The 60,948-nt window shown below is 35.0% G+C and overlaps 4 protein-coding genes across 5 annotated transcripts; 3 read left to right on the forward strand and 1 right to left on the reverse strand.

Annotated features, from left to right (window-relative positions):
* The first annotated feature begins 8,561 nt into the window (after window positions 1-8,561).
* On the forward strand, window positions 8,562-24,532 carry LOC100378777 (protein-glutamine gamma-glutamyltransferase K-like). The gene is made up of 14 exons (XM_002738208.4): window positions 8,562-9,733; window positions 11,707-11,916; window positions 13,539-13,802; window positions 13,976-14,094; window positions 14,936-15,040; window positions 16,902-17,076; window positions 17,380-17,518; window positions 18,472-18,581; window positions 18,871-19,125; window positions 19,523-19,810; window positions 20,518-20,631; window positions 21,409-21,572; window positions 21,868-22,010; window positions 23,393-24,532. Exons 1-14 carry the CDS (start codon window positions 8,710-8,712, stop codon window positions 23,532-23,534), a joined length of 3,252 nt encoding a protein of 1,083 aa, XP_002738254.2. The 5' UTR covers window positions 8,562-8,709; the 3' UTR covers window positions 23,535-24,532.
* Window positions 24,533-26,771: 2,239 nt separating this feature from the next.
* Window positions 26,772-31,047, reverse strand: LOC100378629 (transmembrane reductase CYB561D2-like). The gene is made up of 3 exons (XM_002738207.4): window positions 30,873-31,047; window positions 28,634-28,671; window positions 26,772-27,518 (listed from the first exon to the last, which is right to left on the reverse strand). The coding sequence occupies exons 1-3, from the start codon at window positions 31,024-31,026 to the stop codon at window positions 27,000-27,002; spliced, it is 711 nt and encodes a 236-aa protein (XP_002738253.2). The 5' UTR covers window positions 31,027-31,047; the 3' UTR covers window positions 26,772-26,999.
* A 266-nt stretch (window positions 31,048-31,313) lies between these two features.
* On the forward strand, window positions 31,314-42,167 carry LOC100377135 (GATOR1 complex protein NPRL2-like). 2 transcript variants are annotated; one of them, XM_085497095.1, is made up of 11 exons: window positions 31,314-31,394; window positions 33,235-33,341; window positions 33,865-34,033; window positions 34,908-35,016; window positions 35,304-35,440; window positions 36,219-36,316; window positions 37,583-37,619; window positions 39,732-39,825; window positions 41,027-41,144; window positions 41,261-41,377; window positions 41,781-42,167. In XM_085497095.1, the coding sequence occupies exons 2-11, from the start codon at window positions 33,277-33,279 to the stop codon at window positions 41,893-41,895; spliced, it is 1,059 nt and encodes a 352-aa protein (XP_085353221.1). In that variant the 5' UTR covers window positions 31,314-31,394; window positions 33,235-33,276; the 3' UTR covers window positions 41,896-42,167. The 2 variants fall into 2 exon arrangements, with proteins under 2 accessions (XP_085353221.1, XP_077868332.1); XM_078012206.2 differs by having other exon boundaries at window positions 31,320-31,468.
* A 9,746-nt stretch (window positions 42,168-51,913) lies between these two features.
* Window positions 51,914-60,399, forward strand: LOC100376983 (selenide, water dikinase 2). The gene is given in 7 exon segments (NM_001184918.1): window positions 51,914-52,303; window positions 53,037-53,140; window positions 56,753-56,902; window positions 57,162-57,274; window positions 57,701-57,891; window positions 58,265-58,477; window positions 58,791-60,399. Coding segments are annotated over 7 exon segments (1,146 nt in total). The 5' UTR covers window positions 51,914-52,104; the 3' UTR covers window positions 58,967-60,399.
* The last annotated feature ends 549 nt before the right edge of the window (window positions 60,400-60,948 follow it).

Here is a 60,948-nt window from a genome sequence, read left to right on the forward strand (position 1 = left end):
CTTCTGTGATTTGTTTTTGGCTTGGCTGATTTTGTCACGGTTCATACTTGACAGGCAGGTCGTACCATCACTAATTGGAAAAACAATCCTGACCCACCGCTACCATGGCAACAGCCAAAGTCTTGTAACAGCAGTGCCCAAATGATCATGCCTTTTATTTTGGCTACGTTGCGCACTGGTAAGAGATCACCGGCGCCGACATTGTTACCACTGTCAACGGAATCCCAACGCAGCTTTGAACTTTGAATAAAATGTAAATGCTGCTTCCAATCTAGAAAATACTATCGCAAAACGATTGGAAATAATACATTTAACGGCTGAATACGTCCTAACAATAAAATAAAGTGACTTCTAATGACTGCCATGTTATTTTGCAAACCTCGTATAAGGTGCCCGGTTTTAGTTATAAACAGACAGACGTTAGCTTCACGTTCATGTCCCTTCCATGATAACAGCCGAAAACATATTGCTTGTTTTTTACCGGTTTTCATTGGCAACCGAAGTATTTTTATTTTGTTAACAAATTTTCGTCTGCTATTTTTATTCAGTTCAACTCGTTCAGCAAAATTTTTGGCATATTAGGTGTACATCACATGGAATACTACGATTGAGAGAACTTGGTGTATGTTGACTGAGTTTTATCATAGTACGAAGTACCAGGAAGTTACTCAGTTCCAAATAAAGATTACCAACGTCAAATGAGCAACATTTGACTGGTAATCAAGATTCATGTAATCCATGGCTAACAAGCAACATCACAAGCGAAGTTGTAGCATGCAGTACTAGTAAGTCATCCCGTCAGCGCAGTACTGCAGTAACACGGCATGTTTGCCATCAGCATTGTATTCAAACAAATCCCGTGGTGTGCCGTGTCGTGTCGTTCAAACCCGGGATTCGATCAATAGGGGAGTCCCATTAAAAAAAACACATTGCAAATCATGCAAGTTCAACATTTTCAAACCAATATACTAAAACAGAAATGCTCAGAGATGTAAATGAAGGATAGATATTACATTTCACTATACACATCTCTGTTGATACTATCCCTCACATATTCTACTCCCAATTACTCCTGCGTAAAATGGACTAGCCTCTTTTCCTGTTGACATTCAGACTAAAATCACGTGACAGGCTGTTAAAATTGGCTGTTGCATACTCTTTCGCCGGTCTGGAAAATGTGTTTAATTAACTCACATTCAAGCAACAATGCAGATTTCCCAGTGGGAGTGAGACTATTCAAACTCTGCCACTAAAAAGTAGGGGTGTTTTCAGCAAAAAACGAATAACCCTGGAATACACACAATATACTGAATTTCGGAACAAATCGTGCATTACTTACAGCAGCAGAATACCACAGAAATATCAGACGAAACATGAAAACACTATATATTGTATTTCAGCCTGAACCCTCTATATTGCAATTCAAGGAATTAACCCCTTATGTGCATCCATTTTCCACCTTGGTATCACCCACCCCTGAAAACAAACTCTTAATACCACGCTGAAGCGTTTGGTAATAAGAGAATATGTTTGCAGGCACTCTCTGCGCTAAACGGCGCGGTCTTTCAAAAATGGTCAGTATGCCATCTGTGCCGTACATGAGAAGGCATGAGTTTAAAGAATGTGTCTACTTCAAATCGATGCATCTTTAATTGGCTGGAAACAACATATAATGATTTGTATGTGTGTATTTGGCATAAACTTTGGATAGAAAATACAATATCATGCATGTTTCGCTTGTTTATGTAACTGTACGCGGAATTCTAAACACATCATAGTGTTATAAACAAGTTCATCCCCAAGTTGAACTTTTATTGCCAATTCAACGACTATAAATTAGTTGAAATATAAAGATACGACAAACGAATAAATCATACCGGGGAATTGTCAAGGTGTGAAATATTAGAGTTATTAATTCCTGGAGGATCCGAATGATTTACTATACATGCATCGATGTGAATTGGATTCAAGTTAAGTAGCACGCATCTCCCCCCGTATGGCTCGTGATACAGCATTCCTCATGATCTATATCTAACTGGCGATATCACGAGTAATGAACGATATATCGATTGGTGACGGTATTCACTGATATCCCGAGTGGTGGTGACAGTCAACGATATCCCGAGTAGTGAAAGTATTCAACGATATATCGAGTGGTGGCTGTATACAATGATATCCCGAGTGGTGATGGCAGTCAACGGTATCCTGAGTGGTGAGAGTATCCAACGATATATTGAGTGGTGACGGTATACAATGATATCCCGGGTGGTGATGGCAGTCAATGGTATCCTGGGTGGTGGCGGTATTCAATGATATAACGGTGTTCAAGGATTTCCCGAGTGATGTTTGTATACAACGATATTCCAACGATATCCTGAGTAGAGACGATATTCAACGATTTCCCGAGCGGTGAATATATTCAACGATATTCCAAGTGGTGATGGTATTCAGTGATATCCCGAATGATAACGATGTTCAACGATATCCCAAGTGATGATTCTATACAACGATATCACGAGTGGTATTAGTATTCAACGATACTCCAAGTGGTGATGGTATCCAATGATATATCGAGTGGCGATTTTATACAACAATACCCCGTGTGGCCGCGCTTTTCTACGATATCCCGAGTGGTGAATATCATCAATGATATCCCGAGTGGTGATGGTATTCAACGATATCCCGATTGGCGATAGTATTCAACGATATCCGGAGTGGTGATGACATTCAACGATATCCCGAGTGGTGAATATCTTCAACGGGTATCACGAATGGTGACGGTATTCAACGATATCCCGAGTAGTGATGGTATTCAACGATATCCCGAATGGTGAATATCTTCAACGGGTATCACGAATGGTGACGGTATTCAACGATATCCTGAGTGGTGATGGTATTCAATAATATCCCGACCGGTGACGTCATTCAATGATATCCCAAGTGTTGGTGATATCTAAAACACAATATAAAGACAGACTATAGGGGAAATGTGCTAAAAGTGTGTCTGTAGGTCAGTTCTACTATTTTTTGCGTATTTTTACGTGTCAAAATTGTTTGGACGAGAATGACATTTGCGAAATTATTTTACAATTCTCATCGAAGTGTAAACATACGCCATAAACATTGTTGTTTATTGGCTGTCTTGGATAGCATGATGACGTCAGATGAGGGTTTGATTATTATACAGGTTTTTTTTCTATCGATATCACTGACACGTTTCGGTGTTGGTAGTTCAACAACGTTGAATGGGGTGTGTTCAAATGTGCCTACTCCATAGAGGGATAGACTGACTACTAAGTGATTTCCTATCATCAATTTTATTCAGGTTATCCAAAAAATCCATTTATATTGAGTGTTTGCAAAATTTTGATGAATAATTAATGGTACTAATGCCAAATCGCAGGTGGCAAAATCTAAAAAAAATTTACTAATTGAATTTATTTCAGACTAGTCACTTTTGCAGTTTACAAAAACATATAATTTTTATCTCACCATAGTCAAGTCAAGAAAATTTGATGACTTTCAACATGAACAACAATTTTATCCAATAAACCGGATCAGACTAAATTTTGGATTTGTGTCGTTCGACAATGAATAGTAAATAATTCGACATGGTAAATATATCATCCGAATATACACATGATTTCAATGTCCATCTATTTTGAAGATAAAATCGTCACCAACGTTGACCAGTGTGGAAGATTTGAATCATTCTATCGATCAAATCCTCGTTACCTGGTTTGCTGAAAACATACAGTGGGGTCAATATACACGTGGCAACATAGATCACTTTTTGTAGGGACAATTTGAATCTAAAATATCTACCAATACTGACGAAAAAAGACTTATTAGCGTTTCATTTCACCGTCCCGAAATGTTCGGTTTCGTGAACTATCCATTATAGTCTAGATCATGACAAGGCTCAAGTCTTTGAAAAGCTATATATTGAAGATTTAGATGATTCCCTTTGTAAAGTCCTCCATAATTAACATCGACCCACCCGGCATAACAAGTTAGGCATGCTCCCTCTGTCTAATGACTTCAGGGGCCAACTAACGATGATTTAGTTTTCCTATTAGGTACCTCGGACTTTGTGTCAGAATAAATATCTCGGGTCAGTAGGCAGGGATGGTTCTGTTTGACAAGTTTTATGAGGTCATAAAAAAAACATGGCATGCCAGAAATAATTGACCAACACTTGATGAGACTACGTCACAGTATACTACATAAAATACTGTCTCTTTGCTATATGATATTATAAATAATGCTGGAATGTCGACCAGGATGGACGAGCTATAATACGTGTATTATGTTGAAAATACCCAAAATGTTCATAAGTTAGGTCGAAAATGATGAAAACACGGAATTACACTTTTTCATTATTTAGGTACAAATTCCTCGTAATGTTAAAGCGGGGGAGTCGTCACCTGCGCCCGCGTCAGATGGCCATAGCCTGTCATTGTTTACAAACAAGCGTCTACCCATGAGCTTTTGCATTTTTAACGTGTGTTGTTATCGTCGTTTGGGACTCAATTCCCGCGCGTGCGCAGGTGACGACCCTCTCACTTTAACCTCAGTCTGAGTTTTAACGTTATTGTATACTGTATTTCTATTACATTTATTTATTACTTTTTCGTGTATTTCATAGATATGTTACTTGTTTTCGACAAAAGCTACAAAAGCACATATCGCCCATCTGTCCCAAATCAATTACCCCCCCCCCGACCCAACTCAACCAACACACACGCGGCTTGGATTAATTTTACTGTTTACCCAAAGGAATCAATATCATTGAATAAAACAGTATTATGCATCTGGCGCTAACAATTATGATTGATTTATTCATTCCATGTATTTAATTATGATTACAATATAATACACAGTAGAATTAAGATATGATGAGCGTTATACTAGTTACAACCAAGTATAAAACATTATATATGTAATGACCTGCCAGATACTGGAGACGTGGGGGTGTGTATGGAATTCGATCTCTTTGTGTAAATAACAGATCCCATTCTAATCAACCTGCAAGGTTAGAAATGCAATAAGTCGCCATTCTTACTTGCTTAATAAAGTTTTGTACTGACCTTCTTTTAGTGGGATAGTATTCTTATGTGTGTACTAGGACAAACATAACCAAACTCAAATTGGACAGTGTTTTTCGAATTTGATATATTAACATAATCTAGATGACGTAGTTTATGAACTTCCAAAAGTTCAACATTGTGCACCAAAGCGATTAATGTATGTCGTTATTAAACTCTATTGGTTCTTAGAGTTCTTAGAGTTAGTTATAAATTGACATTGGTCGAGATTATAGCTGTACTACTTGTTTTTTGAACCATAAACACTCACATTTGTCGTTTCGCCTGACTATACGCCGCCTATTCATTGGCAATGGCGGCAAATATTCCTATGAGAATACAAGTGACGTGGTAATGACTGTTCTCTTTGTATGGTTATCATTAACCGTAAACTCAAACCAGATTACTATACACCCGGGTTGAATAATGCCTCATTTTCACCAAACATTCACCAGTTGTCCATAACACTACCCATACATTCCTCGTTCAAAAAAAAGTATGAAGTGCTATGTTTAAATTGTAACAATTCTCTCCTTTCATCTTCTGCCACTCAGAAACGCAGTACAACTGCGGTGACCTCATTGTCTAAAACAACTGATTGTATTACTATAGTTTACTATGAAAATCAAAAGGCAAATAAAATCATTCATCAGAGGATTTTTCGAAGTTCTGATATATTGATGACAGACACAACGCATGAATGTTGGAGCAGCGAAGGAATTTTAAAAAGGGACATACGAGACAGTGTAACAATTCAATAATTGCTAAGCGTCATGTGCAATACACATAATCACAAAGGTCACGAAGAGTAATTGGTGACTAGAATACAGTATGACCCAAATGGTCTATTCATACACTCCTTAAACAAACTATTGGTCATTTTTCAAATAACGACGTGCCCCGATCAGGTAAATAAAGCGTAACTGAATTGCGGAGAATAAACTATAGTTATGTACCGGTGACCTATCCTCGTTCCGGGGAGTCCAGTATTTGTTGTGGCAACGAAGTGGAACTAGAATTACAACACAACTAACATGGACAAGCGTCATGGTTGGGGTGTTATACACATACTTCGGATTCCATCGGCGTTATTCGGATACCCTTTCGTACTGATTAATGCATCCCCGCGATGGCATTATATATTGGTTAATTATTTATTCGCGTTTCTAATTCTAGACTAGATGTTAACACGCTTGATTGCCTGACCACCTATTGCTTTATGCAGTGAATTCGACTGCATGTGTTAAAATGTATATATTATTTAATATGCGCGCATAATCTTCACGCTGTATTAATATGTATTCGGTTACAGTTTTAAAACATTGTACCAGTGTGTTATAGTATGATATAGCACCACACATAGTAGAATGGTATGAATATTGCTTTATTACAACTTTAAAAATAATTTAACAAATCTATTTTGGTTTCTACGCATGTAGCAGGAAATAAAACTTACGGATTCAGATTGAGTTTAAGCATACATTTGTTGTAATATTTTATCCTCAGAAAAAATACGGATAAGATTTGTAAAACATAAATTGATCAATGCCGTGAGTATTTTGCTTTTGCTTTCGTGACGGACGGGAAGGCCGTATACGTGTAAGTAAGTAATAATAAAAACTATACAGACCCACGATCAAATTAAATAACAATGTCGTAAAATCGTCCTCCTCCAAGTTACATTGCAATGATGATAAAGTTACAAATGATGACAATTATAATAAATTAGCATAAACATAACAAAGTAAATTATTCATAGGGAATACAATTAGATTCAATAACATCACGTCAACTGATAAATACATAAAACTGGCATTGCGTGGACGTAACCATTGAATAACCATAGTTCAAAAATAGACAGGTCAACACTGTGACCTTTTGACATATGTCCTATAGCATAATATGGAAAAAATACAATGTTATTACGACTCGGGTGGTCATTGATAACTTGAATTTGACAGAACTTACATTGATCCATGCCGTTCAATGAATATCCAATGGTGACTACTAGTATACTTATTACACGTATGAATTCTATAAAATCTATAAAATAAGCTTTATCGATAGAATAGGCTTTATGAACCTACAGACTTATGAAGACAGACAATTGCTTGCAATAAACTTGTTGACCAACGAACGAATATATTGTATCGGCGTGTGCACAAAAGAGAAGACGCTTCTAGTATTGTACCACTGTAGTAGGGCAGCATGTCTGCTAAGAATACCAAGCATCTCATCTTATCATACGGTCGATATCGTAGTAGTTGGTTACGATTTGTCTTGGAAATAAAACTGCAGAACAATTGTAAAAAAATCAGTGGTGAAAATAACCTAGAGTTCTAGTTTTCAAATGGCTATATACCATAAAAGAATGTGCATTGTTGAAAGTTCCCCGACCTTAGACAGATGGGCCATGGCCTTAACTACTCGAGCATGTACTACAACATCCTATACGACTATAACAATAAATAAACGAGCTCTCTATAAAAGTAGCTTCAAGAAAAGAGATACCTAATTCGAATCGTTCTACTTGAACTCGGTGACGATCAACATCCGGGAACCTTTTTTTTTTACATGAATGAAGTTAATTTGCGTAGTATCACGATTCGTCTATAGTTCATAGACAAAACTGCGCTAAATTCATGCATATTTGTGGATGTGTGTTTGGGGGACAGCTTGGGATGGTATATCGACTTTTGTTTACGTTAAAACATTCCAGAGTTAAGGTTACGAGGATAAGAGGCTGCATCCGGGACCTTTATTGTTTGGAAAGATAGTATGTATTTTTATAGCAGCTAGTAACAGACATATTTCTGCTAAACAGCCCGGACTAACATGTATCCAACAGTGCAGCAAGAGAGGCCCCATTGCATTGTGTAAAATGAACAACACGATATAACAACAAATGTCACTAAGTAAACTTCGTTCTAAGAGGACACCCGTAACGTAAATACGCTCAAACTGAGCAAGGTTGGATGTAAACTGATCAAAAACAAATGATGGAGGGAATAAAAATCGACTCCCTTGAGTTTAGTTTAGCCATGGCCTCGTAACTTAAAGGGTAGCAGTCGTCGTGCCGCGTCCTGTTAGATATGGGACTCATAGCGATGTATACAACGCGTGTAAAATACATTGCTTATTTACATGAAATTCGAACACGCGCTGCGCAACGACCACCGCGCTTTAATTTTTATATTTTCCGGCGCTGAAATAAACATTGAAACAATGTGCTCAGGGTCCATTTTTCTCCACACTTCACTAGTAGAAACAAAACAAAAACAAAACAATAGCCATATTGCTACGTGTGGTAACAATCAGCACATAGATTGTATGTATGTATGTACTAGTACAAGAATGCCTGCTGCGTGATACACATTGCACATGGTTCATCCATCCATCTTGGTCAGCCAATCAGAGCGAAATAGGGGACAGCCTTTATTTATTAGACAGTCGGTTGTATACAACGCTGTCAATGTTAATTTATGCCACAAGAGACAGTGGACTGGAACACAGTGTAATCTATGTCATCTCAGTGTAGCTTGTAAACTGGTCTGGAGTGTCGTACAAGTGGGATATATACATACAGTTTTTACCAGTAGTGTTTGATTGAATTGGATTCGAAATGAGTACCGAAGAGCCGCAAGTTCTTGACACCATTGGGGAAGATACAACTGACAAGACAAACGGTGTAGACGAGAATAACGAGGTTCCTATTCAGACGGATACCAAAGTCGAGACTACAATTCCAAAGGACGATATTGTGAACCCCACGGAAGAGGAAGCTCCAGCCGGTGACAATGCTAAGGACGATAGTGAGAGTGAGATGGCTAAGGAAATAGTTGCCGCTGTCGAGGCGGCTAATGCCAGCAGAGAAGAGGCCGAAAATAGAGAGAGTGCGTCAGCCGAGGCAGAAGAGGCCAGTGAAAATACCACAGTGAACGGGGAAACAAAGAAGACCGAGGAAGCCTCCGAGAATGAAGGAGAAAGTACTCAGGCGGAGACAGAAGTGGTCAGTGAAAATACCACAGTGAATGATGAAACAAAGGAACCCGAAGCAGACGCTAACGAACTTGAAGAAGTCCCTACAACAGAGTCGGAAAAAGAGGCGGACGACAGCACTATTGAAAAAGAAGAAAACCGGGAGGATGTCGAGTCTAAAATCGAAATTACGGAAAGTGAAGTGAAGACTGACGTCGCCGAGACACAGGAAGCAACACTGGGAGAGACAACGGTAACTCAATCGACGATGGTTGTCGAAACTGTGATTACCTCTCAAAAGATAGTATACGAGCAATGCGAAAACACAGATCCAGTGGAGGAAGCAGTGCCCGGGACAATGGAATCCATCACTAATGAAGATGGGAAGGAAGATGAAAAAACTACGGAAGAAAAACCCGACGAAACGGAAAACAAAGAGCAGCAACCCCAAGTTAATGGAGAAGAGAAAAAAGACGAGGTTGTTGTGGAACCAGAGAAAACAGAAGACGATGTGCCATCGGAGGAAAAATCAAATGTCGACGTTATCACTGAAGAGGCAGAAGGAGAGAAAAAGACGCCGAAGACTGGAAACGATAGCACACCGGAATGTAAAGGTCCGAAAACAGAAGCATCGCAAACAGACATTATAACAGAGGAAAACATAGAAGGTAAGTGAATTCCTAATCAACCCATAAAGAAAATTGTTATGCATGCATCGTATTAAAATATACTGAAACAATCTTTATAATTGTATGTACATGCATGACCCAATATTTCAAATCACGTGACCTACTGGAAATGTTTAGCCACGATGTGAGGATCTAGTCATTTTGCTCTCGTATGTTGTGTCCAAATTATATTTTGAACCCGAAGGTCTGGCAGAGATAAAAAAAAATCCTTTGACAGCGAGGACGTGAAATATCACTATTCCGACAGAAAGAATGCGGAGTTCTGATTTATGGTGAAGCGGGGCCAACACCAATCTGGAGTCGCATTTCATCCCTTCTAAAATTATCGACGCTATTATGACCTTAGTTGTTATTAGCAACCATCAACTCCTGCCAGTTGGCGACGCGGACCGACGCGAAGGTCATTCATTGCAAATGATCTGTGAAATAGCAAGAACGTATTCGCGCCAAAAATGATGTAGTTGCTTAAATGGCCATTAAATACCAGAAACTTCAAGTGGGTTTTAATACTATTACTTCGTGTTTAGGTATTATCTTCCCAATAAAACAAACACTTTAACATCTGGAGCAAGCGATACTGAGTTAGATGTGTGTATAGGGCAACTTTTATCAATAGCTTCCAAATTTAAATGTAATTGGTCACTTTGCATATTTTTCGTTTTACGTTATCAATTTTACCGCTGAGTGAATATGATCCGTTGCAAAATTAGACGTGCATCCTGGGACCAGGCCCTAAACTCCACTAATTGTGATATCGACGACGTCGTTGGAATTATATTTTGATTAATAGCATGTGTTCGCTATATACTCTGGGAAGGCAGTCCAATCAAGCTAAATGAATCAAAACATTGGATTTCACGCTAACTGACTACAGTCACGGATATATTGGAAGTGATATTACTTGCCATGGGGCGAATTGATAAAGATTGTGGTCGATGCAACGTTAATCGCTTCGTGTGGAGTAGTTCATTAAACATGGGCGCTGTTGATTGATATGGATTTTAATAGCAGAATCTAAACAAACAAACGCACCAGGAAGAGGGGAACATCTGTTTTGACTAATATGTGTGTTTGAATCTAGATTCCTTCGACCGGTGATGTTATCCAGGCATGGTCGATTCCATCACGCAGCTTATGCGAGAATGGAGGCCAGACGCAATAACGTACACCCCGCTAGTAGCAACAGAATGTTATACATTATTCTTACATTATTAGCACTTAATGTATTTTTTTAGATAAGACCACAGCTGGGAGCTCGAACCTTCTATATTGTTTTATGAGAGATGCGACTGAATTGCTACGTACATGGCGACATACTCGATTACTTCTCCCTGTAAAGGAAGAAAACTAATAATTTATAATTGTTCATACCAACTTGAATCACTATCAGAATAAATTTTATTATGACTACATGCATTCTGATAGTCATAATTCATATTGCACAAGATATTAAAAACATAACCCAATGACCCAGAATGTTGGTAGACATGTTATAGAGTTTGAAAGTGGGCGTAGGCATTTACAGTAAAGGGTCAGTAATTCCCACGAGGGCTCTCCTGCGCGTGAAATATTTCGAACAAGTGAGCATCTGCTTCAGTCCAGCGTAACGGAAATCAGGCGGTGTGTATTTCCGTTTCCAATAAATCACGTGACTTCATAACCCAATTTATGGTTCAGGTAGCGTTACAGGTAACAGTCTAGGGTGGTGAGACGGGGAGTGACCGGTCTACCAAATTATACAATATACCGCATACAGTTGAGTTGGTGTGATACATAGGGACCTAAGTACAAACACGCTAGAAAAGTCGACTCAATTTACATGTATACCCAATACACTACTTAACCATATTCATGTTATTATAGTAAACTTAATTAACTCAAGTGGATCCTATTTTATATTTACTATGCCAAATAAAAACATCCAGTATGTGTGTGTTGTTCTATCATTGCAGTAACACCTGAAGACATAGAAACCTTGAAGAACAACCTCAAGGTGAAAAATTTAAATATTCGTTCCTATAGCAACCAGAAAGCTCACCGCACTGATGAGTACGATGTCCCCAATGTGTTGCTTCGCCGTGGTCAGTTATTTGAGATAGTTGTTGCATTTGAACAACAAGTCAAGTTGAACGAACATGAAATACACGTGGTTATCTCTTTGGGTGAGTATTTGTCGATTTACTACTTGTCTACATTTGTGCAGAAGAACCGTTCATATTGAATCTCTTCTGGGGTCTCGGAATTTATTTCAGTTATCAAGCGAATGTATATATCTCAAGAAAACTTTAACTACTAGAATTGGGAATATTATGTAGTGCATTATTGTGGACGACACCCCTCGGCCTTAATCTTTGGTTTAACAAACGGTTCTATAATTGTGTACGGCTAGAACTTAGTTACGGGGAGAAATTGTACATTGATATATACATGCAGCATTCGTGAATGATGGCGATGTTAGTGTATCTAGCTATATCTAGTCATCGTGTTATGATACAGTAATACTGAAATTATTGTCGTGTAATGATTCAGTGATACTGAATGTATTACTTTATATTATTATTTTTCGATTATAATTCCAGTCCAAAGTTTTAAATTTGAACAATTTACATTAATTGGCTTATGTGTGAGCGTATACTAATACTAGTGGAACTTCTGAAGCCTCGTTCGGGAATACCGAACTCATGCAGCCTCGTTCGAGTACAGAGCTTATGCAGCCTCGTTCTGTTTGATCAACACGTATGACGCCGACTACAACAGCAATTTAATCACAAAGTTTGGATTGTTGTTTTCACTAAACAATGTGAAGGGTTGATTATGAAAGGAATGTTTCTGCACGTGTCGTTTTTATTGACCCACAACACAACACTGGAGTCACTATATTATTGTTGTGTAACAACTAAACCAATCACTCGGCAATGTTGCATTCATGCGATACGAGTATATGCCAGTACGATTCTTTCAGACGCCCAATGGTGTCATGTATAGGTATTCGCCACGGTGAAGCCCCCTCCCCTGAATCCAATGACGCGTTGGAGAAGTACTATGTTGCTTAGTTTTTACGACATCAAACGAAATACGGAAAAAAATATACTTTTAGCGTTGAACGTTTGAGCTCACCTTTGTGTAGCAAGAAATCATTACATGAACGCTGCGAACAATTAACAGTAGATACTATGTGCTGGTTCAGGAATTTCTAGATACGCAGGCATGACCTTGGACATTTTGTCCTTGACCAAATTCCAGCAGACTTTTATCTTTATGGTCAATTTAAAAACGTTGGACAGTTTAGAGAACCCGCCCAGCAATCAATCCCATACCCATAGGTCATATTACAAAATGTAACACGCATATATCGGAGATTAAAATTCCAATAGTACGAACTTATTGAAAAGTGGGCACCTTGACCCACTTAACATAACATTCACACATGGATGACATATGTCCAATCTGTTTAAAATCCTATGTAGGTATAGGCTCTATTTTTCAAATTAAATGTAAGACAAACTGAGTGTTTAGTTACATTATGTTCTGTGAGTTAACGAAGTATTATTGTTTATTCTATTATTATTTTGTATTGCACTTTATTGTACCTTCCATCGACATTCGTAACAATGTCGGGCTAGGATCGCCCTGAAAATATATTTGGGTGTGTGTGGCGGAGTCACTCTAACTGAAAGCGGTCAGTGACTTTCAGCCATATAGTCCCAGTGGCCAAGCACATGGGCAGAATAGTGGTATCTCTCTTTTATTAGCAGAATTGTGAAAAAATGTTTTTGGTTTTCAGGTGAATCTCCAAAGGTCACTGACGACACCAAGATCAGCGTACCGATAGGAAAAACCGCTAAACACTGGAAAGTGGATTTACTGTCTATAAAAGACGATGAAGTATCATTGCGAATCCACTCACCGGCCGACGCACCTGTGGGCAAGCTGAACATTGGACTGAGTGCTATGTTAAAACCCGTGGAAGATCCAATGTATTGGAGATATGTAGACCTATTTACGCACGATGAACATCTATATCTTCTATTTAATCCATGGTGTAAAGGTCAGTAAATAATTGCGTTCAAGATATTATGACATACGCCATTCTTAAAGTGTCAATGATAACTCCGAATGCATGAATTATGTATTTATAAAACCAACTTACATATACTTCACGTAGTACCATACATATTCCATAGGAGTGGTGTTATTAATGATGCTAAACTTTGTTTTCAGATGATACCGTTTACATCGAAGGCGAAGAAGCTAGACAGGAATATATCTTGAATGATGCTGGCGTTTTGTATGAAGGTTCCCATGGAAATCCCAAGCCACGCCCATGGAATTTTGGACAGGTAATTCGTTGCAGTGTTATAATAATAATAATTATTAGCTCCGCTGTCGACTTTGTCGAGCGGAGCTTATCATATGAGTGATTGTCCGTCGTCGTCCGTCGTCGTCGTCCGTGTCAATGTTTTACTTTTTCGACTTCTTCTTGAAAACTACAAGTCTGAATGCTTTGATACTTGGTCTATATGTACCTTGGGTAGACGTCTTTCAGATTTGTTCATTTTGTGATAATATCTTCAATTCTCTAATTTTGGTGAATATTTTTGTCATTTTGGGTAAAAAGTGGTATTTTCGACTTCTTGTTAAAACGGCAGGTCCTATTGCTTTGATATTACATATATAGGTACTACATGTGGACCTCCCTCAGATTTATTCATTTCCTGATGATATCTTTAATTTTCTAATTTTGATGAATATTTTTTTTTCATTGTGGTAAAAATTGATATTTTCGACTAAAAACCGCAAGTCTGATTGCTTTGATATTACATATATAGGTACTACATGTGTACATCTCTCAGATTTGTTCATTTTGTGAGGATATCTTTAATTCTCTTATTTTGGTGAATATTTTTGTAATTTTGTTCATTTCATGATGATGTCTTCAATTCTCTAATTTTAATGAATATTTTATGGTTGTTGCTGCTTATAGGCTTAAAACGATGATGCGCGTGTGTATTCAACCGTGGCTATAGCTGCTGATGTGTTTTAAATGGCTTGTAATGGCCGACTAAAGTAGGTCAAGTCAAGGCGTGTTCATCATAGATTCACAGACGTGTTCATCTATAAAGTATATTAGTACATGACGTTAACCAGAACATGATGCACATCTTAATTATTTCCACACAGTTCGATACATTCGTAACTCTGGCTGCATTTCATCTATTGGAGAAGGGACTTCCCATCAATGCTCGTTCTAGTGCAGTTAAAGTGGCTAGAGTCATGTCTGCCATGGTAAGTAAGGAAAGATATGCAGTGGATGAGTTATTGTCTGCCATGTTTTATACACAAGTTACATCACATAATGTTTTAAGTATACCCTGGACAATTTCGCGCATTAACGGACTTTCCCAGGGTATGTGATGTTTTTTCGCATATGACCATAAATTTCCTGAACAGTAAATACATTTGATGGCTTGTAATAAAACTGTGAAGGTTTTAATATAATACGTACGGACTTCCATTAAAACATTCAGTGACCATCACAATCTACATCACAGTCACAGTGACATAGGAACGGCCGTTACTATGGTCAGTAATGTTATTCTCCAGAACCTGAGAATGGCGGACATCATGGTGGCGTGTATCCTGTGATCTGATTGGTGGAAATTGTCCCGCCATGTCGGAGGTTACATTTTTATATATTGGACCATTGATCACCTTTGTTAAGTACCAAGAACGAATAGAATAACACTAATATATATATTGTTTTTGTTCTTTGCAAATCCACACATCACTTGTTACTTGTATATTTGTTTTAAAGAGGGGTATAAGGAGGATCACATACCCACACGTAGTGTCAGCTAACACGAAAAGAATGCCATGTTCCGTTACAGATCAAAATTGCTACGTATAGTGTATAGTAAACAGTGAACTAAATCATTAATAATATTTCTCGGTTACTACTGAATTACCTATTGAAAATAACCTCTCTTCATTTTAGTTAGCTTCCGCATTACCTTCGGTTGTATGTGTAATGTAGACCAGCCGTGGGAGAATGTTCCATGTCTGCGTAAAAAATAGATAGTGAACATAATAAATATGGACTTATAAAATTACTTCTTGAATTTGATGGGTTTGGTAATGTTATCATAGTAGCCAGTGTACCCAGTGACTTGGACAGTTTCATCGAATCGTGTGTGGGTGTCATCAGTTCAATTTGGATTTGCCTTGTTGAAAAAATCTGATCCGATGACAATCATGATGGGTCTAGACTTGAAGACAAATCACTGTATAGACATGCAATGTTGTCTCACATGCCTGAGACAGACTCGGACGAAATATTATTGTATAATCTTAAAACGCATGACCACAAGCCAAGCCACGCCAGTGTTTTTGTTTTCAACGTACAGAACAATCTTTTTTCCACAGAAAGGGGAGTTTAGAATTGGTGACATTTTTGTTGAAATTACGCCAATCAATGTATGCCCAATATTAAGATAGGTGTAATATTTGACGACGTAGGTCTTAGTGTGTTTTATTTGTGATGATATATGTCATTCGGCTAAAACTGAGTGTATTTTTTGTAGTAGGGTGCTCATCAGTTTTGTCAAATTTAAATGCATTTCGAGTTTTGTGGAATGCTGATATATATTATCATTGATATATTTTGATTTTGTTCATTTTTGGGGCGTGCAAAAACAAGCAATGCGTAATAGTATACTATTTTGTGAGCAAACCAACACTTTCAGTTTGCGGCTAATCATAAGCCTGTGGTTGCGTGTATCTACACGTTAGCTGAAAGGTCATGTTCTTCGTGTAAACGTCGAACAACTACGTGCCATAGCGTATTTGACGCATGCATGCATAAGCAGTTAAACTACCAATCTCAACGTCGTTTCACGTTGATTTAGTTACTTTATTTCAATACCCAACATACTACGTTTGCTGAACATCCACGCCAACTTAAACACATGTTTTTCAGTAGTACAGTGTTTACGCTTAATTGGCAAAGTAGGTAACTGTCAGTGTTTTCTGTGTGGCAATGAAGATTTTCATTAACAATTTTATATTCTCGTATATTCCATAGGGAATACACACAACGCAGTCTGTGCAGCATCATCATAACTTCAGTTTATGTCTTGTGGCTTTTCAGGTCAACTCCCATGACAATGCTGGCGTTCTTATCGGTAATTGGTCGGGTGAATACGGAAATGGCAAAGCTCCCTCAGAGTGGGCTGGTAGTGTTGAGGTGCTTTCGCAGTATATGACAACCGGTGAACCGGTGGGATATGCTCAATGCTGGGTCTTTTCCGGCGTACTCACTTCAGGTCTGTACCGCAAATATAAAAATAAACGTAAAGTCGCCAACACGTTGTATTTTACAGTTGAAGATTACACATAGAAAACAGAATGCTTATATTCATATTTGATTTACTGTGCGATGAATATTTATTTATAAATGTAATTCTAAATACTAGACTTTCATGTCACCGAACTCCTTATATGCGCCAAATATACACTGAAAAACAAATACGACGTGTAGACTGTTTATTATCATGACAGATAATAGAGATATGTTTTCAGTTTTCTTGAAGGAGAACTTAAATGATCCTTCTTTAATCTATTTATAGTTTTACGATGCCTGGGCATTCCTACACGAAGTGTTACTGTATATAGTTCAGCTCAAGACACCGATGGTAGTATGACAGTAGATGTTCACTGGAACCAAAGATATGAACCATTTGCTGAGTATAACACTGATAATGTCTGGTAAGATATCAAAGACCTCCCAGAAGTCTTACTAACTTACTAAGTCTTAGTTGTCAAAACTGTATAGTGAAATAAAAAGTGTGACTCCGCTCATACACAATCCGAATGATCATGATATGGCCAACCTCTGCAGACATCGTTAGTGACAGTCGACCTCCCGAAGACCTTCTTCCGAACATATGTGGAATAATTAAAACATAAAAACAGATCGATCCTCGGTATTTATAGCCTCAGATCACCGATGATCGTGAAGCATATCTACTATCGTGGCATTTGTCGCGCAACCCGTGTTTCAAGACATGACAGGCTAATTATGGAAAGTAGTGAGATAAAGTTTGCAGTTTGTTGGAAATTAGATATTTGGAATACATGTATATATATATATGTTAAAATCAACACTTTCTGTAATAAGTAATTCTATTTCTATATATCTAACGTCAAATTATTTTAATTCCGCAAATAACACTTGCCTCCTGAAAGTACCGAGAATGATGTATGTATGCGACACAGCGATGTTGAACTCCCAGTATATTCTGTAGTGTAGGAAGTGGCTCGCGTTGATTAGAAAATAATTACATCTACTATAATTGTTTCTGTCCCTTGCAACAGAGTCTTAATCCATACATATCTGATCATATGATATGCAAAGGTTCATTCAAAGTTTACCCACATGTCCGATGTAGCGCAGAACACGTATCACCATAACTGCCTTGAATTGATTTGATGTCCACTATAGTAGTATACATTCCTTGTGACAGAGGCTTAATCTACGTAGATATGATTCTATGTATATAATACAGTGAATAGTTTACAAAGTGCAAAAAGGTTATCGCTGGATTCCACAGAGTCGAGCTTCTCCGCGTGGGTTTTATCAAAATGTTTTCTCTCTCTCACGAAGGAATCAATTTAAGGGTGACGAAATATTATATCAATGTTATTTACTTTTCATTCAGGGTGTTCCATGTTTTCAACGAATGTTACATGGCTCGCCCAGATATTCACAAGGGAAAGAAATACCGGGGGTGGCAAGTGATTGATGGAACACCTGCTCAGCGTAGTGATGGTAAGTGGAAGCTATTATGTCAAGTATTTAGTATTGGCAAGTTATAAGTATCTGAACATTAATACCTGATTGGTTAAATAAAATAAGACGGCTAATTAAAGCGCGGTGGTCGTCGCGCAGCGCGTGTTCGAATTTCATGTAAATGAGTCCCATATCGAACAGGACGCGGCACGACCGTGACAACCGCCGCCCTTTAAGTTTTACTAGGTTCAACGTGTCCTATATTAAGAATACAATTTGCCTTTTTGTCGACTAGCGTAGATAATCAAAACACTTCTCTTTAATTTAGGTCTTTACCAGACTGGACCATCGCCGATATCAGCCATCAAACGTGGCAATGTACCAGCGAAGTTTGACACTGAATACGCTTTTGCCATGGTCAATGCAGATCGAGTTCATTGGATGATACAGGAATCGGATGGAAACGTCTTCTCCAAACGTATACTGCACAAGGAAACAAGTAGCATTGGTAAAAAGATCGTAACTAAAAGCATAGGAAGCGATAATATGGATAATATCACTCAGCTTTATAAATACCACGAAGGTGAGGCAAGAAATTTGTTCAGCTGATACATTTATGGTACTATTAAAAAACGTATATAACGTGTCTACTATTGAGAAAATTGCTGATTCGTTCTCCTTAGCTATCGTTCTATGCTGCCTCCCTCAGACCTGGCGATTTTAATACAAGGCCACCACTAAACCATTTCCGGATTTAAAAACAAAACACACAAATAATTTAACTTTGTTTAGTTCTACTATTTAATCACCATTTTCTCGACTTTGACACCAACCGATATTTCCCAAAACCTTTGTATGTATTATCAATGTTGCATTACATGCATCATCTGTTGTGCAATATCTACATAGTTAAATGTACACACATAGTCACAACACATGGGAACAATTTTAATATTTGTTATATATGACATTTTATACAGGATCAAAAGAAGAACGCCGTGCTGTCAATACCGCATGTTCACACGGCACCGTCCACAAAAAATACTTTGAAACGTTGAAACCTAAAGACTTCGACATGAAAGTGCAAATCGACGAGAATGTCAAACTTGGCGCGGATGTCAACATGAAAGTGGTGTTCCACAATAAAACAGACTCGGAACAAAAGATTGAGTTGTTTATTGAATGTTACGGTACCCAGTACACTGGCTCATTGAAAGGCATCTGTAGAAAAGAAAAATTCGAAGTCACAGTTCCTCCGGGACACAAAGGTAACAATTTCTTTTGTTAGTGAATCCCTGGGGACCAGTAAAGCTATTTTTAACTGTGAATTAATAGAACGGCCCAGTTAAATTACTTATGCGAAGAGGTGACGAAATCAAAGACGTGGGTGTGCCTTATTTGCAACTATATGTTTCATTAAAAAAGTTTCGTAACGTGAAATAATTTACTTCACGCAGTGTTTTCCATGGCAATCTTGGAATGGTAATATAACACTACATCATTTGCAGACTTGTCAATTATTTACTACACATTATCTACGTCAAAAATTAATGACATGACATTTCGACCCGCCACATTTATTTTTGTATTTTGATCTTTCTTTGGTCCTTGTTATGTACGACGCGTACACGACTATATCAATATCAAGCTATATTTACCAGTTTTAACATAAGATACACTGAAACAGTCACGTCTGTGACAGAATTGTTTGCATAGTAAACGTAACATTTTAGTTGGTTCCACGTGGAGTTGTAAAAGCAAAAGATTAATTTCTCCGTTAATTCAGTCAGTCGTTTATATTGTATTCGATTATACTTATATATAAAAAAAATACTAAACACTAAAAATACTAAATATTAATATTAAATAAATATTAGTATTAAATAAAATAAATACACAAATAAATTATGCGGATTTATTGCATGATGTTTTGTCTTTCGTGGCTAGTTTTACGAATTAAATCTTTTTCCTACAGCTAAAGGCAAGGGTGGAATGGCGGGACATAAAGAGAGGCTGGTATCTGGTATGGTCAATGCAGTGGGCAGTCTAAGACGATCATCAACACCAGTTTCTGCCGAGTCAAGTGGGGGTGAGAACAATTACTGTAAAATGACTAATTTTCACTGGGTTTAAATTTCACTGATTTACCATTTCAGGCATATTCAGTGGGTTTTAAATTCACGGTTTCGTCATTTAGATAATGTGTTCCATGCTAAATTTTACATATTCACTGTGTTTTAATTTAGCGCATTTTTCCAGTCAGCGAAATAAGCTAAATTAAGACCCAGTGAATAATTACCCCCTTTACAGTATGTATCTCTATTTAGAAAGTCAGCGCAGCGGCTTTTAATAGATAACGTCCCGCCTTTACATACATGGATTAAACTCCCTCTATTTAGAATGCGACCATAGTGGCTTTTTATAGGTCAAGCCCCGCCCCAGAATTTCACTAAAATGATTAAATTAAAATACATTACAGGCCAGGGTCTCGCGTGAAATACCATCAGCATTTCGCAAACGCATTATGGCATTTGATTTAACATTTTAGTTTTATATAAAAAAAAAATAGGCCAAAGAACTTTCGACAGTCTAGCCCCGCCAGTATAGACATATAATAGCACTCCCTCTATTTATAATACGTGCGCAGAGGTTTTTTAATAGAACAAGCCCCGCCTTCGACTGAATTAGACTAAAGTACATTGTGATTATACTGCTAAGTTACAACTGATCATCGGCATGTACCTCAGTTTAGACACTGAGGGCAGTATACTGTGGCAAATTAGATGGGACACAACTGACTTGGTTCCCAGCTGATTTACAAAGAATCTCATCAGCATTAATAATTTCACTCTATTATAACTTACAGTTGCAGATGTTGCTATGACATTGTATTATGAAGACTACAAGACTTTCATTCAAGACCACACTGCATTGAAATTTTTCATAATAGCTGTGAGAAAAGATCATCATCGTCATGAAATAGCATTACAGGACGAACTGATTCTTTCAACTCCATCACTCAAAATGACGGTAAAGGCTCAGTCTTTTCCACGGAACGAAACCCTGACCAGCATTTTTTTTCATTTGCCTAATATCTGAGAAAATTTCACACTGTGAAACACGAAATGAATAGCGCCATCAGTGTTCAACAATTCCAAAATGTCAGCACAAATGAATCGAGCTGCAACGTAGGCGGAAAAGAGGTTTCGTTTCGTGGAAAAGACTAATATTTTCTAAAATTACATGTATCAACAATAACATTGCATAACATGCAGGTGAGTGTACCCCAATTTGTAAATCACACCTGTTCTTTTCACTTCACTAGGTATCTGATCCATCCAAACTGAAAAGAGATGAAGATTTCACAGTTGACATTTCTTTCACTAATCCATTACCAGTGACTCTCACTAATGTCAGATTCAACTTGGAAGGATTGAGGTTTCAGCAAGCCAAGACTATCCAATATGGGTAAGAATTGTACATATGGTGGAATACTATTGACAGCACAGCGAAGTATCCAAAACATTTGTTAGTTCCGCTGCTCATAGAGCTGTACTATTTATATTATTGTGCAAACTAGTCGCCAACTTTACATTGTCATTCAGGTTCGAGTTTTCACTAATTTTGTAATATTTCTGTGTGTTAAGGTAGAAGCCTACTCATGATTTCAAAAACCCAGAATTTCTTAATTTTTTAATATATTGTACTTCCAGGCAATATAAGAATATTGACTTTGAAAAAAATGGGGGTCACCAGGTTAATTTTCGAGAAAATCATGGTTGTATTTTAGTGGATAGTGGCCATTTTGGCAGTATTATAGTGCTTTTACCATAGGTTCCTATGGCAGAGATATTATGCCATATCTCAAATTGTAGGTTGGTGACATAGGCTGAAAAAATAATATATTGTTAATGATGGCCTACTTTTTGTTTTCCTGAATTTTTTCAAAAATCTGGGTTTTAAAAAGTATTGAAAAATGCAATTTTTGTTTAACATTGCGCTCTATAAAATTGTTCTAAAAATAGCTATTTTTGAAAAAATGTAGTACAAATTTCTCAAAATACGTCACTGTAACACACAATAGAATGCTATTTTATGGTGCCAAGGAACAATAGCTTCATGATTTTACATAATAAATCAATGAACATTGTCATGTGATTTATGACCAAATTTCTCAAAAAAATACGAGTAGGCTTCTACCTTAAGCACACAACAGAAGCCTTTGTGGTTACCTTGACTGTATGAATGTGTGTGTGTCTGTTCCATTGATATCTCAAGACCTCTCAATGAAACTTGAAAAATAATACTCTGGGATAATGCACAAACCTATATATCTATGCCCTTGAAATCTGTTTAAAATAATTACCTACTTAGCACAATAATTAGCTAATTTTAAGCTGTTCTACTTGTTTCTCAAAAACCATCCAACAGATTTCAATGAAACTTCGTACACAAGTGCTCTGGTTTAAACCTTGCATTACCAAAATAATCTTTGTTGTAATACCGGTACATCATGTAATACGACATATATTTATGATAATAGCTTGAAAATATTGATTTCCCAGCTGTCTTGGTGCTATTTGCACATATGTGGTATGAACATCATTTATGCCCCTTTAAGAACCACAAGCTTTACGCAACTGTCTTGACCAACGAATTCAATCCTGCAAAGACCAGTATCACAAAATTAAATTGAAAAAACAATAGGTAGATTAATAGTGTAGTTGTTGATATCAGAAAGTCAAATATATACAAACAAGTTATTCATACTTTCAGCTCTATATATTATGCATGGAAAACCAGATGGATCATTATTTTGATTCAACATGTCCAACAATTTTGTCTTACAGGGATATTGCACCCGAGGCAGACGTCCATGTCAACTTTAATCTCACACCAAAACTTGCTGGAAAGAAGATACTTGTAGCAACCCTACACTCAAATCAACTGCAAGGGGTGAATGGTGCCTTGCAAGTGGAAATCAGACTTTAGTTATCTAAAACTACCTCAGTTTTCATTTTAATAAGGAATGTTTGTATAAGTGGTTCCAAGTGGTTCATATCGCACTGACAAGTGCTGAACGTGTGAGAGATGAGGAACGGCTGGGATATACAAAACAATAGTTCTAGAAAGATGAATATACAATCCTTTCTGGCAGCTGATTTATGCATGCGTCATCAACTTTGTTATCATCTTTAAACCTTTCTTGAGTGATGTGAAATGAAGGTGATATGTGTAGTTAATTCACCACAGTTTTACAAAGATGTTCATTCAAAAACTACCAGGGATAACAAACATTACCAACAAGGGGTATATCCCTTGCAATATTTATGAAAATATTAAATTTAAAAAAAGTCATTTATAAAATCCTTACTTAAAAAAAAGATACCAAATATTATTATTGATAATACATTTAATGATATTTAGGCTTAAAAGAAACACTGGTGCTCACATTACAAAGTGTAATATTTTTAGTTCTGAAATATGAAATCCTGCATTGTGCGGGAAACACTATGAACAAATATAACTGGGAAATTACTGGAATGTAAAGAAATACAAGTGTAGGGTATATAAAGTGCATATCTTCAGTAGATGAGTTTTTTATTTAAACTATAATTAATTGTAAAGAAAAAAATGTGTTCCCAGATTGTAGTAAGGTATTTAAATTGAATGTCAGTTTTGCTAAATTGTTATGGAACGTCATTTTTCAATGTTTAACCAGTCATTTGTCTAGGAGGGTTATATCGTTGTCTAGGTGTGACAATACTGATATTTTGTGACCTGTTACTCAGACTTATTTATCTGCTCTTGTACAATCAAGGAACCTAACATTAAGTTTAACATAAGTAATAAATACCAGTACCTATTGTTAAATATGTATTTATTAGCTGCCAATTGTATATGCAGTGACATCTTATTTTTATTTAGAAATTTAGATTTAATACTGCCATATTTTTTTTCTTTAATAAAACATAATCTTTCTAAAATGATTTTATGTCTCATTTATTTGATAGTAGTGAATGCATTGACATGTTTTGTTTGTTTTACTTTGAGTGTCCATTTGGCATTAAAATATGTATAGATAACATTGGCTTAATTGTTATCACGTTAACTATAGAGACATCATGCCTAAGCCAAGATGAATGGCAAATGTGAATATCTTCTAATATATACATTTTGTATCACAGCTCACATACTGTTAATTTTGACAACTATTTGAATTTACCAGCTTGACTGTACATGTGCAAATGGATTCGAGCATATCTCAAAAAACTGGCCTGTTATGAATACGTACGGTAAACATTTGTTGTTGTGTAGGCCTTCCCAATGAACTGTTCTGATGACTGTGCTGCTTCAACATGTGCCTGTAGATGCTGGTATATAACGATTCGTATCAGCTATACATGGAGGCTTTCAATGTGTTGAATGACTTCATCACATGTGTCATGCAGTAGCAGTGACATAAATATGTAATATTTTTCCATAGTATCCCCACCCCCCGCATTGCACAAATTGAAATAGTGACATCACCAACTAATAACTTCCTAAAATGGAAAAAAAAACATAGTTCTTGTTTAATGACTTGTTAGTGAAAACTGTTTGAAATATGAATAATCTTAATGTTCTAACTATGTACATCATGTATTTATCAATATGAGTTTTCATTTAAAAAAATTGCATTTATAGATTTTGCAGTTTTCCATTTTCCCAACCTTACAGTGGCAACACAATGGCATCATTTTCTGCACTGAACTGCCACTACTGCTTTCTGAATTACTGTTAAGATGTGTGAAGAAAGCTGATAGAATTAGCCCACAAAAATGTTGCCAATGTGTCTCAAACATTCTAAACATTCACGAAATAGCACTTCTGTATGCAAATGAATAAAACGCAGCACTATGTTGCTTAGGACATGTGATTCTGTTTCTGTGAGGTTTCTGCTGGTGAAATGGCTTGAAATGCATACATGTGATAAATACCGGTAGGCTATCAAAATTCCTGACCATCTAATATCATCTTTATTAAACTTGTGTAGTGATTTTCATATGTTCCTTGTCCAAAATTTGGAACATATTAAACTCACTACACTCGTTTAATAAATACGATATCACATGGTCCCTAATTTGATATACTGTGTTTCATAAACATGATCATTATCAAGTATTTTCCACAAACAAACAAAAACACCACAGACATGTATCTCTATAAAACAAAACAATCTTACAGCAGTGTATAATTGACATTGCACTTATTGATAACAATTGAATTATGATTAAAAACTTTACCAGGATTTTTTACAAAATGAAATCATAAAAGTTATTTCTACAAATCTATCTCATATAAAGTCGATATGTTTTGGCATTTTCAAAAGAATATTCATCAAATCTATAAATACTAAATTATAGTTGCATTCCCACTATTGTATGATCTTCAGAAAACCTCTCACTGACGACTGTAAGCATCATAAGGGCTTTGGAATTTGTACAGTTCAAGAGAAATCTTAAACAGAACCAAATTTAGAAAGAACTCCTAACAAAAGTAAAGTATGTTTGATTTAGTGATTAAACACAACAATCAGTACCCCCAAATATAGCACTTTTTCATGGTAATCACAATATTCAGAGAGAGGTGTTCTGCATATATTGCAAAATAGGAATATAACTTTAAAAGCTTGGAAATAATAATTTCATAAATAATTTGTGATTCTCAAATGTAGAAACAAAGTTTGGAAAATCTCTGCATCATCTTTTATCAATTCGAAAAACAATTTTAAAAGCTATATAATCCTTAATTTGAGATATTAAATATTCTTTAGCGGTACTCAGACAACTATCTATCAAACATACTTGTCTGACTTAGCACCTTACTTGACTAAACGCCCGCCCCACCTTCAGGGCGTTTCTAATTCCGTGGGTAAGGTTCGGCTAGGTGCCCATCCATTCTGATTAGTTAATTACAGATTTGACCTATCAGGTCCTGGACGTTGTTGCAGGTCAAAATGTGCGAGAAAATATCATGACGAAAAATGCTTTGCATTGTGAGTTTGCGTACAATCAAACACATTTGAAAACAAAGATAATTATAAACATTTTGAATTTGACTGTTTTACCAAAGACCCTAATAATTTTTACGTCGTAAATTCTGATGTGCATAAAATGTGCATATTATTTTGTGATCATTTCTGTTTCTTCAGTGTAATAACATTGTTGAAATCAATGACGAAACAACTAACGGTAATTACGCAATTTTATTTTTTATTTTCCCCAAAGAGAAGATAAATTCTCCTCAATCTGGCACATGGTGAACTACAATTGTCATTTGTATAATTTTTCGAGGGAGGTGCTTGGCTAAGCTCCCACCACCCTAAAAATCATGATTTCTGGAGTACCCCGGGCACTAAGGCAGACAAGTATGGTATGTTTGCTTAGGTCAGTAAAAGTTGTATTATCGAATATTTCAAATCTGCTGTGATCTTTTCTTGAATGCCTTAGGTAGGTATGCTTGTGTGACCTGATTTGTAACAACTAAAGCAAGTATACCTGGGCAAAAAAGACACATATAAAAAACAGTATCACTAGCTTGACTGACAAACCAGTTTGAAAAAATTCCTAGCACCATTGTTCCACAAGCAAGAGTAAACATCATAACTCCAGACGTAGCATGGTAGAGCTTCAGATCCGATAACTTAACATACTGAGAAATCATCTTTGGGTACAGCATAAAACTTCCAGCGATACACTGCATGGCACAATATCCAACAGTAATGATACCCAGTAGCCCATGCCATGTGGTGAAATGCGGTTTGTTATTCATGTATTTGTTGCTTACAATTGTGATAACACCTGCTAAGGCACATACGAGTCCAGTGACATTATTGATCCAGTGATAACGGACTTTAGTTTTTCTCATTGCCTTCGGTAATAAAGTACTCTCAGGTGAGAAAAACATAATTGCTTCTAATACCAGGAATGCAAACTAAAAGAAATGAAATAACATAAATTAAATTCTGTAGTTTTAGTTTTCTAACTCATAGTGATCAATGAAACACTCTGGCATTAAAGGCTATAGGCTTCATTATTTTTATATATATATGTGCAATACTGAATGTACACACATGATATGTATACACAAACAACACTCAAAGAGCTGGCAAATGAAATCTGGTGGACCAAAAATTTATTTCCCAGTTACTTTCATGGTATTATCATAAATATATATCATGCTACCAGACATAACACCATATTTTTACTGATTTAGCACAAGGGCTCAGTAATATAAAGACTAAATTATATGAAAATATTGGTGAAAACACGGCTCAGGCTCCTTGGAAAAAATAGCAAATAATCATACTGCATACTGCAAAACAAAATTTTCATTCATGTGTGAAACAATATATTGCCTCTGTATCAAGGTTGATTTATAAGTTATAAGCAAAATGAGCAAAAATAAGCAAATCCATAAAAATAATGGATGTGCTTAGCAGCAGGTGTTACCAATATTCAATAAGTTTGAACAAAATCAGTCATAGCAACCCAGAGATAATGCTCTACACACATAAAATGTAGGTTTTAATGCCATTAAATATGGCCACAAGTTGGCCATTTTAAAACTGATTGGAGGAAAAATCAGGAGCACATGTACACTATTATGAATCAAATATGGAAAACAAATCAACGAACCTCTGAGAAAATGTGATGGATAAATAAAGGGCCAAATTTTGAGGAGCATCAAAAACACAGATTGATGCCATATAACAAAATAGAATGCTGGCTAACCAATCACTGCACAGAATTTAAAATAGATTGTTGCCTGTGTACTTATAATATGAACATCTTGGATGATGAGACTTACAAGTTCTCTGCCAATTGTTGTAAAATTTGAGAACACATGCAATACAACCTCATGGCCTATATCCCGTAAACATGGGGGAGCATATTGTCAACAAAACGTTCAAAATGAACAACACTTTCAAGTACCATATATGCAAACTAGTTTTCAATAAGGTAGTGTTATAAACTTGTAGATTAAAAAATAATGAATTTCTCTAACTTTATAATCAATACAAAGGTATATTTAAGTTGTATACTTACAGCCACAGACATAAGTGTTGGGTGCCATGAGAAAAGACCTGTAATTAAAAGAGAAATTTTATTTAGGATTAACTAACAGCTAACTTAGAAAAACGTTCTAATGCATAATTGCTAAAATAGAACATTTTGGTGCCCATCTCCCAAACAACATCAATCAAAGTTAATTACGGTAAACTCTGCAGAGCTTCCAGGTGAACACAAAATATAAGCAATCATTGGTGTTTTATAATGAAATATCTTAGCAAGCATTGACAATGCTCAGTCCCTGTTCTTTATTAATGCCAAATTCCATACTAGCTGCAATCCAGTAGTTTGGGTATACATTTGGCTAAATAGGGCTGTAATCAGTCGTTGCTGGCAATGTACTGTAAATGGGCTGAGCATATTTGGTAGAATCACTAAAACATACTGAATAGCCTCAATGTTGAAGACATTGTAGTTATGAATATTATTATACATCTGTCACCATAATGCCATATGTTACATAATGCCATAATTTCGTGGTATTTGGGTATTTGCATCCTACCATATTAGGAAATGCAAATCCCAAATATAAAACAATTATGTGCATAAGCACCCTCTATTATTAAAAGCAAACATGGCAGACCCCAGCGTGAAGTTTGCTAAATCTGTTCAACACATTTTAGCACGTTGTTGTTTACAAACAAGCGTTCACCTATGAGCCTTTGCGTTTTTAGCGTGCATTGTTATTATTGATTGGGGCTCAAATTCTGCGCATGAGCAGGTGATGATCCCTCCACTTTAATTCTTCTAAAGTTATAATTTAAAGTGTTGTGTATGAAGAAAGTCAAGTAACGCATCCCCAAGATCTGTTTCTTGACATGTTAAATACCTGTGGTGCACTTCTTTTCATACGTGGTGAACGGGAAAACCATTTTGGGCTAGTACCATAGTCAAATTTTGGAGAGTAGAAGACTATTTATACACAAGAGCGTCCAGTAAACAATTGTTAAAATTGTTTCATTGGCATATCAAAATCCTTCATTGGAACAAAACAAAAACTCAAGAAAAAAAAACATTCGATCTAAACAACCTGCGTCTTATCGGCCTTGATTTTTTGATAATATCTTAAATTCAGTCCAGCCGTTAGATGTGTTATTTATTAAAGACACTTGGGAATCCAAAATTTGAGATGTAAATCACTCTGACGAGGAAAAAACGATGCTAATAGTTAAAGGATGGTAGTTGTTGCACCACGCATACACGAGATATATGGGTCTTATATAAACAAAGATGGCAACTTTGACTGTTCCTCAGATCAACGAGTAAAAACTGATACGTTACCAAGATATAATAATTATGTTTTTTTAGGTGATTGGAAGGTATTAAATGAGTCAGCAGCGGTAATTAGTGTCGCCCTTTAAGGGCGCAAATAACTGAATTTTAAAAACATATTTTATGTATAGGGTATATAAATATTCAGCAGTTAGCCATCTTTAATCGGAAGACAAAAATATTGTATGTGTGCATGTATACCATGATGATCAAAGCATGTATGAGATATACCGGTATGTCTGAAATAGAAGATGTAAAAACAAAATGGCCACCAGTTGTCTACCTTCAGTCAAATTTACAAATCAAATCAATCAACAAACCAACCACCTATAAAAAATCAAACACATACCAGTAATGATTTTTTCATTCTTAGCATTTTTGCAAAATTTATTTTCTATATTCTTGATATGTTTTAGTACTGTAAGTTTTTGTTGTTCTGAATGTTTTGTTATTATTTTTGGACTTTACTCAAGATTTCATTGGTACGTTCCAAATAAAAAATTCTATCTATCTTTCTATCTACCAGAGAGATCTGGCTTTGCACATGTCAAAATACCTGATCGTAGTGTATTTCACACCAAAAATGAGCACCAGTCAGCCATCTTTGACCAAATCATGAAATCTTCATCACAAGTGTATATGTATCACATACACATGAAAACAAATGTTGCTCAAAGGTAGATAAAGTGAAAACAAACTATGATTGTTCAATGGTCATTCCTTTTATCTCTTGGTAGGTGCGTTCTTTTATAAATTACAGTATAACGTGCTCGAAACCGAAACAAAGTCATAATTTTGTGAAGTGGAAATAACAAATACAACCACAGACCTGTTAACACCAGTTTTATATGGAATTTTACAAGTCCAAGATAAATTTATTAAAAATAAATGTTAAATTATAATAAATAAATAAAAAAAAAAAAGAGTCAATATTAACACTTACTAGATCCAGGCCATGCATGGTATATAATTGTACCACAGAAGACGATAGCAACCAGGTGAGCAACCATCCCTAAAAAAGCGCTGAAGCTAATCAATACTGAATTATGAGTATTTTTTGCAGACGACAGTCTAACCTCAGTTTTCTCGTCCGCCATATGCAAGCCAGCTACGCGCAAACTCGTATGAGCCGACCACTCGAGGAACATACCATTCTTCATTTGGGTGAAGCAAATTTTTTTTGGAAGTACCGTAGTCCAGTAATGAATGAATGAATAAGAGTTAAAGTAGTGTTACTATTTTTTTAATAAAATAATGTATTTTATTCATTCGTTAATTACCGTTTACAGGTTTACTTATTCTCTATTTGTTTGGCCTGGTAACAAAAATATTACCTTCCAATATGCGTAGTTGCTTCCGAAAAAATTGTCAAAGTGGAAGGGTCATTCGTGGGTCAATCGTAGTCGGCGTTGTACGGGGACAGAAGGTCAACTGGTATATTTGTCAATAACCTCGACGATGGCAGGTAAAGACAACAAAATAAAATGTATTTTCTTCAGTGAATTCCATCCAGTGGCGGGACCAAAAATAACTTATCAGGTGGGTATTGCTGTCGAACGTTTTTTGACGATTTTGACTTCGACTCGGGGAGGGTGATATATTGTTTTAACCAATTTACTTATACCTTTCCATTTTATATAATCGACTGTTAGGTATTTGTGTTGTCTGCATTTCAGCTTTATCTGACATTTTTACTTTGAAAAAATATTATTATTATTTATTTATTCACCACATGTATTTATTTGGATACCATTATCAAATAAAGAATAAAAAATCAACAATAGTCAAATAAAACATTTATAACTGTCACCAAATCTTCTGAATGACACAGAAATAATAAGATTAAGTTAAGTTGAGTTAATGCCTGTCTAGGGGTATTGGCCATAGACAAGGGTCCTCCAGAGTTCTCGGTTTTGGGCTTCGTTCTCTATCTTGCTCCAGTTGTATCATCCTCTTGATTTCTGCCTGAAGATCTTTTCGCCAGGTGGTCCTTGGACATTCTCTTTTCTTGAGGGTTCCACATCAGGGCTTGTCTGGTGGTGTTTGACGCAAGTTTCTATAGTGTGTGTCCTATCCAACGCCATCATCTGCTAATTTCCTCTTCTGCCGGTACTTGTTGGGACATAAATGCCTGTGAAATGCCTACTGTCAACTTTTGTTTTATGCCACTTTAACTTTTATAACTCGCATGCATATCGGAAAAACATGGCCCCACATTTAGTATTTACGACACACCCCTTTTTCTTTTTGGTCGAACATATTGTATAAACATAACAAAGCATGAAAAGCAAGCCAGAGAATGTGTCTCTATGATTTTGAGAAATTGGAGATAGTAACAATCTACATATAATTATACTGCGAGCATTTACTTCTTTAGATGTACATTGTCTGTATGGTAGTCTGCCTCACAAACTTTACTAGTAAATGTATAACAATACTGGATGAGGATTAATTGTTTTGTGTGAGATACGATGACCTTAAATGCTTAATTGCCCCAAAATTACCAGCAGGTAATTGGAGGTAATTTTATGAAATCACTGAAAACACTAGATAATTCACTAGAATTAGTTCAGATACAATAATAACTGTTTTGGAATGTGGCTGGTAGTAAGGGGACAAGAAACAATAACATAAGGTTGATAACATAAGTTGAGGCTCTTTAGGCAATGTTCAGCTTTAAATAAGTGCCAGTTTTTTTAATTTTTTTAGTTTACCTACTGTGTTTCAGTCTAAGTGTATCTGCCTCAATAAACGTTTATCTTAGATGAAACATTTTTGTCAGGAATTTTGTTCGGCCTTTTTAGGATGTCTGATCAAACTTAGCTACTGTTTAAGTTCCCACTCAACAATGTCGTCATCTTTGTGATTTTAAAATGTAAGTCTAGGACTTTCTCAATGAACTGATGATGTCACTTGATTGAGAATCTTTTGTAACTAAGGTGAATTCTCACTTATTTGTAATTAGTCTACATTATGTATTGGTTTCTACATGAGTTTAGGTAGTTTTCGGCACAGGTTTCGATAGGGCTGACTGTTTTCAGTAATTTCATAGCAATCCTATTTTGAGTTTTATCAGAATATGACTTTCAGTAGTTGCTTTAACTTTGAAGCTGAGAATGTATCCAGTTTAAAGGCAAAATTCAATCAAAGTGCTTTTACATACAGGAGAATAGAAAGAAATTTGTTTTTAAAATCACCAAGGCAGACTGGTAGGGCAATTTAGGTGATTACCTTTGATGCCTCAGTGACATTGTTTTAGTGTTATTACATCCTGTTTGATGCAATATTATTCAATTTGTTTTTAGGTGAAGACAGATAGTGAACCTGGAGACTACATATCCAAGGAAATGTTTGATATTTTTCATGTTTACATAATTACCAAACCACAGTTACAGAATAAACTGATTACAGTGTAAGTCTTATCCTAATTAAATAATCCTCCAGTTTTCTGTTAACCATATACCGGTATTGACTGGTGCCAGTAAATCTACTTGCACACTATATTATAGTATGAGACAACATGTACAGAGCAGCGGTGACTTGGTGTAAACTTCAAGTGCCTGAACCTCAATTCCACTTTTATTCCAATAACCCAAATGAACCATTACGTCATTAATACATCATAAATAATACATACGGTAGGAGTATCGATACATAAGTATAGTATTGGTAGATACTTGGACATTATACATACTTTAACAATATTCACATGGAGTGAACATCATATTTCTGCAGTCAATAATATGCTTCTAACCACAAAGATATGTATTGCATTCAATGAAATAAAAATTCAACAAACCTGTTTGTCTATTCATTTAAAGTTAATGCTCATTTTCTGCAGCAAGAAAACCAACTAAACCATTAATTATTGGATGAACTGTGTATGTTACAAAACTTCAGAACTCGTAGTATTTTTAATTTGTTTTGTTTTCCAGAAATGCTCTTGGTCACAAAATAATGGGTTGTTCTGTTGGAATAGAGAATGCTAAATATTCACGAAATGCTTTGCTTTTCAACTTGTGTTTTGTGTTTGATTCATTGTCAAATACTACACCATATGAACCAGTTGTAAAGAAACTAGCCAGTTACCTGATCGCAATGGAGGTAAAGATAATTCAATCTAGTAGTCTTATGGTTGTGGATGCTTATTGCAAAAATGTGTATCTCTACAATGTCCTTAAAGAAAGGTCATTTGGGAGCTGATATAGAGTGTAATTTATTGCAAAAAGTCGTGTAATGTGTAAAGCTTTATTAACTACTGTTACTGAATACTGTAAAATACTTTATTTTAGTTCATACGCAATCTGAAAACTGGATTGACCTCTGTGCATAATAATTTTTTTATTTGCGAATATAAAAAATACAAAAAAGAAAAACAAGGAAGCTGGAACGAATGGAAACATTAGAAATGACTACATATAAAAAAAACAAAAAAACAAAACAAAAGACAATAAAGAAATGACAGAAAAAAGTGACAGTGTTATGTTAAGTTAAACTTAAATTCACAAAAATTAAAAAATATTAAAAATCAACAATATTCCATTTTCTACATGTGTTAAAAAAAAACAAAAAAAAAACTGGTGGAATATTATATATTTATTATGCATCATGTCATAGTTATATTGATTTGACTATTTGATTCAAAATGGCTACTGATGGCCATTTTGCTTTAATTAATGATGTTCCAGAGCAGTATCTGCAAATTATGGAGTATTTGACAATCAGATACAAGATAACTGAATGTCAATCATTTTAATGTTAAAAATCTTCATTATCAAGCATCAGCTTCTGGATCCATATCTCTCTATGTTTATGTTCCAACTATATTGCTATAAACAAAACTATATGTTTTAAATTTGATAACTAACTGGGACTGTGCCATGCATGGCTTGTTTTTTTATCACATTATTATGATCAGTGTAGCAATTAAATCTTCACACAAAACACTGTTTATCTTTGTTGTTTTCTCTATTGATAGCTAGAGAATGGATTTATTTCAAATGAAGACAGCAAATCAGCATTACCAGATATTCTATCAAAACTATTAGTACAAATGAATACATATGGCAAATGTTCCATACAAGTCAGTAAGTAATAGCCTTAAGGCCAAGCAAAAAAAATGTATGCGTCAGTTAATAGAGGGTTGTGTTATTGTGTTGAAACTACATATGGTCTAGTTTTTATGGATTAAATTTGTTTTTTTTGTATGTTTGTTTGTATCCTAATAATTTTTCCAAACAAAATGGAATGTTGAATGTCCAGCCAGTGGTGATTTTCAAGTATACTATAATATGCTTGGAAGTACATAGACCAGTGATAATAACAATAGATGTATGTGTAAAACATTTTACATGTATGTATTTCTCATATACAGATGAGTCAAATACCATACATTTGAAGACAGTTTCCACAGCAATTGACCCTCCAGCAGTACTTGGCCATCATGTGCCTATGTTTTTAGTGGATAAACATTCATTTAACATCAGTCAGTGGGATCTTACAACTCAACAAGTAAGTATGCATATGTGATGGATCAATGTCATAGATACTTTCGAAATAAACCACAGGGAACCCAGGAACGGGGGGTTGTTGTTGTTGTTATCGGCTGGTATCTAGTGTAAGAAATAGACAAGGGATGAAGGCTCCAGCCAGCTCACATTTTTTTAACTCGAAAAAACAGACGAAAAGAATGAAAAATAAAATCTAAAAAAAATACCAGGTTGAAGTTGGAGGCGTGGCCTGTTCAGCATTTTGTCAACAACCAACCCCAAGACTGGTTACGAACCAGTTGAGCAAGGCTAACCGAGTCGTGTATTTGACTTGTAGCATTAGAAAACACCATTCATGCATGTTGATGTGTGGGAGCAATAATGAACCAGGTTATAGCATTATTCAAGAAGACTAAAAAATGCAATATATACTTGGTGAATACACAAGGACCCTAGAAAAAAAGAACCAGAGACAAAACAGATTTCTCAAAATGCATTTTTTCTGCAATTTTGAGATTAATCAAGATCTTCATTGAATATCACTACAGTTGCATATCTGTTTATTTGTTACAGGATGGAATACGTTACTTTGACATTCATATTTTTTGTTAGAAAAATAGCTTACCAGGGTAAATGTAAGCAAAAAATGGATGGTGAAATAATTACCATGAATTTCATAATGAAATTTTCATAGACAGCATGAATGTAGTTATTAAAGATTTTGTGTTGCATGATTTGTTAATTTACTGATGTGAACTTTACTGATATTATCATATAGATATAATTTGTTTTTATTTCAGCTTCTCCCTTATATAGATGGTTTTAATCATGTTCAACTTATTGCAGCAGAAGCTGACGTAGACTTACACTTAGCACGTATGTGTATGCAGAATTTACTGTGAGTATCTTTTTCATTACAGAATTTATTCTGATTCTCGCCATTTTGTATGTTACCTAAGGAATGTAATAGTAATTTTATTCCCCCTGCATGGTTTTGTTTGGATAATTTATTATCCCATTTGTGTGAAGTATGATATTAGATGTATGAATGTGTATAATAGAAATTATCCCATGGTTTGATTAACGTTTAATATAATTCATCCTCATTTCATAGGATGTAAAAGAGGTTTCACCTCTGTGAATGCACCTATATATCAAACATGCCTTCCTCTTCTTCTCGTAACTAAGGCGATGGCCAAAGGAACGGATGTCTCTTATGAATCAACTAATCTTGCATCCTTCTCAACTGCCTCATTCCATCTTGTGGGGTGCCTCTCTTTCTTCTGCATGCCACCTACTTCCTCCGGGTTTCAATCCATCAGCACCCTATGTAGCCTCTCTGGTCCCATACAGCATACATAGCCAAACTATCATCACCTTTCCTGTTTTTTCAGCAGTTTCCTCCATAGTGGGTCTTGAATCCTGTTCAAGAGGATTATATCAAACACTTTGCCTGGTACAAAGAGGATGAAGAAACCTCTGTAATTCACATATTCATCAACCATTATATATAATACATGTACATATGCATTTGTTCCATGATCCAATCCAAGATGGCCAAATGGTGGCCATTTTAGTGCTACAAATTCATCAATATCAAGCATTTCTGCTATTCCAGAACCGGCTGTGCATGGACATACTTGTTAAAACTTGATATATCTATATTGATCATGGGTTCTTTGAAGCATGTCAGTTTTTTTTCAATCGGCCTCAAATGACCAACTGGAAACAATTTTGCTTTCACAAATGCTGTTGCAAGGCCATATCTCTAACTACAGCTACAAAACACAGGTTATTGTTCAGGTTACTAGTAAGGCTAAAAGAACAAATTGTTTTGTTTTGTTTTGCTCTCAACGACCGACCGAAAAATATGAAATATCGGGTCGCGTTTTTCTTTTTCGTTTTATAGGCCCAAATATTAAAAACTCACCATTTTAAGCAGTAATAAAGTGTTTTCTCTAAAAAAAAACAATTCGACTGACTGACAGAATTTTTCAATTTTCCGACTTGAGTTTTTTTTTTGGCCTAATTCAGTGACTGGGAAACGTACTAGTTGGTCAACCACAGTTTTTCTATCTTAAATACTCAGTTGTTTGGGCTAAAATAAAATGTGCATTCTTGAATGTTTATTCATTGACTTGTTAACTTGTTTATATTTGTTTAGGTATCTTGGGATAATAACTTTGGTGCCAATATTTCAAGTAAGTATTTGTTGGAACTATTATTATCATATTTTGTGTTTGTATGTTTATAGGGTGATTCAATCTGATTAAAATAAGATCCTAGTTTTGGCTTCTTTTTTTTTTTGTATATTTATTTTATTTTATTTTATTTTGATCTAGTATATATTTTTTGAAGTTTTGGTAATTGCGAAAGCCAACAAGGGCGGAATTAAAAAAAATCACAAAATCAAAATCAAAGTAAAATAATAAAATAAAAAGGCATTAATAACATTAATAAATAATAAAAAATCAAATAAAAATAAGTTCATAGCCAAAATAATTTAAGCCTGTACACTACATCAGATTTTAATCAGATTGAGGGTGATGAATATTTATCTGTTCTGATAAAGAGTCATCAGGTGTATTTTTTTGTCAGTTTTTGGATTTTTTAATCTGTATAATATTGAGCTAGATCACCATATTAGAACAGGGAGTTGGTGTAAATGGTGGACTTTGGTGCAAAAAATAAGACATAATGTTTCTTATGCATACCCAATTTGCATTAACCAATTGTCAGCTTTTCCACTGATATCTCAAGTACTAATCATCCCATTTCAATAAAATGTTCTAGGACAATACACAAACCTGATCAGTTTTAGGCTAAAATCTGAGCCTACTAAATACCTAATTTGCTTAATAAATAGTAAATTTTTAGCTTTTCTACCAATATCCAATTACTAATATCACATTTTAATGAAAATTGGTACATAGATGTGTTAGGACAATGCACATACCTTATCTGTTTCGGGTTAAAATCTGTAAATGATTTCCACCAATATCTCAAGCTCTAATCGCATTTCAGTGAAACATGTTACATAGATGCTTTGTGACATTGCACACACATCATTAATTATGTTAAAATCTGAGCATATTAATTACCTAATTTTCATAATAAATTACATTATTATACATCTGTCACCGTAACGCCATAAGTTACAGCGTGCCGTAATTTTGCGGTATTTTATGGGGTATTTTCATACTACCATATTAGGAAATGCGAATTCCAAATATGGAATAATTACGCGCGTAAGCGTCTTCTAATAATAAAAACAAACATGGCTGCTACCAGGATTTGACCGGACTCCATACAAAGAAGTTCGCTGATTCTGTTCTAAACTTTTTGAATTTCAGCATTCCCATGATGTATCCTTGGAAGGAAAAGATGTATAATAATAAGGTTATCACGGAGATACCTCAAAGTATGCACTCAGACAGTACACTGTCACATCGACCTCCGCTGCGCGTTGGTCTATACTGCCGCTGTACTGTCTTTGTGTATAATTTAAGGTATCTTCGTAATAACCTTATATTAGTCAGGTTTTCCATCAATATCTCAAGGACAAGATCATCTTATTTATTTCAATCTTGGTTTGTAAATACACTAAGACCTAATTATAATTTGGGGTTTAAATAAATTCTTAATAATTACCTAAGTTGCATAATAATTCACTTTTCTGCTTAACAACGATTTGTTCATCACATACTAATGAAATTTGGTACATATGTGCCCCAGGACAATGATTAGTTTGGGGGTTGAAATTCATGCAGATCAATTACCTAATTTGCATAATTAACTAATTTTACACTTATTTGTCAAAAATCAATTATTGCATTTCAATAGGATACAAGTGCATGAGAACAATGGCGAAGACCTGATTAGTTTTGAATTAAAATTCAAGCATACTAATTGGCATAATATGCATAGTAATAATCATCATATTTCATTGAAATTTGGTACATAAACGCTCTGTGGTAATCCACAGACATGATTGGTTTAATATTCAAAACTGTGCATATTGATTATCTAATTATTATTAGCCAATTTCTGATATCGCAAAAAATCAGATTTAAATTGAACTAGTTAGAGGTGTTCTGGAATGAATAATAATAAAAAATGTATTACAAACTTCAATACTGTGTATTACATTGTTTCCATGTTGTGCATCTCAAATAGCAGACAAAAATTAGTTTTCAAGCTTCTTGTTTGGAAGGCTAATCTCAAATTTTTAATTAATTTTTAATATGTCTCCAATACTCTCAGCCCACAGGAGTTCTAGCTAAGCATATTTTGATTATTGTTTTCTATTGTAGTTTTCTAATGTGTACATTCCTACACCTGATATTAACAAATTGATGAATGACACAACACTTAAACATCAGTGTATTAGATATGTGGCAAAACCAGGTATGTAGACTGAATAAATCATTTTGTCTTGATGTGGTCCTTATATTAGCATTCCAGCTGTATTTTATCAACTGATATGTGTCTTCATTGTTGTTGAAATCTAAATAAACCACATTGTATCCTGGCAACTAACAATGACATTGTACACTAATTTGTTCCAATTGTTCTAATGATGAATTATAAAATTGGGGACTGTTAATTTGGGTTTCGTCTGTCTGTTCATCCATCTGTGCATTTGTCCAGAGGCAATTCTCGGGCATTTTTTGATGGATCACATTGAAACTTAACACAAAGACCTAATATGTGTATAATGACTTACATATGCATATAGATTTGTTAAATTCTGATAGTTAAATGTGTTCAGAACAGTTTCTCAGAGATGAACAGGGCAATTATATTCAAACTTTGTACAGTTGTACATCATATGTTTTCAAGATTCAAACAAAGATGGCCAATTGGTGGTCATTTTGTTTTTATTTATTTATTTCTATGCTGATTCCTCTCTAATATATTGCTTGTTGCAGTTGAAAGTTTGTACTATACTACTAGGAATTGCCATAGGATGTGATATTTTATGATTTGATCAAGTTTGTTTTGGCCATTTTGTATAAGATCAAATAATTGCTATTTGTTAACGTGTCTGCAAAGGTTTCTTGGACATTCACAAGACAATTTCATTTTGATATTCTATATCCCATCTGATTGGCTGGTTCGAACCACCTGTTACCATTATGGTATGCTGTATCATATCTGATTGGCTGGTTTGACCCTTTTGTAACCATTTTGATATTCTATATCCTATTTGATTGGCTGGTTCGAACCGCCTGTTACCATTATGGTATGCTTTATCCTATCTGATTGGCTGGTTTGATCTTTTTGTAACCATTTTGATATTCTATATCCTATTTGATTGGCTGGTTCGAACCACCTGTTACCATTATGGTATGCTTTATCCTATCTGATTTGCTAGTTTGACCCTTTTGTAACCATTTTGATATTCTATATCCTATCTGATTGGCTGGTTTGAACCACCTGTTACCATTATGGTATGCTATATCCTATCTGATTGGCAGGTTTGACCCTTTTGTAACCATTTTGATATTCTATATCCTATCTGATTGGCTGGTTTGAGCCATCATTTGGTATTTAATGCAATTATTGCATATTGTTTTAATAATTTTCTGTTCTTATTTGTATTGAGGTCATGAAATTCCAAGATTCAGTGAAGTCTTCAAATTATATTGTGGTTTAGCACCCGGCATAACAGTGAAAGATTTCTGTGCCAGACATAATCCACACTCTTTAAATGTTGATCATAGGTTAGTATACTTATTATATTTTATATCATATTTTAATTTGAGTCACATAAATACTTTGAGACAAAAATGTGTTTGCAAATATGTGCATATGACTTTTCTTTTAATATATGCATTAGAAAGCTTATTCAGTTTGGTGTCATGAAAGGTTTGATAAGACGTCTTCAAAAGTATCCAATCCGATTACCAAGTACACCTAGTGGTTATCACTCTGACAATTTAAAAAGTCTTAACAAGTAAGAAATAAATCTTATTTTACCTTTATCTCAGTATTAGAACTATTGCATATTTCCAATACTCTTGATATATGAAATATAACTGACCTGCAACTGCAAGAGATAGCATGGCTTACCGATATGCACCTAATACCATAGACATTTCTAAACTGTTCTTTCAGTGTCTAGTGTTCAACCAATCCATATTGCTGGGTAAAAGTGAACTATTGCCTGAAATTACCTACATTCATTATTATTGCATATTATTAATCCAGGTTTTTGCTACTGTTAGTCATTTGTGCACCATTTGAAAATGTATTGTCACAAATTGACTAGAAACTCTTTAATTTTTTTCTGGGCTTTAGAAGTGTAGTTACTGGTAGTTAGTTTTATGTATATTAATGTAAGATTATTTACTTTGCAGGTTATTGCAGGGATATAATAATTACGATGAAATATGCTGCAAGGAAGGTATGAGTCATCAAGAATTAGAGGAGAAAATTGAAAATGATCCTCACATTGTTATATGCTGGAAATAATGTTTTGTTATTGTCGTGTTTGCTTATAAGCTGCACAGGACCTCAGTCTGTCATTCTTACTTCTTCTCAGTTACTACCATATTAAATACATGTAGATTATAACTACCGGTATACATTTTCAGTTATTACAGACTGAATTCACCAAGTTTAAGTTTTGCTACTAGTGTACTAAGTACAGGGAATTACATATTGAATGGAGACAAAGATAATATTCATTAACTCTGGGCAAGGCTTGTTTTGAAATAAAATTCCTCCATTTTTTGATGTGTGTACATTACTTGTCATTTTTATTTGCAAAATGGAATTATGTGTGTGTACTGATTATTCTGAACTAAAACTGTAATTGTAGAAAGGAGTGTGTTTTTTTAAATCGGAATTTAAACTCTTTCTTATAAACATATAAGAAATTCTAAACAGAGTAAACTGAGAAAAGTTCATGAAGTATCGATTCGGTAACTAGATATCATGTCACTTCCAATTTGGTATGGAGCCAATTTGAATGTTGCAGATTCATCACAATTCTGATGACACTCTGAAAAGTGTTATAAAATGTGTACAATTTTTCACCAGCTAATTGGCTAACCTACAGATGTGCAATGGAACTAATCACACCATTATCAATAGGCACCCTATATTTACTGCAAAAAGTACATGTACACTCTCAATTCTTTAGTTTCATACCTGAGATTTTAGTATAATTTTGTTTTCTTCTGTTTCATTTTATAACAAATTATGTGTTATAAACCCTGTGATTTAAGACAGTAATTTAGATAGGATGCTATAGTAGTTTTTAGTCAGAAGTGATCTAGTTAGTTCGCTGTAATGTGGAAAGTACGCACAAGCTGGACCAAGTTTCCTATCCAATTTTGTGCATGTAAAAGTGAAGTCAACTGAAATAATGAATGAAGGAAAGGTTCACCAATGTTACTCTGAAAAAAAATGGCTCATAGTTGGACCTCATGACATTTATTCAGGAGAAAATCTGAAGGCAAAGAGAAAAGAACAAATACAATGTACAAATACCATCATTGAGAAGGTTTCTATCGAGTTAGATTGCATCATGGATGGCTTGGATGTTTTCACAATCTCTGTAAATTTACACAACATCAGGAGAACACAAATGACTGGTACGCTTTGAAGCTGTCATCATTCCTGTATCTTGATTTTTTTTTTACCAATTGCAAATTATGAATTTTTCTCAATGGTTTCCCCATAGTCTTTGCTATATAATGATTCATCTAACGGCTCCTGTGTCACAAATAAATGTGTTTTCTGACTTACCGTAGTCTATGTCATGTCATGACTTTAGCAAGTGGCTGGTTTTACGTGAGGAATATATATTTTTGCAATTGAATTTTCAAAAACGTATTTATATTTTCTTTGATTTGGTGTCAAATGTATTACTTGTAAATGTATCAACATTACATAATATTATGCTGTACACATGATAGAAAAATAAAGTGTATGGCATATAAACAATTCTTTGTATCAATCTTACAAAAAAATACATCACAATTATGTCCCTCCAACAATATGGCTTGTCTCCTTTTGAGAATAGTGTGATCCAGAATCAAATCGAACATTCCAGTGCACAGCTGTATTGTTAACTAATAAGCTGGCAGTATTTCTGATTTGGCGTTTCATCAATTATTGTGATGACAGTGAAGATCATCTGTTGTTTCCCCATTCATTTCGACTATTTTTGAAGGCTTTCAGCAGGCAATATGTTAATTTGACTTAAAACAGCACTGTCATCAGAACTGTGCATGTGTGTATTCTACTGGTCTATTATTGTTCTGTTCTCTAGTTCATCTTTACTGACATCATGCACACTATACAGAGTTCATTCAAATGTAATAATCATTGCTCACAGCTGTAACTAATACACTAATACACTAAATAAACTTTATCTTTGACCATACATGACGTATAATTTTGACGATTGTTTGAATGTACCAGAAAATTTGCTTGTAAACGCAACTGGTTTTAGCAAATTTCTAAAGATTAGTCATTCAATATGTAAATATTTGCTTTGTGAGCCTTCCATATGCACATCTACAGGGGATAATAAAGAGGTGGCATCTTGTTTAGTTAGAATATTTTTTTACCCTGATCACCATCCATTTATACCGGTGTTGTGTTTGCACACCAAACTCAAACTGATCCAGCTAAATTTGTCTAACTGTACTGTGACAAAGTTACATATTTATTTAAATAAACATCTCAGCTACAGGATAAAAGTTTTACAGCTTTTTTCATAATTCTTTCTTGTAAACATGGTTCTTGTCAAGTATGAAGCATTGGAAAGTGTGAATATTCAATATGCTGGGTGAAAGTTCTGCCCAAACAAAGAGCAACATTCTATCAAACTTTCAGTGTTGTTTCATTATCAACATGAATGTGTATATTATGTATTATTTAAAATGGCTCTTGTAAGGAATGTCTGGTTTTATTTCCTTCATTTGCAACCGTGACTTTTAAAAACATTAGCTCCAGATTAGTCAATTTTAATCATGACACTAACTTCAATTCTCAATTTTAGTGATTATTTGTCACTTATTCTTAAAAACAGCTTTTATATTTTATATGTAGATAAAATTAAATGGACGTCTATCAAATTTGATTTCGTGATAACTTGAATTCTCTAATTTAATGAATTTTCAACTTGCTGGTTTGAAAGATTTGTGTCATGTGCTTTAAAAGATGCAGATGTAATCTAAATTGTTGCTCACATTGAAAAAAATTGTACCCCAGCTTCTTCTGTCAGTGACTTGCTTTGCTTTGGTCACAAATTTCACTGCTTTGTAAATATCTGAATATTTGAGTATTTACTTTTATGATAATGCAGTATGCTCCCTTCAACGGCCGGTAATCCGGTCATGTAATGTGGGCAACCAAATTCCAATGATAAGCAATTCAATGTACAAAGTTTCATTTAAACAAATCTACTGTTATATGCATATGTTAACGTTTTCAAATTATGCACATACTTTTCCAGCGCATTTTAATAAGTAAATTCGAAGCAATAAGTGAGAAATGAATGATCATCAGCTATTTGACTTGCCATAACTCTCTTCCGGTACTATTGAGAATAACATTGATATATTTACGTGTCATTATTAGTTCCCGTTCGGACGCATTATAAATTTGGCATATAATCAGTGCTTTGACAGTCATACTTAAAAATTGCCGAAAATGGATAGGTTTTCGATCTCGTAATAGTGAAATATTGCAAAATTTACTCGATCTCTTGTCGGAGGTGTTTTTATTTTTTTTACCTGATTATTATATGCTAGCAGTAAGAATTCTCACGTGCCCTTTTTCTTATATAAACTTCATAGCACCGACGTAGCATAGCGTCATTTCCACTTAGTGAGAGTGAATGTTTTCAAGTATATTATCACGTTAATTTTAACAATGTGACATTATTCCCACGTACGAAGGAGTGAATTATTTAATGGGATTTCATGTTAGTGTTACGAAGTTTGCACCATGATGAGAAATCAATCATATGAGAATGGACCAAAATTCTTCAAATCTATTAATAACTCGCTCATAATTCTTTTGAAAAGTGTTAAAATTGGCTTGGCAATATTAATTTTTACCTTGCCCGTACCATCAAAGATGGAAGGGAAAGGTATATTAAGGGAAACATTTTGTCCGGCGTTGTCGTCGTCGTCGTTGTCGTCGTCGTTGTCGTTGTCGTCGTCGTTAATAATTGTTATTGTGTGCATAATAACTTTACTAATTCTATTCCAAACTTTATCAAACTTGGTCACCTTATTCATCAGTATAAAGTCTTCCCTGAGTTTGAACAACAGATGTCCTGTATGAAAATATCATGCAAAAATTGAGAAAATCTGATAAAATATTTTGAATGTTTCTACTTGACTGATCACTGGTGATACACATCAAAGGTCACTGATCTCAGTGGAGATATGCATTGTTGTATGTGTTCAATGAAGCAAATGATTTATCTTGTAATAATATCCTTGGTAATGTATCTCAGAATCCCATACTGGGTTTCAAAACCAACTCATAGAGAGATTGCACAGTCTGATACACATTTGCAAACCTACCAATAAAATCTTTACAGAAAACAAGATGTCAGAAAATCAATATAAGCACTGCTATGAACTGGGTGCCAAACTTTGATCAAGATCTGAAGCTAATAGAAAATCTGTTTAGTCAAAAGTTATCAAATCAAAAACAATACATAAAAAATACATTAAAAGCAAAACATTTCATCCACATTTTAAAAAGAAAATTATTCTAAAATATATGTATTCTGTATTTGACAAACAGTTCATTCGACAAATGAAAACTCACAAGAATATGTTTCAGCTATTAGAACAGAATGATAGAGTTTTTATAATACTAGTTTAAAAACGCACTTCAGAGATTGCAGTGTTTGAAGATGTAGTTTCTCAGGAGGCAACAGTACTGTTGACTTCTCCCTCCACTGGACACCAACTATTTAAGTTGATTTGCATACAAAGCAGAGCTTGCAACATGATAGCTATTCATAAAGAGTGTTTTTTTTTACTTTTCATATAATACAGTAGTCACACAATGAAGCAGTTCATATTTGTCTCAGTGAATCATTAATTTTTGACAGACACCTGTACAAAATACTTGGATAAAAGCTAGCTAAGATTTTATGTTATCTTGCATGTTTTATGAATCTATTCACGTCTAAATGCAGCACTTTTTTTTTGCGATGAGGCATTTATTTTTATACTAAAATATCTGAATTACTTTGAATAAAACTGGAAATTATGTCCCTTAAAATAATTAAACAAATAAGGCACCAATGTTTTTGTAAGATATTTACATCTTTAAAGGACATTCGGTAGACTGATTCCCCACTGTTGGTTCAACCCCAAAACTTGTTTGTACTCAAAATTAATTATGACAATGCATATTTATATTGAAACAAAATATGTTAAAGGGAATTATATTATATAACAAAGGGCAAGGTCACCAGAGTTCAACTATGTTTTTAAATTGGTACATCAGGTTACAAAATACCGTGACCCGAGCTGTCATAACCTCAATATTGGACTACCCATTTCAAAACTACGGTTGTACATCGGACCCATTATTATTATCGTAATTATATGCTAGCCATGGAAGTTATGCTAACATATCCTTTTTTATATATTTTGCTAAAACTGCCTTCAAAAATAATCGTGCAAATCTTCAACAATCTTTGTTTTTGCTGATCCAGATTGTTTGTTGAATGAAGTGATCACCATTGCCCACCATGTGGTGCCAAGAATTCTGAACCGGAGAAAACGATGTATGGCTATTGAACTCGCTATTACTAGTATATGAAACAGCGAGACAGTCGCATCCTTCCATCATATGCATATAACGTACGTTTGAAAATTATTGGTTAAAAGCAATAGAAGTGAAAGACGCATCAACGAGCCTCAATGGTGTCAGCGTAATGTCCTCGAAGCCAATGCGAATCAATGTAATGCCTAGTGCCATCGTCCGTGTCGCATGGTTTACCTTTACCTCCACGGTTTCGCCTGGGACAGCTAATAAAGTTATTATTAGTTGTCTGGGGTTTCGCGAACTCTTGTCAACCCCCGTAATGTGAACTTGAAGAAGTGTTGAATAAACCAAAGACACTACTGACATACTGTCTTTGAATAAACAGATAAATACGGAATAGCAAATATGTATAAATAAATATTAATTGATCGAACTCAGAACCAGTGACGTTTAATTCAGGACTTAGTGAATTCTATGTTATCGCTAATCCTGTAATAGTAGGTCCAGGCTGGAAATATAACTGTTCATGATATGATTTGCCAGTAGTTAACAATATTATATGCTTGTGTGCAATACAACAGGAGAAGGGCGGTGAGCAAACGATCAGATACGAAATGCTTGTTTCAAAATGTTCCCATGAAATAAATACATACACATACATACATACATACCCACACATTGTAATACATGTAATACATAGTGACCTTTATGAAGAGAAGAGACATATACTGTTCAACTTATTCTGCGGTGATGTATTTAATAACAACAACATGGACAATATTAGTAATAATCAAAGAACTGACATTGACTACTAATTCAATCATACTTTGGATTACCTAAGAACATTTCCATAACAAATGCGGACAGTGTAGCTAATTTCATTTAGTGTTTTAAGCTTTATTATTGGCTGAACCCCAAAACAAATGCAAATTGTCGTTATGGTGACAATAAACAATCTTCTATATATAGTCTATGATGTTCCAGCTTACTTCCGCCACATATTAGAGAGTGATGAACGGTTACGAAACCATGCGAATTCTATTCTATTTTATTCTATTCTATTTTATTCTATTCTATTCTATTCTATTCTATTCTATTCTATTCTATTCTATTCTATTCTATTCTATTCTATTCTATTCTATTCTATTCTATATTCTATTCTATTCTATTCTTTTAATTGCACAGCCCTACGACGAATGAAAAATTTATATTTTTAATGAGTAACGAAAATATTAATATTGCACTAGCTAAATTTATCAAAATTAAAACTGATACAAGACAGCAAAACCCTTAATTAGTAGATGTATTCAATAATGTTTACCACGTTTTTTTGTTTGTTTAATAAGTACTGTACTTTATTTTTGTATTTTTGTTTTGTAACCATGTTAATTCCTCGTCTCGATAAAGATAAAGGTTATTTACGGGCTGGATGGAAGAGTCAGCTGCTATTTATTCCCCGTTCGAACAAAGTCCGACAAAAATGGACGATTGGCGGCCTTTTTTCATTCATTTCTTTGCTGGTTTCTCACTAATATTTCGCCCGATTCATAATATATCACAATAGCAATTTTAGGAGAGCTTGGGAGATACCCATTATTCATTAAAATGCGCAAATGGTTAAATATTGGTTTAGACAAAACTTTCCCAACACACCACAAATTATATATGGCATTAAAGGAGATGGTCAGTGGCGGATCCAGAGGGGGCCATGGCCCCTCCTAAACGCATGACGATTCATATCATCTGGATTACGCATAGCTTCTTTGCAATTTACGCTCCGTATATCTTAAGCGAAGCTTGGAACCCCCCCCCCCCCCCAATACATTCTGTTGGATCCGCCACTAGAGATGGTAGCACTCAAACTTGGTTGGATTAATAAAGTAAAAAAATCATTGCAGATAATAATTTAAATAGTTACATCAGACAACAAGAAAGGTCTGATAAAGATCCTTTGAATAAAAAACTTAATGTCTTACTTAAAAAAAAGTACACAGAACAGTGGAAATGTGAACTATTTGATGACATAAGAATAAATTTGAGACAAATAAATTAGCCACATACAGACAATATAAAATTGAATTTAAAATAGAAGATTATTTAACAGAGATCATCAATATTAAACTGAGATAACTTTCATGCAAATTCAGGATATCAGATCATAAGTTGTTAATAGAGACTGGCAGACATAGACGGATACCAAGGGCAGAACGTAAATGCAAAACCTGTAATATAATTGAGAGTGAATATCATTTCATGATGGAATGTAGAAATTATATTGAATGTCGTAAGAGACTTGTATTACAGAATAAAAACAACATTTCGACACATTGCCTTCTGAAGTTCAATTTATTGAAATTATGAAGAAGTGCTCTGTCGATGTTGCACAATTTATCCTGTCAGGTATGAAAATCAGAGATGAATTATACATGTAACAGCTCCACTAAACTAAGTAGTATTAGTGCCTTATAGTAGCTTTTATTCGTCCTTTAAGTAATACATTTTGGTTTATACGTTTCTAGTTTAATCTTGTTCTTAAATGTTTTGTTTTTTTGTTTTTATTTGTTAATTATACAACTTCTGTAGTATGTTTTTCGTGTTGAATAACATTATTATTATATGTTATTAGACCCCTTTCGGACATATCGATTGACCTCCGTGTGTGCTTCCGTGCGCGTGTCCATCCCATCCATATCCAGCAGTATCGTACACATGGTTTTTGAGTCACGTAATTTGGTTTCTTGATCGGATTTGTGTTATAGAATGCTGCATTATGAAAATGATATACTTTCATCGACTTTCATCGCCATTGTTTTTGTTGCGCAAGTCCATGAAAGCTCTTCCGTGTCGATAAAAATCGTAATGTCTGAAAATAGCAAATTTAATGACACCAAATGTATCAGAAAAGACTAAAATACCATCACAAATTTATGAAGACTAAAAACCGACACCTGAATAGCTATGGATCCACGGCTACTGCCGCAGTAGGTGAATTTCTATTATACTAGGCTATACTAGTATACAATAATGTTATATAGTGGGAAATATTTAAACGACTTTTTCAAATTTATTGAACATACTAAAGATTGAAAGGAAGAGTGGTCACCCGACTGTGATTTAATGCAATATTTGTCCTATGCTCAAAATTCGTACTGAGGATGGGGTTTCAATAGCTAGGGTTACACCGAAAAACTTATTTTAACGACCCGATGGAATTTATGTGATCGAACGTTCCTTCGCCTCGCATTATGAAAACGGCCACGGGACGGTCGTTACACAGATAATCAGCTGCCGGGAAAGCGTTCTATTTCCCCCAGAAATTAGGTGTTAGTATGCAAGGGATTTCCCACGCATAAAACGACGGATTTTTTTAAGCCGTTTTCAGGATACCTGTTCCCATATAGAAAGTATCGGTGATTGTGGTTCTGAAAGGCGTGGGAAAGACAGAACGTCCCAGTATTTGATGTATGTCCCGGTGTATGTCCCCCTACTGCAATATATTTTCGCCGAGAGTGGACGCGACCACAAATAGGCGCCAGCGATACTCGAAACCGATCCAGTTAAAACCCAAGCAGTTATCCAATTCGCTAGCGAGCTTGCAAATTGACTGCCCTAATACTTCTGAGACTTTCTGTAAGAGATGGTCGTGTATGGGCTGCCATTTGTGCACATATTTTACAGGGGTCGGCAAGGTTTTTTTTTTCGTAAGCTGTAATAAATTATTTTTATTTTCGTAATAATGTAATTCAAATAAATAAAAAACGTAAATGTGTAGACATGGGCAAGGTCTAAAATGTAATCAGCTATTTTATTCGTTCTAATTTGTACAAATATTTTTTTCACATTAAATGTACTGATTCGTATGCATCCAATTTTGATTCTTAAACACAAATTATCATAAATATTACAAAAATGTAGAACGTAATTAGTAAAGTGTAAAAATATATTTTTACTGTGAATGAAACTTTCATTTTATTTCCTGTAAAAACGTAAAATGCCGTTATTATGTCATGTAACCTGTACCAGCTACCCCTGCCCCCTATATAACCTTTCAGGGACGGATACATGATTTTTTTTTATCGGGGGGGGGGGGCAAACTTTAAAATCGCCAGACTAAGTTAATGATTTTTTATATTATACAAAAACAAATTGAATAATTTTTTCAAGGGGGGAGAACCCCTCTTTAGATCCACCACTGCCTTTTCATGAATTTAAGTAACAATGAGATATAACAGTAACATGGTGTTGCTGCATGTCAGGGTATGAACCAGGTTAAATTACAAAAACAGTTTTTTATTAATTTTTTGTACTCAATCTATTATTTATTGAATGTTTTTTTTTTATTCAATTAAATTGAAACTTGATGTTTACATTCAGTGTATATCCCCAATTTATATACCATACAAAATCTCAATATGGACAAACACCGCTTTGCAATACCCACGTGTATGCGTGGTGAAATTATGGTGAACGAGGTAAAGCTCCCTTAGGTCGCGAAAGTTTGAAAATGACCCCTTAGAGCAGTATAGAATAGCCAAAAAATGCAAACCCTAACATTTTGATATGCCGTAGCATTTATAAAAATTGAACGTGTTTTTAACTTAAAATATATTAAAAAACATGATTGCAGTATTTTAGTATTGTATCTCCCCAAATTATTGGATTTGAATAGGCTCGTACGGAAAATCAAATCAGTAAATACGCGAACGAGTACACGAGTATGATGCATTGTGGGAGTGTTGACTAGACGTTCACAGTCAACTGGTAAAGAGTGCTGTAGTGCGTGTTTGCGCTCTATCCAGACTTTTTCGAATCGGTTTGATTGGACGCAGATCGCAGCAAGAAAAATACGTTTTAACCCATCTTCTGGCGTTGTCATTAAACGGATTGCCAAGAAACGTCATATCGCTCATTTTAAACTTGTGAGTGATGGCACAGCGCAGACCATTCGACCCCGAAGCCCATGATTTGGACAAGAATTTCAGGCTCACGAAGTACGCTGATCTGAAGGGATGAGGGTGTAAAGTCCCCCAGGAGGCACTGCTCAAACTCCTTGAGGGACTTAAACAAGACTCGAACTCAGCCGATGAACAGCAACAGTATCTAAGTCCCACCTCTCCACGATTTGGTAAGTTTTCTGCGCTTCTTTGCAGGAGTAACTTTTTAGAGTTCGGCTTGGGAGGTCCAAACCTTACCAGGGATACTGGTTGTTCTCGTTCCATTCTGACCTATATGCATCCCTTAGTATGTCTTTAAATCTCAAATTTTTGCCAAAAATTGACAACGAATGGGATATATAGTACATAATGACCACATGCTATATTGAGACGAGCTTTAAATTTAGTCTAATTCGTGGTTTTTAAGGTTTTTCCCTACGTGATGTAGCAACAAAGAAAATGGCGCCTAGGCAGTCTCAGGGAGACAACCCAGCCATGCAATCTATGCGACATGATTTGCATATCTAAACATTTGCTGACAGATGAACATCGGTACTGCTGTTTTTCTTCCGGGGTATTCATGTAACGCACACAGCTGAAAACACAAACTTATCTCGTTTTCAGTGAATTATAAATGTCAGTTTATGTATTTTAAAAGCCGATACAAATCATAACCTGATACTTTAGAAACTTATCTCCTAAAACTGACAAGTAAATTATTGTTTTATTATTTATTTAAACATTTGCATAGCTATTTGACCTGTCGCTGGCTCAAGGAGAAAATTTGTCAAAAATTTATAAATTTGTCAGTCTGTCGGATCACCCAGTCATTTAGTGTAGTATCTGGTTACTACTTATTTTAATTATATATTTTATAAGAATAAGATAGATTATTTTTAATTTTAACTATTATTGTGTGACTAGGTATTGGATTGGATTGCAGTGTAACACCACTTCGGCATGGAGGCCTGTCATTAATCCAAACCACAGATTTCTTCTATCCCCTGGTAGATGATCCTTATATGATGGTATGTACTTCTGAGATGTGCATAGAGTGTCTTATGTATTGTTCTGTGTAGAGTTTGCTTTTTTTTTTTTATATTCAGCATCATTGATAATTCAATGCACAACAGATTGCATGATCACATTTGCATCATATAACTGCATTTTATTTTTCCGGTCTAAGCAGGATCATGAATGTAAAAAAAAAAATGAAAGGTAATATATACCATGTTGATATACTGAACAAATCTCGCAAACTCGCGCCTAGACATCATGATTGTCTACCAAAAGATTTCCGAAAATACTCATCTGCTTTGTGTGTTTTTGTAATGTCCTTCGGTTCTAATTGAAAATGAAATTTGTGAAATTTAAACTTTTGAATGTGGTAGTTTCTGTTGAACTTGGTTAATTATTAGAATAGTTATCTATTTTTGCCTACAATATTGAGCAAGTTCAGAGTAATTAATTATCTTAATTTACATAATTTTTCATTTTTAGCAGTTTCTCTATAAAACATAAACAAGTTATTTGTAATGCATGGAATCATTTAAATAATGTAATCTAATAAAAATAATCTTTGAACACTGTATCCAGTTTCTTATTTAGATCAATGCAGGGTTCTCCCCAAAATAAATGCACAATGCTGTGACTGATTTGCATATCATTTGCATAATAATTTGGGTATCATTTACATGCCTTTCATTCGTTAATTAACAGGACTCCTTTACAATTATGAATATTAATGAGATCGATCACATTGCAAATATTTTTTTTAATGGAATCAACACATTATTTTTCACAATTTAGAAGAGTTTGAATTTAAAAATCAAACATTCTCGAAATACAAATGCTGCAGACTAAAAACAAAAACAAATAAGTTATTATTTATGTTAAATGAATATCATTCAAAACATTAATTCATAAATTCATTCACAAATTTCATGATTCTATTTACTCCATAAACATTCTCCTTTAAAAATACAACCACGTAATTAATTGGCGTATTGTAATTTATTATTCGTACGATCCAGCCTAGGAAGTTAACTTTTTGGCAAAGAACAAAATGCTCCTAAGCTGCAAGCACTAAAAAATTAGGAGCAAAATTGTTTCATGCGTAGAACAAATAAAATGTGTTAAGTTAAACTTTGCCCATGCAACTACAATAATGACATACTGTAATGAGATACCGCTCTCTGTTACAAAAAGTATTGATTATTATCCTGGTCGAACACTGCATATATGATATTATCAGGCCACACCAATTTCATACTTGGTAGTCTAGCTCGCACTGATTCTTGCATCCATCTGTGAACAGAACTTGAAGGATCAAATTCGGCCATGCTAGGGCCTTCCAGGCTGATAAGTATTAGATCACCCACATCTTCGGTTTTGTGGCTGGATGCAAGGATGTAGGATCTGATGTCCTGGAGTTTGTTGTTGGAATTTTGTTCTGCTCAACCAGCCGAAAGTAATTAGTAATCTGCTTATTCGCCATGTCTTGTTCGAGCTGAAAATGCGACAGTGTGACTTTGATTATTGTTCTTTCCAACACGACTTAATTGACACTGAAAAACGCCGTCATGTTAGCCAATGAAAATTATTTAATTGACTGAAGAGCTGCCACTAGTATAAACCGACATTCATTTAAAAAATCTGTATGCCCGTATTTTGACTAGAACAAAACAACTGCCAATAACATATTTACAATGTTAATATTTCTTTATTTTGACTTGTACATGTATGCTATCAATTGCAATATGACACTTGACATGCACCTGAAACTAGACTTTCCGAGTACATCGTAAATTATTCAAAGCCTAAAGATCGTGCACGGTATCTCGTCTAGTCTGACTCGTGCAAGGCATGTTTCAGCTGCGTGTAGGGCTTCAGTTTTCACTCGCAAAATACTAGTAGTTTCTGAAAACTACAAGCTAAATGCGGATAATTACAAGTTTGTACTCATATAGACATATTTTCAGACGCATTTTCGAGTAGGTACTCGCAACTTCCTAGGCTGCCATCAACTTCTAAAACGTTTACATTTAAAGTAATGAACAAACAAATAAAACTTCAAAACGATCATCAAAGTTACGACATGACATATCTTACTTTGCATTGTTATATAATACACCGGTTATATCAATAATTCCTCCTACTCAGTCATGATGCCATTGCAAAAAATGTAACTTTTTCTTTTGATATGAAAGTAAAATCTTACTTATTTTTATCGGGAGCGATTATTTTTGGTCACTCGATCGCTTCGGTAAAAAACACAGACCCACCAAAATGACGCATTAGTTGTCCTTTGACCCGATATGTCAAGAATGCCATTAACCAATCAAAATGCTGCATGGTAATTTCCGTAGAATCCGAAGTTTTCCGAATGGTAGTGAGCATAAAAATTACATTACATGTGTTAGCATCGATTTCAGTTAAAAACTGCATTATGGTTTTCGAAAGAGGTGATTAGCAATTTTTAAAAGGTAAAATAGGTCTTAGAAGAAGAGTTTTTACATAATTCGCGATGATAACAGTTTCAATATACAATAAACACGTTTTTTTTCTGGAGTAGCGTAAACTGATCGTGAACTCAGCTTTGACCTTGTTATATCAAGGTGGAATTGATTTTGAAAGAATTTTATATTTCACTCTAAAGACTGTCTATCGCAGAAAGCATTTACTTACAAAGAGGTGCTAATTTCACAAAATTGACTGGCCGCTACGTATAGTGCGACGAGGTCTATTGTTTACAAATTATAATCCATGACTGGCAACATGTGTCGGTCGGTACGTAATTATAATAATAATCGGACATTACTCCTGGTCGAAAGCATTTCCGTTGTTGGCACTAATTTTGAGTGCCGATTGGGGCAGACCAGCGTGGCAAACAAAACTTTTGCACATACTGGCATGGCAAATATGAAATCAAGCGCCGAGGTGTTCCGAACACATATTGCCAAAGTCCCAAGTAAAGCGCCGAAATCCACAAATATAGCACCGAACACCTCTGCCCTAAAAAGAACCCTGCAATGAGTAATTGTGAATCAGAAATATACATGATCAAATAATGAATTTGGTGGATGCATGTGATTTTTCAAACAAAGTTGTATTTTCCTAGACAATGAGATGTTATTTCATGGCCTACTTTTATCACTAGGTATTTGGTTAATTTGGTGACAAAAATTGTTTACTTGCCTACCTCAGTTTGATTTCAAGGAGTTTGAGATTTATTATCATCTCAAAATAATTAATAGTAGAAATTAAGATTTATTATTCAATAATAAGACAAAATATTAAAAAATTGTCTCATTCCTTCCGCACACGTGTTCTTTCCAAGTTTTCTTTGATTGTTGTAGTTGTTGACTTTTTTGTAAAAATTGTTTTGTAGTTAATAATAATACTTTTATCCAGTCTCTAAACTTGGATATTATGTTAAACTGTCTGGTATATCTGCCAAGTTTGATTTGGTATGAGCACTGAGGGAGCTATGCATTTTACATGTGTAAAATAAAAAAAAAATTAAAGTGAATTTTTTTTTTTTAGCATCCCATGGCAAAATTTTGTCCGAGCGAAAAACTGGCTTCTCAGAATGCTCATATAGTAACAAAATCATTATGATTGTATTTTTTACTTTGTAGGGAAGGATTGCAGCAGCCAATACTCTGAGTGACTTGTATGCATTGGGTGTTACAGACACTGATAATATGCTGATGCTGCTCGGTGTACCCCAGAAATTTACAGACAAAGAACGAGATGTTGTTATTCCTCTCATGATGCGTGGATTTAAGGTATCTTGCTATTGCATGTCATGATGTCATTAAGTCGTGTGATTTAATCAAATTGTCTCTGTGTTTGACCTAGAAACTCTGTCAATAGTAAGCAATGCTAATTTATACTAAATGTAATACTACTTTTTTACTACTGTTCCACTAAATTGGTACCAGTTACTTTTACCGGTATTTACTAATGTAGTAACAATAGATGATCAGTTAGTTGGTTCATAACTGTGTAGATTTCCATTTGTCATAGTTTCTGTTTTATTAACAGGATGTTGCTGAAGAAGCTGGAACACCCGTCACTGGCGGTCAAACAGTTTTGAGTCCATGGTGCATCATTGGTGGGGTTGCAACTACTGTTTGTCAGGCTAATGAATTTATTTCGTAAGTAGCAAGCAATTGGTGAGGTCGCAAATACTAATGTGCCAGCCTAATGATTCACTTTTGTAATTAGCAATGTGCTGCAAACCTAATATTGCCCCCATTTAGGTGTTATTGGAACCAGGGGGTTCTAGCCTGACTGCTATTCCATTGTTCTTTATTCCACAAATAGATTTTCAATTATTTATATGACCTTTGTACTGTGAACCACATTCAATCTTGTATCCTGCCTTGTTTGGAATATGGTACAGGTCAGCATTGTCATTTATTTGTTAATGTTTAATATCATTCCACATGCTTTAGAAATAGTGTTGCCAACTAATATCAGATCTGTTAAATTTGTCTGTATAAAACCATTGTAAGATAAACCACAATTAAATCTCAACCGACAAGGATTATAATGTATTCTCCATGTTCTCTTCTTCACAGCCCTGATAGTACTGTTGCTGGTGATGTTCTAGTCATGACCAAACCACTGGGCACCCAAGTGGCTGTAAATGCCCACTCATGGCTGGAAATACCGGAGAAGTGGAGTAGAATCCGATTGGTTGTTACTGCTGAAGATGTTGAACGTGCATACCAAGAAGCTATGTACAACATGGCTCGGCTAAACAGGGCAGGTGTGTTGATCATTCTGTGGGGTTCATGTGAGAGTTTTTAGCTTTATGTTTCCTTGATTTCAGCAGGGTTTGGAGCAGTGAATATAGATGGTAGACACAATTTCCTCAATCATCAACAGTTTCACTGAGATAAAATGAACAATTGAAGACAGACTGCTTTATTGTGCAGCACATCCCATAGTTGTAAGAATTCTTCATAGTGTTTGAAAAAAAATGTTAGAATTCGTCATTATATTCAATCTGAAATATAGAGAACCAGGGCTCTAGTGGTCTGATTCATATGGGGTTTCATTCCTCATTTCATTTCATTCATTGGGTAACATTTCCATTGGCATTGTAGTTATTTCTACTGTATTTCTTCTTTTATCATCAGCGGCCCATCTGATGCATAAATACAATGCTCATGGTGCAACTGATATAACTGGATTTGGAATTCTGGGACATGCAAAGAATCTTGCCAGTCATCAACGTAATGAAGTGTCCTTTGTCATTCACAATCTTCCAATTATTGCTAAGATGTCAGCTGTTGGTAAGGCATGTGGTAATATGTTTAATCTACTGCAAGGAACCTCTGCTGAAACATCAGGTGAGAATTCACACTTAATTAATTACTTTATTTAATATTTTGTATCCAATGTGCAATAAACTTTTCCATATTTTTGTTTTGAGATCCATGATTTTATTTCCCATACACGTTTGAACTATTTTCGTTCTGCTGACCTTTGACTGAACTGAAGCAAATTCTCCCAAAACGTATGAACATGTCATAAACAGTTTCTAAAAAATGCCTGGGCTGATTTCTTTAGAACTCAGTTGTACTATTTATTTACTTTGTGGCAATATTTCTTTTATCAGTTTCTAGCAGTTGTACAATCATATTTTGATTTTACCTGTCCTAGGTGGTCTGCTTATCTGTTTACCCCGTGAACAGGCTGCTGCATTTTGCAAGGATGTTGAGAAGACAGATGGTCACACTGCTTGGATTATAGGTATTGTTGAGAAAGGAAATCGTTCGGCACGCATCATTGACAAGCCACGGATTATTGAAGTTACTACCAAGATGGTGAATGGTTAACTGTGTTTCAGCAAATGTACAGAGCTAACAAAGAAAATGACACTGTAGACCTTTCAGTCTTACTTTTAAATCAAGAAAAATACTGCCCAATTATCAAACAAATTTAAATTTAAAACCAATTTTTAATTTCGTTGTCATGGGAAATGACCCCCAAAATGTAGAGTTAGATATAAAAAAAAATCTAGGTCACTGGTAGCCTTAAGACCTGGAATTTGTAACTTTGCACTTGATTTCTTAAAGAATTGAGCAGCTTTCTGTGAATCAAGTTCATTATTTGAAGTCTTCAGGTGATTAAGATACAGCATACGTCTGGTAACTCTTTTTGTGAAGCTATGTTGGAAAATCACAACTCATATGTGACCTAGCAGAGCGGATATTTTAACCAGAGTTTTACCAGACTACATATGATTGTAATCTTAATAGGCTTCCAGTGTTCTAGTATATATGTTTATTTTTTAAAAAAAGGATGTGGTGTTGATACTAAAGATAATGCAATAGGTTCAAATTAATATTCTCTTTAGGTTGCATAGTTTTGTTCTCTATTTAGCCAGGCCAGTATATGTATATTATAGACAATAAATTAGTTATGAAAATTACCCATCTTACTATATACCAAGTTTGTATATCATGTTATTTCTAAAGTACTGTATAATACTTTATTTTAGCTGGAATTAATTTTCGCTGAAATGTGTTTTGTATGGAATTTATTTTCACTGATTTTTGAAAAGTTGAATTTAAAATGAGAGAAAAAAGGTAAATTCGCTGGATTTTTTTTTCACTAAATCATTCCTTCAGCAAAAATTAATTCCAAGCGAAAATAAAGTACTTTACTTAGGGTAAATTTGTTGAGTGCATTGTATACAAGATGTTGTCATGGTTACTGTTACATGGACAATTACATCCTTACAACAATAGTGGTGCCATTGTTTGTATATCCTTCCTAAAAAGTTTTCCTTTTCCTAAAATGTAGCTTAACCCTTATGTGGCCAAGTTTATGCAAAGATATGTGGGGCTTACAAGATTAGGATTAATGCAATCCTTTAGATGAGCACAATAGTTTACTTTGATATGCAGATGAACATAAATAGAGGCTTTCTGTTATAGGGAGTACAATCCAAGATGGGACTTTGCTCCAGATGAGCCTGCATACATGGTGCTTCATTAAACTGAAATCCCGAAAGTGTAGATTATGAGTGTTCATTAAAATGCAATCAATGACTTGTATCATAGGCACTGTGTGAATTTTAACTCGCTACACATTAACCATAGTTCTCTATTTCTAATATTGAACATTGAGTTCACAAGATCATATGACTGAGAATGGTAAAAATAAATAAAAAGGGGACAACTGGGGTAGCCTGGTTACCTTTCTGTTATTGTTCACCCACTTAATTGGAATGTAACCAGGCTAGGTTGTAGGTCAGTCGCCTGCACATGTGCGTCATTGTTTACAAACAAGTGTCTACCCATGAGCCTTTGCATGTTTTGTGTGGGTTATCGTTGCTTGGGACTCGATTCCCGCGTGTGCGCAGGTGACGACCCTCCCACTTTAACCCAACACCATCATTTGAGAGAGGATCGTTCCTCTGGGATGGGATGGTCATTCTCTGCAGGCAGTTGAAAACTTGACTCAAATAATTAACGTTGAGGGCGCATTTTGTTAAAATGGCCGATAATATTAAAGTATTTCCCGCCCTCTCAATCACCACTACATATTTGCTCTTCTGACATGGAGGAAAATCGATTCATGGTTGAAAGATATCACGGAAATTCTCTCGAAATTTCAGATTTTTGTGTGCATTATGATGCTCGGCAGTATAAACTTTCAAATTACAGGTCAATGTATCCTTTAAAAAACTCGTTTTGCAGGAATCCCAAGTCAAAATGGAACCTCCAAAATCATGTTCCATCAGCATGGTAACATCAAGAAGAAAAATAAAATCGTAAGTGACAGTATATGTGACTCGAGCCACCCCTGATTT

Source organism: Saccoglossus kowalevskii, chromosome 3 (genome assembly GCF_978046115.1).
Source record: "Saccoglossus kowalevskii chromosome 3, keSacKowa6.1, whole genome shotgun sequence".
Taxonomy (NCBI): Eukaryota; Metazoa; Hemichordata; class Enteropneusta; family Harrimaniidae; genus Saccoglossus; species Saccoglossus kowalevskii.

What these genes read in the sequence shown, in the direction of transcription:
- LOC100378629 (XM_002738207.4), bottom strand. Translation starts at nt 31,026, where the DNA reads ATGGCGGACGAGAAAACTGAGGTTAGACTGTCGTCTGCAAAAAATACT. An exon ending in CCATGCATGGCCTGGATCTA is followed by an intron (nt 28,672 to 30,872) that starts GTAAGTGTTAAT and finishes TTTTAATTACAG; the next exon opens with GTCTTTTCTCATGGCACCCA. An exon ending in CAACACTTATGTCTGTGGCT is followed by an intron (nt 27,519 to 28,633) that starts GTAAGTATACAA and finishes CATTTCTTTTAG; the next exon opens with TTTGCATTCCTGGTATTAGA.
- LOC100377135 (XM_078012206.2), top strand. Translation starts at nt 31,388, where the DNA reads ATGGCAGGTAAAGACAACAAAATAAAATGTATTTTCTTCAGTGAATTC. An exon ending in CAAATGTTCCATACAAGTCA is followed by an intron (nt 35,017 to 35,303) that starts GTAAGTAATAGC and finishes TCTCATATACAG; the next exon opens with ATGAGTCAAATACCATACAT. An exon ending in CTTTGGTGCCAATATTTCAA is followed by an intron (nt 37,620 to 39,731) that starts GTAAGTATTTGT and finishes TTTCTATTGTAG; the next exon opens with TTTTCTAATGTGTACATTCC.
- LOC100378777 (XM_002738208.4), top strand. Translation starts at nt 8,710, where the DNA reads ATGAGTACCGAAGAGCCGCAAGTTCTTGACACCATTGGGGAAGATACA. An exon ending in TATAACACTGATAATGTCTG is followed by an intron (nt 17,519 to 18,471) that starts GTAAGATATCAA and finishes CTTTTCATTCAG; the next exon opens with GGTGTTCCATGTTTTCAACG. An exon ending in TTCTGCCGAGTCAAGTGGGG is followed by an intron (nt 20,632 to 21,408) that starts GTGAGAACAATT and finishes TATAACTTACAG; the next exon opens with TTGCAGATGTTGCTATGACA.